This window comes from Lactuca virosa, chromosome 2 (genome assembly GCF_052849685.1).
Source record: "Lactuca virosa cultivar CGN04683 chromosome 2, Lactuca_virosa_CGN04683_v6, whole genome shotgun sequence".
NCBI lineage: Eukaryota > Viridiplantae > Streptophyta > Magnoliopsida > Asterales > Asteraceae > Lactuca > Lactuca virosa.
The window spans coordinates 71,279,090-71,351,178 of NC_136427.1; the positions used below are offsets into that span (position 1 = coordinate 71,279,090).

General features: G+C 37.7%; 1 protein-coding gene, 2 long non-coding RNA genes and 1 pseudogene across 6 annotated transcripts; 2 read left to right on the forward strand and 2 right to left on the reverse strand.

The window, feature by feature from the left end:
• The first annotated feature begins 21,162 nt into the window (after positions 1-21,162).
• On the forward strand, positions 21,163-29,572 carry LOC145156384 (uncharacterized). Of its 2 annotated transcripts, XR_013736659.1 has the most exons (5): positions 21,163-22,128; positions 22,663-22,748; positions 23,178-23,241; positions 27,682-28,393; positions 29,405-29,572. It is a non-coding gene; the product is annotated as an uncharacterized LOC145156384 (long non-coding RNA). The 2 variants fall into 2 exon arrangements; XR_013736660.1 differs by lacking the exon at positions 23,178-23,241.
• LOC145156385 (uncharacterized) lies at positions 26,710-29,045 on the reverse strand. Of its 2 annotated transcripts, XR_013736662.1 has the most exons (4): positions 28,736-28,780; positions 28,563-28,629; positions 28,319-28,409; positions 26,710-27,484 (listed from the first exon to the last, which is right to left on the reverse strand). It is a non-coding gene; the product is annotated as an uncharacterized LOC145156385 (long non-coding RNA). The 2 variants fall into 2 exon arrangements; XR_013736661.1 differs by having other exon boundaries at positions 28,563-29,045.
• An 894-nt stretch (positions 29,573-30,466) lies between the features above and the next one.
• LOC145156386 (uncharacterized) lies at positions 30,467-32,475 on the forward strand. 2 transcript variants are annotated; one of them, XM_079075783.1, is made up of 3 exons: positions 30,467-30,902; positions 30,987-31,111; positions 31,231-32,475. In XM_079075783.1, the coding sequence occupies exons 2-3, from the start codon at positions 31,090-31,092 to the stop codon at positions 32,394-32,396; spliced, it is 1,188 nt and encodes a 395-aa protein (XP_078931909.1). In that variant the 5' UTR covers positions 30,467-30,902; positions 30,987-31,089; the 3' UTR covers positions 32,397-32,475. The 2 variants fall into 2 exon arrangements, with proteins under 2 accessions (XP_078931909.1, XP_078931907.1); XM_079075781.1 differs by having other exon boundaries at positions 30,467-31,111.
• Positions 32,476-69,814: 37,339 nt separating this feature from the next.
• LOC145157502 (uncharacterized) overlaps positions 69,815-72,089 on the reverse strand; it is a 4,710-nt pseudogene continuing 2,435 nt past the window's right edge.

Here is a 72,089-nt window from a genome sequence, read left to right on the forward strand (position 1 = left end):
AATTTCGTTCACCCCTTTAATCCATTAGGTTTCCCAGCCCAAAATTCAACTATCACACATTTGACAGTTTAAGTCTCTTTTATTCAATTAATCTCTTTTAGTCATCAAATTAATTCCTAATTAATTATGACTAATATTAATTAAATAATATGATTTATCTTTTAATATATTATTCTTATAATATTTTAATAAACCATAATATCTTCTCTCTCTCTCTCTCTCTCCATAAATTACCCTGTCAAGTTGTTATGGTGAAGGCAACCCAAAAGGACCATGCATAACCGGGTCAAGTACTTACCAAATATGGTTACGGGCTTAGACACTAATCCAACAGTCTCCCACTTGGATAAGTCTAGTAACCATAAATGCAAGTAGAATTCGATTGGCAATCGTAGCTCTCAAAAAACGTTGTCAAACTCTGATCTTATCAGTAACCTGTCCTTTAGATAAGGGATCGTATAATCCTCTGTTCTTGATATCGTGCGGACAATCACATGGAACATAGTCATACTTATTGTCCAGCAGTTTGTTTCTCGATCTCAGATTCATCTGACATAGAACTTAATCGAACACATCAATTTAGTCCTGACCGGGCCCGACACATAAGTCAAACTAAATCATCGAGGGGCCCTGATATCGCTTTTAGCCTCTTAGGATAAAAGGAATAGATAAACCTCGACTTATATGCATTCACTATTCACTAATCAAATCATACACAACAATGCGTTTTATAACAGCAAATTACTGATGCGTTTACGCATTATCAATGTACAACCAATCAGCCAACAATAAACCATATATCTAGGTTTTAAGACCATATGATATTACCGTCTTGCGATCACTCGTGATTAATTCCATGAAGTGATTCCAGCAAGCGTGGGTCTATTCCAATGCTCAAAACTTGTTCATAAGCACTCATGAACGTTGTAGCAAACTTTTGCTATGTCTAACACACTTTAGACAATCTACACACCAATTCATGACAGTCTTCATTCATACCTACTTCCAACATATGAACGACTGTGGACCGTTCGAATAATCTTATTATTCAGGAAGTCAAAACATGCAAAATGAAACAATTGGTAAATAATTAACACAAGACAGTAACTTTACTTATAAATAATACCATTTATTTAATCATCAACTGTTAATTACATTTATCTATTACACGTTTCTAAACTATCTAATCTAAACTAATATCGTCCCTCAACCCAATGCTCCTAGCGTGCTGCAGGTGCTTAACCCTACTCAGTCCCTTCGTAAGCAGATCTGCTGGGTTATCCTCCGACGATACCCTCTTCACTACGAGGAGTCTTTCTTCTACCCGATGTCGAATAAAGTGATATTTTCTGTCGATATGTCGAGATCTACCATGATCCCTCGGTTCCTTGGTCAAGGCAACCGCTCCTTCTTTATCACAGAAAATTTCCATGGGCTCCTGTATGGCTGGCACAACTCCAAGGTCTCCAATGAAATTCTTCAGCCATATTGCCTCCTTGGATGCTTCGCTCGCTGCAATGTACTCTGACTCGCACGTTGAATCAGCTACGGTCTCTTGCTTGGAACTTTTCCAAGTCACTGCTCCTCCATTAAGGGTAAAGACCCAGCCCGACTGCGAACGGTAGTTATCCCTGTCGGTCTAAAAATGGGCGTCACTGTACCCTCGCACCTTTAAGTCATCACTCCCACCGAGGACTAGAAACCATTCCTTGGTCCTCCGAAGGTCCTTAAGAATATTCTTGATTACGGTCCAATGTGCTCTGCCAGGGTTCCCTTGATATCTGCTGACCATGCTCAAAGCGAAGGCCACATCAGGGCGAGTACAAGTCCTAGCATACATGATTGAGCCAACTGCGCAAGCGTAAGGTACTCGACTCATCTCTGCTATCTCGGCTTCGGTACTCGGACTTTGAGTCTTACTCAATTTGGCATTACTTTGGATTGGTAACTCCCCTTTCTTGGAATTCTCCATACTAAAACGTTTTAGTACCTTGTCCAAGTAAGTATTCTGACTAAGTCCTATTAGTCTTTTACTCATGTTTCTCACTATCCTTATTCCCAAAATATAGGCAGCTTCTCCGAGGTCCTTCATAGCGAAGCACTTCCCAAGCCAGGACTTTACTTCCTGCAGCGTCGGGATGTCGTTTCCTATGAGTAGTATGTCATCGACATACAATACGAGGAAGCTCACTATACTCCCACTGGCTTTGACATATACACATGATTCATCCTCGCTTCGCAGAAAACCAAACTCTTTGACTTTATCGTCGAAACAAAGATTCCATCTGTGAGATGCTTGCTTAAGTCCATAAATGGACTTCTCAAGCTTACACACTCTATTGGGATGCTTCGCATTGACAAAACCCTCTGGCTGAGCCATGTAAACATCCTCAGCCAACTTCCCATTAAGGAAAGCGGTTTTGACATCCATTTGCCATATTTCATAATCATGAAATGCAGCAATGGCTAGCATCACCCTAATAGACTTTATCTTCGCAACTGGTGAGAAGGTATCATCGTAGTCAACTCTGGGAGTTTGAGTAAAGCCCGTCGCAACCAATCGCGCCTTATAAGTGTGCACATTCCCATCCATGTCGGTCTTCTTCTTGAAGATCCATTTGCACCCGACCGTCTTACGACCTGGTACATGATCAACCAAGCTCCAAACTTGGTTATCGTACATGGACTGAATCTCGTTGTCCATCGCCTCTTTCCATTTTGCAGACACCGGGCCTGCCATGGCTTCCTTGTAGCTGTTAGGTTCGTCCAAATTTATTAGTGTACTATCACTAATATACATATCACCCTCGGTAGTTATATGAAAACCATACAACACAGGTGGAACACTAACTCTACTGGAACGTCTAAGAGGCAATGATTCGTCAATCGGTTCAACTGGAGTTTCCTCCTCGGGTTGAACGCCAGTGTTAGAGGTTCCTTCATCACTCGACTCTTGAATCTCTTCAAGATCGATTGGCCTCCCACTATCCCCTTGGCTTATGAGTTCTCTCTCTCGGAAAACCCCTCTCCTCGCAACGAAGACAACATTGTCACTCGGTCTATAGAAGAGATATCCAAAGGACTTCTGCGGGTAGCCTATGAAAATACACCGCTCACTTCGAGGCTCGAGCTTGTCGTGAGTCTCTCGTCTTACGAAAGCCTCGCAACCCCAAACCTTGATATGTGCTAACGAGGGAGCCTTCCCTGTCCACATCTCGTGAGGTGTTTTGGCAACCTTTTTCGTAGGGACTAAGTTAAGGATATGGGCGGCAGTCTCTAAGGCATACCCCTAAATGAGATAGGTAGTTAAGCACGACTCATCATGGAACGAACCATGTCTAGCAAGGTTTGATTACGCCTCTCAGCTACACCATTCAACTGCGGTGTCCTAGGTGGCGTCAATTGCGAAACTATTTCGCATTCCTTGAGGTAGTCATGGAATTCAAGACTTAGGTACTCTCCTCCTCGATCGGATCGAAGCATCTTGATTTTCCTGCCCAATTGATTCTCCACTTCTTGTTTAAACTCTTTGAACTTTTCAAAGGTTTCCGACTTGTGCTTGATTAAGTAAATATACCCATATCTGCTATAATCGTCGGTGAAAGTCACATAGAAGCGGTTCGCATCCCTTGTGGTGGATCTAAAGGGCCCACACACATCGGTGTGTATGAGATCCAATAAACCCTCACCCCTCTCACAAGTGCCAGTGAAGGGTGACTTGGTCATCTTTCCAAGTAAACAAGACTCGCCCACGTCATCGTCCCTAAGGTCGAATGACTCCAACACTCCATCCTTTTGGAGTTGGGCTATGCGTTTCTTGTTGACATGTCCAAGACGACAATGCCACAAACATGCTTTATCCATACTATTGGAAGAATCAACACAGAACACATCATTTCCTAAGTTATCTACAACCATCACAGTCTCATATATTCCATTACAAGGCAATGCTTCAAAATATAAAACATTATTAAGATAAGCATAAATAGAACCCTTTTCATTATTAAATGAATATCTAAAACCCTTTTTATATAAACCGTGAAATGAAATGATGTTTCTTGCCATATCTGGCGAATAGCAACAATTGTTCAAATCTAAACCTAATCCATTACTAAGCATCAAGGAATAAACTTCGATCTTGGTGACAGGGGACGGTCTTCTGTTCCCCATGATTAGATTTATCCTTCCATGCTCCACATCCCTATCTCTTCTTAGTCCCTGCAAATCAGAACATATGTGAAAACCACATCCTGTATCAAGAACCCAAGAAATAGCATGCAATGAATCATTAGATTTAATTGTGTAAATACCTGCGAAAGATGGCTTGATCTTCCCATCCTTGATGGCTTGCAGATATTCTGGGCAGCTTCTCTTCCAATGCCCTATCTTGTGGTAGTGGTGGTACTCTGCCTCCTTAGGGTTAGAGTTGGGTTTAGCAGAACCAACTTTGGTTCCACTAGAAGAGGTACCATCTTGGGACTTTCCCTTGTGGTGACCCTTTGAGGGAGCCTTCCTCTTCTTGCCCTTCCCTTGACCTATTGCCAAGACAGGCGCAACAGTGGGAGTGGGAGTCGGTGCAACAGACTTATCCTTGAGATTGCTCTCAGCAGTCCTCAACAAGCCTTGAAGCTTGCTCAAGGTGACCTCTTCCTTATTCATGTGGTAGGTCATGCAGAACTGGTTGTAGCAGGGAGGCAAGGTGTGAAGGATGATATCGATTGCCAGCTCTTCATCGAAATTAACATTTAACTTCAGCAGGTGATCAACATATCTCTGCATCTTTTGCAGATGGGCGGTAAGGGACTCTCCATTACCCATTTTGCAGTGATCATCGACGTGATGATCTCGTACCTTTCTTGCCTTGCACTCTGATGGTACCGGCCCAGCAAGCCTTGATGCATTTCATACGGGTACATATCCTCATAGGACTTTTGAAGTTCAGCAGTCACAGTCGCCAGCATGATGCAATGGACTTTCGTGGCATCACGCTCGTGGGCCTCAAAGGCGGCGATCTCATCGGGAGAGGCAGTGTTGACGTTGATTTCCTTCAGCTTCTCATCAAGGACATACTCTTTCTCCTCGTAGCGAGTGACCATTCGGATGTTGCAGATCCAATCATTGAAATTGGACCCATCGAATATCACTCTCCCATACAAATTCATGAGTGAGAATGAGCCGAAGGAGTTCGAGCCGGAAGCATTGTTGTTGACGTTCGACATCTGAAAAAGAAAAGGACAAAGTTTGATTAGAAATGAATCCCCAATTAAACACCCAAATGAGAAATTAGGGCTAGGATCCAACAACATTATTTACAAATTAGAAGAGGGATGTCGTAATCTAACATGCAAATAATTTGAAGGTAAGTGAATGACGATTCACTAATTCTCCACCATGAAAAACGAAAAAGAGATTAAGTTTTAAATGTATTTGAAAACTCCTAGATTCCTTTGAGATTCATTGAACTTTTCAATGGCATGTTTAAATCTCGATATGCCCCTTTAGTTTGTGACTGGGATGCCGAGGATCACAAAGCGGGTGTGAATAACCATGCAAATGTACATGGTGCCCTCATTGTTACAGTCACCTATTCGATGTGCCGGTTAACCACACACGCTCCATCGAACTATGACAAACAATGAGTCACCCTTTGCCACCTTTGCTTAGAGCCCAATTAGTGTGCCGGTTAACCACACACGCTCCACTAAAGTCTTAGCAAGGGTACAACGTGTAATTTCATGGATTTGCATCAATTTCACTTTTGCCTAAAGTAACTAAGATTGGGAATTTGAAAAACATGTAGTTACTTTTATAAATTCATTATACTTTTAATGAGGAAGGGTTTGCCCTATCCTACCCGTTCGGCTAACGACCCTCCACAAATCAAGGAAGCGGTGGGTGAGAGTGGACACCCATTAAACGGCCATTTTATAGGCCATAACCTTATACCCCCCCCCCCCCTTATAGATCGGCTTCGTGAATGAGGCCTACTAACGGTAAGACTAGCATTTTAATTTATACATACATATACATACATATATATATATATATATATATATATATTAATCTTGTAATAGTATAATAGTATAGGGTGAACTTTAAACTTGTAAAATTCTAGGGTTTGAAATTTAAATAATTCTAAATAAACTTTTAAGTCAAAATTTTAAATTTCAAAACTTGAGGGCAAGTTTTAAACTTTTCAAAACATAAAGGGTCAAATAGCAAATAATTCAAAATTAAACAATTAATTTAATGATTATCTATATTTGACCTAATCAATTTTATTTGCAAGATAATTCACCAAATAATTTAAATAATCAACTTTTATCATATAAGGAAATTATTATTCAAACAATTTGAAATTATCTTTTGTTTTGGTAAGGATAATCACATAGAAACAATAAAATTCGGATTTTATCATATAAAAACGATTTTAGCAATAATCCTACAGCAAAACATTAATAAATCCCAAAATATCCTCTGCGTGACTCCCGGACGCGCCGAGTCACTACCTGGACTCCCCGAGTCGGGTCGGGCAGAGGCCAAAAACTCGATTTTCAGCAGATAAACAAGCATTGCATCACATACAACAGAAACCAATCAAGGCTCTAATACCACTGATGGGTTTTACACAAAAGAACTTTCCTATGTGCACATGCAAACCCTAATACTTGGATCTAGGTTTATCTATTGTACATGCAATTCACCCAAGATTTATAACCCTAGATCTAGCATACATATTACAAAATTAACATGACTAATGAGATCTAGATGATTACCTCTTCAAGAACTCTTGATCTTTCTTCTTCCTTGAGCTTAGAGTCACAAGTGTAACTCCTCCAATGGCTTACAAACACCAACAAGCAAGAGGGTAGTATTTGAGAGAGGGAGGAGGCACACAAAATCGGCTCTAGGGTTCTTGGAAAACAAGTGGCCGAAAATTGCATGCATAGGGTCCTATTTATACTGTGAGCAGCTAGGGTTTCAGTCAAAACCCTAATGGACAGCTTAAACACTAAGCAACCCATGGAACCTTCTGGAATAAAGGCCATGGACAAAAATATGATGGGCTCCCATCATAATTTCGTTCACCCCTTTGATCCATTAGGTTTCCCAGCCCAAAATTCAATTATCACACATTTGACAGTTTAAGTCCCCTTTATTCAATTAATCTCTTTTAGTCACCAAATTCATTCCTAATTAATTTATGACTAATATTAATTAAATAATATGATTTCTCTTTTAATATATTATTCTTATAATATATTAATAAACCATACTATCTTCTCTCTCTCTCTCTCCATAAATTACCCTGTCAAGTTGCTATGGTGAAGGCAACCCAAAAGGACCATGCATAACCGGGTCAAGTACTTACCAAATATGGTTACGGGCTTAGACACTAATGCAACAGGTGGTGGGGTCCACCCAGTCGTGAACGGTTTACAGCCGTGATCGGTTTCACGGCCGTGAACACCAATCAGACCGGATTCTGCTGATTTTCGAAGAAGAACTCGGGTTTTCGCGTGATTTTGGTTCCGAATCTTATATAAAATTTAATTATATAACTTAAATGATTTTCCAAACCATAAGAATTTGACAGGAACTAAATAAAAATTCAAAATTTATTTAACGGGATCGGGCTAACGTTAACGGAAAAAGGTTCGGGTTGTCACATCATCTCCCAGATAGAGGGAATTTCGTCCCGAAATTCTAACATAAAATACAAATCATGGACTCGGAAAAAGATGAGGGTATTTCTGTTGCATTGAATCTTCTCGCTCCCAAGTGAATTCAGGTCCCCGTTTGGCATTCCAGGGGACCTTCACTATTGGTATGCGACTTTGCTTTGTTCGCTTGACTTCCCGATCCATGATTTCGACTGGTTCTTCCAGAAAATTTAGGTTCTCATTGATCTCGATCTCATCAAGAGGGATCACAAGGGTTTCGTCGGATAGACACTTTTTAAGGTTCGACACATGGAAGACGGGATGAATGTTGCTACGCTCTTGCGGTAAACGAAGTTTGTATGCTATGGGACCGATCCTAGCGAGAATCTCGAATGGCCCAATGTATCTCGGATTCAGCTTTCCACGCTTCCTAAGGCGTATCATGCCCTTCCAGGGTGAGACCTTTGACATAACACGGTCACCAACCTAGAACTCCAAGGGTTTTCGTCTTTTGTCGGCGTAGCTCTTTTGTCTATCCCTGGAGGCTTTCAGTCGTTCTCGGATTTGCATGATCTTTTCGGTGGTTTCTAGAATGATTTTCGGGCCTGTGAGAGTGCTGTCGGGGACTTGACCCTTAGCTAGATGCGTGTCACCCACCTCATCCCAACACAGAGGGGATCTGCACTTACGGTCATAGAGGGCTTCAAACGACGCAGTCTTTATACTGATATAATAGTTGTTGTTGTAGGAGAACTCGACCAAGGGCAAATGGGTGTCCCAGGACTTGCCAAAGTCTATAACACATGCCCTCAACATGTCTTCCAATGTCTGAATGGTCCTCTCACTTTGCCCATCGGTTTGCGGATGATAAGTTGTACTCATATCCAACTTAGTTGCAAGAGCCTTCTACAGTGACTGCCAAAATCTCGAGGTGAATCTGCTATCCCGATCGGAGATAATGGACACAGGCACACCATGCAGTCGGACCATCTCTTGAATGTAGATTCGTGTCAGTCTCTCCATCTTGAAGGTTTCTTTGATTGGCAGGAAGTGGCCGGATTTAGTTAATCTGTCGACAATTACCCAGATGGTATCATACCCACTCGGAGACTTGGGCAATTTAGTGATGAAATCCATCGCAATCCTTTCCCACTTCCACTCAGGTATTTCTGGCTGTTGAAGTAGACCTTAGGGCTTTTGATATTCCACCTTCACCTTGGCGCAAGTCAGGCACTTTCCCACGAAGGTAGCGATATCTGCTTTCATATTTGGCCACCAATAGAGCTTTTTGAGATCCAGATACATCTTATCTGAACCTAGGTGAACGGAGTATCGAGTCCTGTGAACTTCACTCATGACAACCTCTCTGTAACCGCTGAACTTTGGGGTCTAGATCCGGTTCATGAAATAATAGACTCAGTCTCCTTTGATCTCTAAGTTCTTTTCCATTCCCCTTAAAGCTTCATCCAACATGTTCTCTGGTTTCAAGGCTTCCAGCTGAGCCTCTCTGATTTGAGCGGATAGATGGGAACGGATGGTCATGGTCAGTGCCTTCACTCTGCGACCTGAGTACTCCTTCCGGCTGAGGGCGTCTGCTACCACATTGGCTTTGCATGGATGATAGCGAATCTCATACACATAATCCTTGAGTAGGTCCACCCAACGGCGTTGCCTCATTTTCAATTCCTTCTGATCGAAAATGTGTTGTAGGCTCTTATGGTCGGTGAAGACAGTGCACTTGGTTCAGTAGAGATAATGTCTCCATATCTTTAATGCAAAGACCACTGCTCCCAACTCCAGGTCGTGAGTTATATAATTTACTTCATGTGCTTTCAGCTATCTCGAGGCATAAGCAATGACTTTTCCTCGTTGCATGAGCACACAGCCTAGGCCCTGATTGGACGCATCGCAGTAGACAACGAAGTCCTCCGTCCCTTCCAGCAGAGACAGGATAGGTGCGCTGCATAAGGCCCGCTTTAATGTTTGAAACGCAGAGTCTTGCTTTTCTCCCCAACTAAAGGATACACCATTCTGAGTCAGGGTGGTCAAAGGCTTAGCAATCCTGGAGAAATTCTGCATAAATCTGCGATAGTAGCCAGCAAGGCCCAAGAATTGACGGATTTCTGTGGGCGTCTTCGGTGCTGACCAACTCTCAATCGCCTTGATTTTGGAAGGGTCCACGTGTATGCCTTCCTCGCTAACCACGTGACCAAGGAAAGTTACCTTTCTGATCCAAAATTCTCACTTAGAGAATTTTGCATATAGTTTCTCCGCCCTTAAAGTTTCTAGCACTAGCCTCAAGTGCTGTCTATGATCTTCCTCGCTTCGAGAATAGAAAAGTATATCATCAATGAATACTATCACGAACTTGTCTTGGAAGGGGCGGCACACCCGATTCATCAGATCCATGAATACCGCCGGTGCATTGGTCAAACCAAAGGGCATCACTACAAACTGGTAGTGACCATATCGAGTCTGAAATGTTGTCTTACGAATATCACCCTCATAAACTTGTAACTGATGGTACCCTGATCTTAGGTTTATCTTTGAGAAGTAACTGTCTCCTTGCAGTTGATCGAAGAGGTCGTCGATTTGGGGAAGAGGGTAGCGGTTCTTGATGGTGAGCTTATTTAGTTTGCGATAATCTATACACATCCGAAAGGATCCATCCTTATTTTTCACAAACAATACCGGGGCTCCCTAGGGTGAGAAGCTCGGTCTAATGAATCCTTTGCTGAGTAGCTCATTGAGCTGGCTGGATAACTCTTGCATTTCTGTCGGCGCTAGACGGTAAAGGAATTTGGCTATAGGAGTAGCTCTAGGGATTAAGTTGATTCGGAACTCGATTTGGCGTTCGGGAGGGATTCCGGGAAGATCCTCGGGAAAGATATCAGGAAAGTTTCAGACTTCAGGGATGCTCTCGAGATCTTTAACTTCCTGCTTTACGTTAACGACATGGGCTAGGAACGCTTGACACTCTTTTCGCTGATATTTTTGGGCTTTGATGTATGATATGATACGAAGGTCTTTGCTGAGTTTATCACCATAAATGATGAGGGCTTCGCCATTAGGCAGATTGAGGCGAATGACTTTCTCGAAACAGAGAATATTGGCACGGTGAAGACTTAACCGGTCCATGCCGATAATGACATTGAAGCTTTTAATGGAGACCGGCATAAGATCGATGGGAAGGGAATAATCATTTAGGGTAAGGGTACAGCCTATGAATACGTCGTCAGTGCTCTCTTTCTTACCGTTAGCCATCTCGACGGTAAAGGTTTCAGTTAGAGGTTGGGATTTATGCTTGAGTAGATGCTTAAATTCATGACTAACAAAACTTCTGTCCATGCCATAATAAAAAAGAATGCATGCATAAGAGTTTTCGAGGAGGAACGTACCCGAAACTACGGTGGGATCAGCGACAGCCTCCTCTTGGCCCATAGCTAGCACTTTCCCCGTGTTGCCAGCTGTTGTTGCCTTTGGGCAATTCCTCTTGTAATGCCCGATCTCACCACATCCATAACAGGCTTGACTCACTCCAGCTCCAGGAGCCTAATTGGTTGGTTGAACTTGTGTCTTGAAAAAACGAGTTGTATGCCCCTTTTTGCCATAGTTGTTGCATAACATTTCACGGCACTATCTGTGATGGTGGAAGTTACACTTGTCGCACCTTGGGAGGGTTCCAGCATATCTACTTCCAGGTGCTTAAGGTGTAGGGGCAGTGACAGGAGTAGTAGCGGCATGAACTGTCACTATTTGCTACTTCTTGGAGGGCTCCTGCGAAGACTTTCCCTTGCGCTTGCTCCAGAACTTTTTCTTTCCACCGCTCTCCTTAGGTGGTTCGTGGGCGGCTAGCACGGGATCCTGACGATCTCCATGGTCAATCAAAGTCTGCGCCAACCGTTTGGCACTATCAAACGTCATCGGATTTGCAGCCAGGACATTCCCCTGAGTTGGGGGTGTCAATCCTCATATGTATCTTTCTACTTTCTTGCTCTCCGGGGTGACCATTCCCGGGCAGAGAAGAGCAAGATCACTGAATCTCTTAGTGTATGCAGTAATGTCGGAGCCTTTCATTTTCAAGTTCCAGAGCTCCTCCTCTAACTTCTGCATCTCGCCTCGTGGGCAGTACTCAGCGAGCATCAGTTCTTTCAGATCCTCCCAACTCATGGCATTAGCCACCGGAAGAGTTAAGGATTTGACTTGGCCATTCAACCAAGTTAGTGCTCTGTCGGTGAAGGTGCACGCTGCAAACTTCACCTTGCTGGATTCGGGGCAAGCACATATCTCAAAGATCGACTCTGTCTTCTCGAACCATCGAGTAAGGGCAATGACACCTCCAGTGGCATCGAAAGACCGCAACTTAGCATTCGAAAAGTCTTTGTATGTACATTCCCTGGTGTGACCACTGTTGTCACCGAGATTGGACGTTGGGGCACCACTACCCGCCCCACTTGTACCACTGTCGTTGATTTGAGACATTGCAGTAGCCACGACGGCTGTCACAGCTGCTTGGAAGACAGATGGGTCGTACTAAGGAGGTGGCGGCGTCGGATCTGTCGGGGGATTATTGTTCTTTCTGTTGGGTCTCTTCTTCGGATGCATCTTATTCTAAAAGAATCAAGAAGGAGAGGATGGTAAGTCCCCTAGAATTTAGAATCAAGGGATATGGAACAAGACATATCTCAACCGGATAGATAAAGTGTTCTACTAAGCGATATATAAAGAAAAGCTACCAATACAAGTAAACTATCGCTAGAAAAGAAATAAGTAGCAACACTTGGAATGAATTTCTATACTGAGTTTGGCTCTAGATAAAATACTCCTATAGTATTTTAAGTAGTATGTTCTGTTCTATCGATCTTTTGTTGTATATAGATTGGTAAGTTTTAGGCCTGTTGCAACACCACAATCACTCCCAAACACATGTTGGTCGTGTCTCAAATAAATATAGTTGATCAGGCTATATTTATTCCAGACATGATTACATAACTATCCAGGTTTAACTGCAGTGTCCAACATCCAAATACTTTTGTTTTGTTCTACTTGTGATATTGCTTCTGGTACGTATATATACTTGTATACTTCTTATAAAATAGTTATATTTTTAAAAGTATACTTTTAGTTCAGAGCACTTCGGCCCCTTAGCGTTTATAGTTGTATACCTTGTAAGGTTCGGTATACTTAGTTCACTATAAAAAATAGCTCTGATACCAATCTGTCACACCCCTAAACAGAAACGGCAGAAACGTTCGGGGGTGGAGGACGTCATGTACAGTATCACAAAAATTGCATCATAGTAATCAAAGTAAACACAACCAATATATTGAAATATAGATATTTACATATGTTTAATACATAGTTTGTATACATAAAAAGTATAACAAAATATAAAAGACGTGACCCTATACGCTTCATCTTCTCAAAAGCCTGCGGGAGTACCTATCTACTGATTTCCTGAGAATACAAGTGATTTTGAAAGAGTATCAGCATAAAGCTGGTGAGTTCATAAAAATGTTTTTGTAATGAAAACCTGTCATTGAATCTGTAAAAATGTTTGTATGCTTCCCAAGAAAATCCAATATTTTCTAACATATATGTTTTTTACTGTGTTTTGTAGTAGTGTATTAATTCATATGCCTGGTTACCACCAGTTGTATTGTATATCGTTGTTTTGACTGAAAACCCTTTGTATGAAAACCCTGGCTATCATCAGCAATGTATAGAATGTTCAGTTTGAAAACCCTGGTTACCACCAATATGTATAGAATGTACCGTTTGAAAACTCTGGTTACCATCAGTATGTATAGAATATTATGTTTTGAAAACCCTGGTTACCACCAGTATGTATAGTAGTTTCATTGCTTAAAATAAAAACATGTATTGTATCCCCTGGAATCCTCCAGTGTAATGTATAGTAGTTTTATTAATTAAAATAAAACTAATGAAGAATGAAATCCCGTAAACAAAGGTTAGTTTATACAATAATGAGTCGTATAACCATGCTTGATATGACTGATGACCTCTGCGACGTTCTTCAGGCGTCGGACGGTATGATATTTGTCACCCCAGGCATGCCTGCCTAACTGTAGCTAGCAGTTTAGGTGTGGGATTGTCAGTCCCGAATAGATCTATTCACAAATCTCACGCTCTCCCTCCAGGAGACTCTGGTTACACTAAATGATAGGATTTATTCTGTACCCCGGAGGGTACAATTGAAGAGTTGTCTCACAATCCTGTATTAACTAGTTTACGTGTAGTTTTGTATTGTTCTCTTGTATTTGAATCTGTTTGTATGCTTTGTAGAGTAATAATAATTATACTTAAATAATTATTTAGTGTTGTACTCTTGAAATCCGAATATAGTAATGTATAAGCTCTGAATTTGTAAAACTGTGCATTGTAATCCCAAACTATACCTATTATAGTTTGCATGTGTGTTAAGTACTCGGTTCATGTATTGATCTAAAAACTATGCAATTATGGCTGTAAGTTGAAAACGTCCCTTATGCTCAGCATGTTACAAAAGGGATAAAGTGTCTAAATATTTTATAAAATATGGAAATCTTTTGGTTGTATCAATTGCATAGGTTTTAAACATGTTGAAATTCCTTTGTATAAATTCACAAAAGTCATTTGTGTTTGGCTTGTATCCCCCCCCCCCCTGAAAACATTAAAAATAGTAAAAGCATAGGGGTATGAACTCACTGTTGGTTGCGTGAAGGTGTCGGACTGTGAAACTGAAATGAGGACCCTCGAGTTGTTGTACGCAGAATTAACGGAATCCTAATAATAATTAAACACATATATGCATTTTATTAACGAAACCATTAATTATAGTGTTGGAAAACACTTGCTTTTGGTTTAGGAATGTTACCGAGACTGATGAAGTGAATGGAGGGTTTTTGGTTTCCAAAGTGTTCACTGTGGGAAAGTGTTCACAGCCGTACACGGTTCACGGCCGTGAACGGTTCTTGGTTAATGAGATTAAGGTGATTTTTGTGACTTATGTTAATGAGATTAAGGTGATTTTTAAATTGAGAATTTTGCTTGAAAAATTTACGGTGCTACAAAACCTCTTACTGCCCTTACTCAGAAGGGTGTAACTTTTAGCTGGGGAGAGAAACAAGACACTGTGTACCAAACCTTGAAGCAAGCCCTGTGCAGCGCACCTATCTTGTCTCTTCCAGAAAGGACAGAAGACTTCGTAGTATACTGCGATGCATCTAATCAGGGGCTAGGCTGTATGCTTATGCAGCGGGGAAAGGTTATTGCCTATGCCTCGAGACAACTAAAGGCACATGAGGTCAATTACACCACTCATGATCTCGAGTTGGGAGCAGTAGTATCTGTTCTGAAGATTTGGAGACATCACCTTTACGGTACCAAGTGCACCATCTTCACCGACTACAAAAGCCTTCAACACATTTTTGACCAAAAAGAACTTAACATGAGACAACAACGATGGGTAGAGCTACTGAATGATTACGAATGCGAAATTCACTATCATCCCGGTAAAGCCAATGTAGTAGCAGAGGCCCTTAGTCAAAAGGAGTACTCAGGTCATAAGGTAAAGGCACTAACCATGACAATCCATTCCCATCTGTCAACACAAATCAAAGAGGCTCAGCTAGAAGCCTTAAAACCGGAAAATGTGGCGGGTGAAGCCTTAAGAGGAATGGAGAAGAACTTTGAGATCAAGGGAGACAGAGTTCGTTATTTCATGAACCGGATATGGACCCCAAAGTTAGGTGGTTTCAGGGACGTAGTCATGAATGAATGTCACACGCCCAAACTGCAACGGCGGAAACGTTCGAGGGTGGAGGACGTTATGTACAGTATCATAACAATTGCATCATAGTAATCAAAGTAAACACAACCATTACATTGAAATATAGATATTTACATCTGTTTAATACATAGTTTGTATACATCAAAAGTATAACAAAATATAAAAGACGTGACCCTATACGCTTCGTCTTCTCAAAAGCCTGCGGGAGTACCTATCTACTGATTTCCTGAGAATACAAGTGATTTTGAAAGAGTATCAGTATAAAGCTGGTGAGTTCATAAAAATGTTTTTGTAATGAAAACCTGTCATTGAATCTGTAAAATGTTTGTATCCTTCCCAAGAAAATCCAATACTTTCTAACATATATCTTTGTTACAGTGTTTTATAGTAGTGTATAATGTATAAATTCATATGCCCGGTTACCACCAGCTTTATTGTATATCGTTGTTTTAACTGAAAACCCTTTGTATGAAAACCTTGGCTATCACCAGCAATGTATAGAATGTTCTGTTTGAAAACCCTGGTTACCACCAGTATGTATAGAATGTACCGTTTGAAAACTCTGGTTACCACCAGTATGTATAGAATGTAACATTTGAAAACTCTGGTTACCATCAGTGTCTTGTTTCTCTCCCCAGCTAAAAGTTACAGCCTACCATCCACAAATTGACGGGCAGAGTGAGAGAGCCATTCAAACACTAGAAGACATGCTGAGAGCCTGTGTGATCGACTTTGGTAAAGCATGGGATACCCATTTGCAACTTGTCGAATTTTCATATAACAATAGCTACCAATCTAGCATCAAGGCTGCCCCATTTGAAGCCCTATATGTTCGTAAGTGCAGATCCCCTCTATGTTGGGATGAGGTGGGTGACACGCAGCTAGCTAAAGGGCAAGTCCCTCGTAGCACTCTCACTGGCCCTGATATCATTCGAGAAACCACAGAAATGATTGTTCAAATCCGAGAACGATTAAAAGCCTCTAGAGATAGACAAAAGAGCTACGCAGACAAGAGACGAAAACCCTTGGAATTCCAGGTTGTTGACCGTAATCTGTTGAAGGTCTCACCCTGGAAGGGCATGATATGCTTCAGAAAGCGTGAAAAACTAAATCCAAGGTACATTGGGTCATTCGAGATTCTCGCTAGAATCGGCCCAGTAGCTTACAAACTCTGTCTACCACAAGAACTTAACAATGTACACTCCGTCTTCCACGTGTCAAATCTAAAGAAGTGTCTATCCGATGAGACTCTTGTGATTCCACTCGATGAAATCGAGATAAACGAGAGTCTTAACTTAATGGAAGAACCGGTAGAAATCATGGATATGGAGGTCAAATGAACGAAACAAAGTCGCATACCAATAGTGAAGGTTCGCTGGAATGCCAAGCTTGGACCAGAATTCACTTGGGAGCGAGAAAATCAGATGCAACAAAAGTACCCGCATCTTTTCCCTAGTCCATGATGTATTCACTATAGAAAGAATTTCTGGATGAAATTCCCTCTAACGGGGGGATAATGTAACGACCCATTGTTCTCAAGCCAATAAAAGTCAAACCCTTTTAAATAAAATTTCGAGTTTTATTTATTTTATTAAGTTCATAAGGGCTAGGATATTATTTAAATTATATAAATAATGTTTATTTTATTTATATAAGTATTTGGAACAAAATACACTTAAAAATCAACATTTTTCCCTTTTTGAACCGAGAACCTTGCACCGAAAACCCTCCCTACCGAAAACATATCTCGTACCGCAAACAGATTTCGGCCGAGAATCCCCTTCTGGACGAAAACCCAACCGCTATATATATTTTTCCCTGAAAAATAAGTCATTTTCTCACTTTTTCACTTGAAAACACTCCCATTTTACTCTCAAGTATCATCCAAGAACATTCATACCTTCAAGAAAAATACTTCAAATCTTCATAATTTTCACCAAGAACAATCTTCAAATCTTCAAGCTGACCAAAAACTCCCTGGACCGAAAACTCATTCAGGATCGAAAACTCTCTAAAGCTGTGAACTTGGTTCTTGGTTGAGGAGTTTAAGACCAAAATCAAGGATTTCGGCGAAGGCTAGGCTGAAAACCCTCATCAACACTTCATACAATTCTCGGTAATTCTTGTGAGAAATTCCTTACATAAATTAAGTGTTGTCTAACACTTTAATTAATTATCTCGCTAATTTAAATATGATTACGTGTTTAAATAATTCTAGGATACCGTTCTTTCCACATACGCTAGCCCGAGGATCGTCTATACAGTTCCGGTATCCAGACTCTAACACGCACTAGAGGTAAGTTCATACCCCTACATTTTCACTATTTTTCAATTTTTTTAGGGGGGAATACAAGTAAAATACAAGAAATCTTGTGTTAATATCCAAACGATTTCAAACCATTTGCAATTGATTCAAACTGATTTATCGCTACAATTTATAAAAATATATTTACGTATATTTTTAACCTTCTTTGTAACATGTTGAGCAAAAAGGGTACTTTTCACGAATCACGTACTATTACTTCATACACACGGTTAAATTGCAAAGGTTTTCAGTACATTCAAAACAATACATTTAAACTATAATTGGTATAGTTTGTGAACTACTACACTATTTTACTAAGTACAAGAACATACACTTAAACTATAATAGGTATAGTTTGGGAAACACTACACTATTTTACAAATTCAAGAACACTATTCAGAAACAAGTATATAAACTATAGTTGGTATATTTTATGGAACACTACTCTAACACATTGATTCAAGGATACACTACTAAATAATTATTTAAGTATAATTATTTTACATTACAAAGTGCACTACTACGAGGTGATACATACAGTTTCAAGTACAAGAGAACACTACTACACTACACGTAAACTAGTAAATACAGGGTTGTGAGGCACTACTTCAATTGTACCCATCGGGGTACAAGTCTAAGTCCTATAAATTATAGCCAGAGTCTCCTGGAGGGAGAGCGTGACTTTGTGTATAGATCTATACAGGATTGACAACCCCGCACCTAAACTGTTAGCTATAGTTAGGTCGACAGGCCTGGGGTGACAAACGTCAAAACATTCCGACGCCTGAAGAACGTCGTAGAGGCCACTAGCCAGTTTAGCATGGTTATATGAAACTCACAACAATATTAACTAAAACATTTGTTTACGGGATTAACACTACTTCAATGGTTTTATTTTAATTAATAAAACTACAGTACACTATTATACACTATATGTGGTGGTATCCAGGCATTCATCCAAAGGTTTTCATACAGTACATTATTATACACTACAGCTGGTGGTATCCAGGCATTCATACAAAGGTTTTCATACAGTACACTATTATACACTACAGCTGGTGGTATACAGGCATTCATACAAAGGTTTTCATACAGTACGCTATTATACACTACAGCTGGTGGTATCCAGGCATTCATACAAAGGTTTTCATATAGTACACTATTATACACTACAGCTGGTGGTATCCAGGCATTAATACAAAGGGTTTCATACAAAACAGTACACTATTATACACTACAGCTGGTGGTATCCAGAGATTCATACAAAGGTTTTCATACAAATACTACTACAATACACTACTTTTCTAGTATAGAGTACCTTAGTACGACATACATTTTAAGGAAAACATACATGATATGGTTTTATTCATTAATAAGACTACATATACTATTATAGAGTACAGTAACTACATACATTTGGGTCGTAAGGCCTAAGACTACATTACATTTACTAAAGAAAATATTGGATTTTCTGGAAGTACACTATAACATTTTCAAGGAACAAAGTCAAACTTTCCATCTCAAATACATACTCATGAACTCACCAACTTAAATATTGATACACTTTCAAAACCACTTGTATTCTCAGGGAACCAGTAGACATGTACACCCGTAGGTTTTAAGAAGATGGAGTTTTTAGAGTCGCGTCTTTTACACTTTTGTTATACACTTTGATGTCATACAAACTATGTATCGAACAGATGTAAATACTTTACTTTATCAATGTAATGGTTGTGTTTGCTTTGATTACTATTATACAATTATTTTGATACTGTACATGACATCCTCCTCCCCCGAACGTTTCCGTCATTCCGGTTTGGGGGTATGACAGCTTTGTTGGTGTAGGAGCGGTGATGGCGTGGACTGCCACAATTTGTTGCTTCTTTGCGGGCTCTTGTGTCGACTGCCCCTTCCTTTTATTCCAAAACTTCTTTTTTGTTGCCACTTTCTTTGGGTTGTTCATGAATGTCTGTCATGAAGTCCTGACGGACTCCATGATCCACAAGTGTGTGTGCCAGACGCTTGGCCACTGTTTTGATTCTAAGAAGAAACTTGAGGTTTTTCTTTCGGATAAACCTATCAAGAACCGCACATTAAAAAACAATGTGAAAGTCATAAACATTGTTCTAACCAACGAAGTAGATGCCACAAAACAGTAACAAAATTACAAAAACTAAAGGGAACTGGCAATTACATAAATCACTTAAAACATAAATCAAATTTCGTAAGACACTAATGTGAAGTCTAGAATTCATTTATTCATAATTTGTGTGTTAGTGTGTTATGTTCATTAATCAGCAACGACAATCAGAATATATAAAAAGGTCATTTGATTAAGAAATTGTGAATAATGGAATAATTACTTGTATGATTTCAATTGACAATAAAAAATGAGAGCAGGCGTGCAATCAGAAACGAGACGTGGAGTCCAGTGGAATCAGGAAACCAAGAAACAATAAACATTGCTTTAACTTCGTAGTCTCCGTAAATTTGGAATTTTGTAATTGGAACAAAACATAAGCCCTTCTTGTTGCAAATCTACATGAGCTCATTATTAGCCCAAATGCAAAAAAATTTAGCCCAGTTTTTAAAACACTAGTTTTGACAATTTTTAATTGTAGCATGAATTATTGGAATTGGAATACAACATGAGCTTTTTCCTTTTGGATTACCAGATTTCCTATTATTGGACAATGGATTAAATCGTATGTAAAATTGTCCTCTCTCCATGACATGGACCAAGTGCGGTCGCCCGCCTTCAAAGACGCATTGGTTCGAATCGTCAACTATATATCCATATATTGAATAATGTCCTCTTTAAATATGCTAGAATGTGCTTTAAAACTACGAAAAGGCTTTTAGCCCAGTGATGTTTTTTTTTCCCTTAAAATCGAGGGTTCAAGTCATGTGATATATGTGAAATTATGAGTAGCTTAAGAATAAATTATGTTTTTTGTTCTTAAAACTAATGATTTAATAGTTGGGATATAATCGATTAGGTTATTTTTTATTTAAAATTGAAATAATGAATTTAAATCGATGTGCTAAATAATGTTATGCGTGACTTGACGGCGATATCAAGCCTCAAGTTTTTACGAGCCGTGGCGATGCAAGTCGTTTGTAAAACGTGACTTAAGACGGCAATTTTGTATGTAGTTAATAATTTTATATGTATTTTTTATTATTATTAATTTTTATATACATATATGACTTATTTGTTAGAACTTGACGGCAAATATAAGCTTTGGAGTTGTTGAACTTTTTAGAACTTTGATTTAAATAAATAAATAAAGTTTTTGAATAATTATATAATTAACATTCAACTTAAATTAAATGAGTTGAGGACGGCTGGACCCTAACAGAGTGATCCTCAAATTGCTGCCTAATCAGAAAATCAACATAAAAAAGGTTAGGGTTACCGAAGAGACAAACAAGGTCGCTGGTATTCTCCGATCGGTCCAGCGATCGTAAGTACACGTTAGCATTTAGCATAGATCAAATTAAGGTTACTTCTACTAGTTTATGTTTCTACACAATGCTTCTGCCATGTGGCACATTTTTAAACCTCAACTAATGATTTTCCCGCTCATATATTTTTCTCTTTCAATTGGGTATTTCAACTAATCCCAGAAATTAGGAATCCTCAAAACCTTCAACCATATCTTTCTCCAAAATTATTGGTGCCGTGAATCACTCTAAAGAAATATATTCACCCTCTCTGGTTCCACCATCTCTGCCGCTGCTCTTCCTTCACCGTCATTTTGTGCACACACCACACCTATTTTCTCTCCCTAACCCTGTTCCAGAGTTTTACTAACGGAAAGAAAAGAAAATGAAGGAAAATATGGAAACAAAAGAAAAGGAGGGAAGGAAATGACTGATTTTTCCGTGTTCTCGAGTTCGAAGGAAATGAGAAGAAATTTATAAAAAAAATGTGTTCCCCAGCTGCAAGGAAAAAAAAAGAAGAAAGGAAAGACTGGTAAACCGTGTGTTGTTATCTTTATCAAAAATTCTCTTCTCTCCAATTTGGGAGGAAGATTAGAAGGGAAGATTAGGGGGAAGATTATCTGTGATTTCCTTTATTTTCTTCTCAAATCATTCCAAAAAAAAAAAAAAAAAAAAAACTCTCGGGAACACGATGGGTTACTCATTCTTTCCGATTCCCTCGCTTTCTATCTACTTCCCTCCTCACTTTCTCTTTACTTCCCTCCTTAAATGAATGACACTCGGGAACAGGTTTTTTGATCCATTAAACGCGCGTACTAGAAAACCTCACAATCCGACCTTGATTTCCATCTTCAAAGCGAGAAATCAGCGATTGATAACCGAGATTTTGGTGTTGGTTAGGAAGATTCGAAGAAATTAAGGTAATCACTCCCAAATTTTAATCTATGTATAAATACGATTAGAAGTCCACCACATTCCTTTTTACCGATTAAGTATTGAAAGTTTTTGAACCTTGTCCGGAGTTATTTGATCTAGAAGTAGCGAGTTATTTGATTTTTAACCCTAAAGTTGATCAGATTTCATCTTTGGTGTCGCTTTAATTGCATTTTTGTTTCTAGACCAACACCAAGTGTTCGACGAAATTCCTCAATGAGGTATAGAAGCTAGGTATGATTTGTCTGGTTTGGCATTTTTATTCTTTTCTTAAAATGTTTGATCTGGATCTGTAATCCAAGTAATTTTTTAATACAAGAAAGCTCAGGCCAAAGGCCAAATTGTTTGATCATCTTGTAGTAAAGAACATTTGCCTACGGGTCTTAAGCCAAACAATTAGCATCCATTGCCATTAAAAAGACTAATAAGTCATTTATATTTTTATTATTGTACTTATTTGATTAAGTCATTTATATGATTGTATTCGTATCATAATTTATCTTTTGACTTATCTTATTCAGGGGCTGAAATCAGAGCTAGAAAAGGCTTCTTCTTTAAGTAGCAATGTAGTTTACTTGAAGGTTTCAGGCATTAATTGATCACCAAAGTAAGACCTCTATTATTATTTCAAATTTTGGTGAAAATCTAATATGATTAATATTATCAGTTTAGCCATTAGACTATTATTGATTTATCCACTAAACTATTATTTTAATAATAAAAACAATAGTTTTATTTTTAAATCAGTAAAATGGTGAAATTATGTATTGCTTTTTCAAAATTGGCTAACCGGGAAAAATGGTTTTTATAAAAGAAACGAACAAAAAATGTATTGGTTAAAATCATTACAGAAAATAGTTAAGTGGCTAAATCAATTAATGCTAAAAGTAAGTTGTAAATTTTTTTTGTATTTTGACTTTTTTGTTTACATATAAATATGAGTATTATTGTTTCTCGTTGTTCTTTTTTCTTGTATGCAAGTTAAAACTGAAAAAAAAATAATGTTCCTATCTCATACATGTTATTTGGATTTCAGTTTTTAATATTTTAGATGTTAAGAGAGGAAGATGGTAGAAAGGCTGGTTTGAAACTCAAATAAGGCAAGTGTTAATTAACAGAAATATGGGAAAGTCATAAAACATACATCCTTATTTTATATTTATTTTATAAAAATTTTACCTGAATCAGCATTCCAAAAACTTACTTGAAGCATCATATATTTAAAATTTACAAATAAACATATACATCCAATGTTGACATATTTTTATACACTTACAAAGTACAATGCTACTTTATGGTTTTTTACAAAAACGAAAATATAATTGTATTTTGAAAGTACATTGTTATTTTAGGGTAGAAAGGATAAAAAGCCATTAAAAAAATAGTTTATAAACTCCCAAACTAGCAAATTAGAATTAGAATGCAGTTAACATTCCTGTTAATTATAGCAATGTACTTTCATAGTACATTGTTTTTTTGGGGTAGAAAGGATAAAAAGTGACTAAAAGTATATTTTATATACTCGAAACAAACAGATTAGATGTCAGTTAACATTCTTGCCAATTATAGCAACTTTCTTGGAAAGTACATTGCTATTTTATGGTAGAAAGAATAAAAAGGTAACAAAAAATATTTTTTGTAAACCCCTAAAAGAAAATAGGTTTATAATTTATGTTTTTGTAAAATAAAGAAAAACAAGTTGTCAATTCATATTAATAAGTTTTGCATAATTTTTATTTTTAACAAACCATTGACTAGAATCTTTCCTGCAAATTATAGCAATGTACTTTCGAAGTAGGTTGCAATTTTATGCTATTTTACATAAAGAAAAGCATTTAATTAAATATACCCGAGTATGAATGTCTACTAAATCTTTTGCTGATATCCACAAGAGCCCCATAGCTTCCCAGTCAAACATAGTTAAGATTATAGGTGCAGACTCATCTTGTACACGCACTAGAATCATAAATCTAAAAAAACTTGAAAGTTAAAATAAATAAAATGAAAATGAACAGTTAAGCAACATGGAAAAAGGAATGTGTAAGGTAAAATGCAAAAAAAACCTTGGTATAACAAGTTTAGTGAACTTTTTGCATTTAAAATTAGAAAATTAATAAAGTTTTACTTCTTAGGTTGTAGCAGAAGCATCGGTATGATCTTTCGTTACCCATTTTTAGTTAGATTTAGAGTGATAATCCGAACAACTTGAGTATACCAAGTTTGTTTTGGCGTATTCCTATTATAGTGCCGACAATTATGAACCTTTCAACCTGTATAAAAGAAAGTTAAATGTTTAAAAAATGTTTGTTTAAACAAGAAAGGTAAAAGAAAATAGTTAAATTTACCCGATTGATTCCAAACATTTAAAAATTGTTTTAACCACATGATAGTTTAGGAAATCAACATGTACATAAACCGATTTTGAAGGAATTATGATGATAACACTGGATGATTGTGAAGTTGTAGTTTTTAGCCAACCTATTTAATACGTAAATAATAAGATACATACATACATATATATATAGTTAGAAATAAATTAATAATTACAAAAGAAAGTAACAGACTTTTCTATAAACTAATTGATTTCATGAATGTTGTTGATGAACATCTTTGTCACATCAAAGTAGGTTGTAACACAAACAATACCTGTAAATAAAACAGAATTACAATGACACGGGCATCACTTAATGGTTGTCAAAATAATCAGAAAACCGGTAGGCTGAACCACCCTACAAAGTCACCGTAACGTGTACACCCTGCGAAAAGTAATAAACTATAATTAATTAGAAAGAAACATGTATTTAATAATGTTATATTGTAAAAGAAAATTTTCAAACTCAATGTTTTCGAGTTCCATGTGGATCCTATGCTTGTCTTTGTTATTATCGGTAATAATAGCTCCATGTGTGACAACAAAGCCAATAACATCTACAAAAACATGAAATTAACAAATTAATATGAAAGAATAATATAACTATTAGTAGCATAACATAGTTATTATTATATAAATAAAAATGATAAAAGTACCAAGAGATCTTTTTGTTGGGATAAGTTTGGAGTTAATCGTTCGAAAATCCACAAAAGAGAATCTGTAAATATCAACGAGAAAGTTATAACAATTCATAACTTTTGTTTCTCTTATGAAGTTAATCCTATGTTGAAGATCAGAAAGAAAAAACATAGGAACCTAAGTTCCAAAAGCAGACAAAATCGCTATGGAACCGGACCTCCTCGCCGCCGCTTAATTTATTACCTGGAAGAGGGAGATTCGCTTTTTTAGTAAGCCCTATTAGCTAGTAACTTGGGTGTTACACTGCAGTCTTGTAGTCAGTGGACGGGAGGTCTTCCATACCAGAATAGATTGTAATTTCACTCTTTCCCCCACTTCTCATCTCTCTGTGGGACTTGTTCCCTCTTCAACTCAACGTAGATAGGCATTTTTATTGAGAATGTAAAGATCCCACCTTACCTTAAAAAAAGTAGCCGAGCCGAAGGATCGATGATAAGATCGTTTATTTTCAATGGGAAGGTATACAATGTCAACAAATTTCAATGAATACAATAAGATTTATGGCTACACAAACCGTTGAGAACGGTGCTAGATCTAGTCCAAGACGAACTACACTAGGGGATTCATCAAAACCGTTGAATTCGGGAGGTTTTTTTGCAATAGTCGAGGAGTTAGTTTAATAAGAACCTTGATAAAGAAGGTGTTTGAGACTTATAAAGGTATTCTTTTAAAACAACAGCTTAAATGATACTACCCAAAAAAAAAAGAACATTAATATATATTTAAGAAATGTATTTAAAAAAATAAAACTAAGAAAAAAAAAGTCATAGAATATACTTTTTCATCTACGAATATCATTTCGATGGAATACAAATCATAAGAAGAATTTGTCTTCGATTTAAGCATCCACAACTTTAATATTTTAACCTTGATGGTGAAATTAGCAAGAGATGGTCATGTTCTTTTATGAAAGTAATATTCGTAGTGGCCATTTTTCTGCAAAGAGTAGAAAAGTTGTAGTTTAGTATAGCAAAATAATCCAAACAAACATGCTAAGAGACATTTACTAGCTATTTTTTTTGTTTATATGTAGTACATTGCTATTTTATTAAACTTATTTTATCAAATTATAATAACATTTAGAGTCAAACTAAAAGTTAACTTGAAATAGCATTTTAGTAATTATGAAAAAGGTATTATGGTATTTATTCAGAAAATTGTACTTTCGAGGTACATTGCTGTATTATGGTTATATTGCAATATTTAAGGATTAAAAGTCGGTGAACATAGAATATAATTTCAATGACTTTTTATCCTTTCTACTCTAAAATAGCAACGTACTTTCTACACAACACAAAAAAATATATAATTTCTAATTTGTTAGTATAAAATAAAATTAAGTTGCTATTTTATCGTATTTTAAAAAAATACAAGCATTTTATTACATTCATGATGATTAAAGCATTGTACTTTAAAAACACATTTTCTGAATAAATACCATTATACTCTTTTCATAATTAACAATGTTATTTCAGGTTAACTTTTGTTTTGGCTTTAAATTTCATTACAACTTGATACAATAAGTTTAATAAAATAACAATGTACTACAATAAACAAAGAATGACTGGTAAATGCCTCTTAGAATGTTTGTTTTGACTATTTTGCTTTACTAAACTACAACAACTTTTCTACTCCTTACAGAAAAAAGGCTGCTACGAATATTACTTTCATAAAAGAACTTGAACCTCTCATTGTTAATTTCACCATCAATGTTAAAATATTAAAGTTGTGGACGCTTAAATCGAAGACAAACTCAACAAAGGATTAACTTCATAAGGTAAACAAATTTAAAAGAAAACATTTATAAGTTTCATGACCTTTTTCATGAAGGTTCTGCTTTTGAAATTAACTCCTCAACTATTGCAAAACAACCTCCAAGTTTTGCCTTGTCTGATCTTCAACAAGGGATCAACTTCATAAGGTAAACAAAAGTTGCAAATTGTCTTAACTTTCTGGTTGATATTTATAGATTCTCTTTTGTCGATTTTCAATCGATTAACTCCGAACTTATCCCAACGAAAAGACCTTTTGGTATGTTAACAATTATATTATTATTTCATGTTTTTATAGATGTTATTGGCTTTGTTGTCACACTAGTGCTATTATTATTGATAATAACAAAGACAAGCACATTTATTAATTGTTGTCACACTAGTGCTATTATTATTGTCGGTACTATAACAGAATATGCGAAAACAAAATTGGTATTACTCAAGTTGTCCGAATTGTCACTCCAAAGGTAATGAAAGAGCATACAGATGTTTCCACTGCACCTGAAGAAGTAACACATTTATTAATGTTCCAATTTTAAATGCAAGAAACCACTAAATTTGTTGTACCAAGTTTTTTTTTTTTTTTTTTTTTTTTTTTTTTTTTTTTTTTTTTACATTTTACCTTACACATTCCTTTTTCCATGTTACTTAACGTTTATTTATTTTAACTTATTTTTTTTTTCGGATTTATGATTCAGTGTATGTACACGATGAGTCTGAAGCTATTGTCTTAGCTATGTTTGAGAGGGAAGCTATGGGGCTCTTGCAGATATCAGCGAAAAAGTTTGTAGACAAACACACTCAAGTATATTTAGTTAAATGTTTTTTTATGTAAAATAGCATAAAAACACAACCTACTTCGAAAGCACATTGCTATAATCTACAGGAAGGGCAAAACAAAAAGTATACAAAACTTATAAAAATGATTTGACAAATTGCTTTTCTTTTTGAACAAAAATGTAAATTATAAACCTATTTATTTTTGGAGTTTATAAAAAATATTATTAGTTACCTTTTTATTCTTTCTACATTACAATAGCAATGTACTTTCCAAATACATTGCTATAATTTGCAGAAAGGATTACTGACTTATAATCTGTTTGTTTTAAAGAGGTGGCCCTACTCTCTCTCTCTCTCTCTCTCTCTCTCTCTCTCTCTCATGGACACAAATAGTAGAAACACTACAGCAAAATCAACATATTCATCTTTTCCACTCATCCCTCCAAAAACCTTAAAACCCAAAAAGAAATAAGGCATCAGAAGTCTAAAATCAGTTTCCCTTTGATCATGCTCTTCTAATAATCAATAGCAAGTTAAGAGTAGTGGAGTTCATACTTGTATATAAGGCAAATATGTTCACAAACATGATGAAAGGCAGCGGTCAAGGAAGGTTGCCCCTTGTGGTCGAAGGTACACAATTTTGAACCTGAAATATAGTGGAAAACATTAATAATAACACAAGAAAAAGGAAAGATAGGCAGTTTTGGTCAGCGATCATTTAATGTTATTGGAATTAACACAAGTGTCAATGAGGATATAAAATATGATCTAATACAAGTTAGGAGTGTTAATTTCACACCCATATAGAAGGCGAGTATGATTTCGAACACGACAGAATGTAGGGACAAGGGGTAATGCCCGATAACCTGTACAAAAAAGTGGACCAAGAATGTGAATTAGGAAATGATTGGTAGAATTAGAGCACAAACAAAACTACTTCATCCAATGTAAAAAGGAAGCAGAATGTATTACAAGTTTACTCTTTCTTGATGATATAAATGGTTAGTTTTAAAAGAATGTTGTCAATATATTACAAGTTTACTCTTTCTTGATGATATAGATGGTTAGTTTTAAATTTGGGTTAGACATGAAAATTGACTCTCAATTGTAATAGGAACTTTCTAAAACAATTCTAGATAAACTTAATAAAATTGACTCTCAATTGTTTGGTAAGATCAACCGGTTGGCTCATAATATGTTTATGTTACTCAAACTTCTATATAAACTCAAACCAGTCCACTAATGGACTTTGTGTTGCTTTAAACTCAGTTGAAACGTTTGAATAAACTCAAACCTTTATATACCAAGTAATAAAACAAGATTAATATATGCAACTTAAAGTTGGGATTTATTCTTTACTTATTAAAGATGTGGTCCTAAAGATAAAGAATAAGGAAAGATTATGCTTTTGTATGTTTCAAATGTGTTTATTCCTTACGCATTAAACTAAAAAAAAACATACAACCTAATATGGAATAGTGAAGACTTACAGAAAACAATGTGCACATTACAATATCATATTTTCTATTTACCAATGTTTAAAATAGTTAGGTGTGAGACACAATGCATTTATATGTTGCTAATTTGATCAATGTTGGGATAAATTGCTTATGGTTTTGAAGGGAATGTTGTAAATGGCAGGTATACACTCCTTCAATTCTATTTCAAGGCATGGAGTGTCAGTATCATCTCTTGCTATGGGATTTGTTCCTTACTTATTAAAGAGGTTGTATTAATGTAGAAGAAGAAGAAAAGAATCATGCTTTTGTGTGTTTCAATTGTGTTTATTCTTTACGTATTAAACTGAAAAAAGAGGAAAATGTGAAACCGTTTTCAGAATTATGAAGACCTTGTGAAAACAATGTACATGTTTCATATCTTTTATTTAATAATGTTTAAAACATTCATAAAATACATCATAAGGGACAAATATGAAAGCTTGGTAAATTACTGAAAGCAAATTGAATTCCCACAAGGAACCACTTTTAACAAATGCTTCATGCTTGAATTCCTTTCCTCGAGTTAAAGGGGTAGTTATGTGAGATTCTAACTTCTGACTCATCGTCAATTCCATTTCTTAAAGTGCAAGTCCAGTTTTCCTTTTTATGAAAATGAAGGTCCCTTCTTTCAATTCCGAAGATGCTCTCAAATTGTAGTTCATTATTATTTAACCCTATTAGCTAAGGCTTCTCAGTGTAACATGTATTCAGCCATCCGAAATACTTATGGAAGGGCAAGCACTGATTGTGTATGAAACTGAAAAAAAAAGAAAAAAAATGTGAAACTGTTTACAGAATAATCAAGACCTTGAGAAAACGATGTACACGTTACAATATCATTTATTTTCCATTGTTTAAAACATTCATAAAATGCATCATAAGTTATGTAATTTCATGATATAAGTTCATTACTACAAGTTCCACATTATAAGGGACAAATAGGAATGCCAGGTTGGTAAATTACTAAAAGCAATAAATTTCTATGAGGAACCTCTTTTAACAATCTTCACTGATTGCTTCTTATTTGGAAAAAAGGAAAAGAAATAACAAAAAAGCAAAAGACAAACAAGTGTAAATAAGAAGAGAAAAAAAAATAAAAAGAATCCTGCTTGGTTTCGTGAATTTGGAACACATAATATTCTCTTTCTTTGTTATAAATAAGATAGGAGTCTAGAGTCTAACATCTTTATTGGGGAAAAAAAGATATAATTATCATGGAGGTACTTAAAGTATATGAACACGAGCATCCACTAACGCTCGTTAATTTGCAAGTACATTATGAAGAAGAAGTAGAAGAAGAAGAAGAAGATGGTGATGATGATGATGAAGAAGAAGAAAAAGAAGAGGAGGGTGGTGATACGATTATAAAAGATGGGTTTCAAGGTGTCACATGTGGGTGGTGTGGTGAAGAAATCAGCATGTACCACAAGTGCTACTACAAATGTATGGCAGATTCATCGTGTGATTTTACACTTCACAAATTTTGTGCTGAGCTGTCAACAACTTTGGAGAGCACATATCACCCACATCCTCTTAACACAAAGGGATCTTCTTTCTGTGCGCCACTTGTACCAACTTCACCATACACAATGATTGTGCTTTCCTACCAGAAAAATTGTTAATCCAAGAGAAAACAGATGGTACTTTCATCATACTCATCCTCTCACCATTTCATATTCCTTCCCCTTTATAGATCAACGAGCTAAACATTATCCTAGATGCAGAGTATGTGGTGGGTATTTTAGTCAGAATCATTGGATTTACAAATGCGATAAATGTCTCTACTATGCCCATCTGGATTGCGCAACATCAAGAACAGAGCCATTCATGTCCATCTTCTTGTCTCCTGGTAATTAATGAATCCTTTCTTTTCATTATTATTCACTATTAAAAATTTCATGGATGAGTTCATTACGTTTAGCATTCTTTGAGATATACTAACTCTTTTTTCCATTTTAAATTTATCAGGCCTTGGCAGAACCAACAAAAATTATGAAGATGTTGACTATCCTCATCTTCTTCATCTCCCGTTCCCTGATGAAACATACAGCCTACCAAAACACTTGTTCTTCCAACAAAATGATCACAAGGTAAACTTAAAACACACGAGTCATCAACACCCTCTAGTTCTAGTGGATCAGACACTTACAAGCAATGGGCAAACCAACAATTCTTCTCGGTTGTTATTAAAGTGTCATGACCCAATGAAAAAGACCCAACTGCTATGCAATGGATGTCTCAGACCAATCATGTCCTCCATGGCTTTTTACATTTGTGCTAATGCTAATGCTAATGATGATGAGATTCAGATTCAGATTCAGGGGGTTTGCAATAACTTTGCTCTCCATGAGTGGTGCACTCGACACCCCCCAATAATAGAAAGCCACCCGGCCCACCCACAACATACCCTCCATCTCATTTACTCAAACATCCCTGGTTGCTTTTTCGGTGTGTTCCATTGTAAGGTTTGTCATCTACCTTGCAACGGATTTGCTTATTGTTGTGTCGAATGTGAATACTATGTTGATGTTACATGTGGGCTTATACCTAAACAAATCACACATGAAGCTCACCCCAATCACCTTCTTTCACTAGTTCAAGTAAAAGGAAATATGTTTAATTGTCATATCTGTCTCAGATACACTTATAAGCATGAATTTTCATTCCGTTGCGACATGTGCGATATTTATATACATCCCGATTGTGCTTTGTTATTAGCCGAGACAGTCAGGCACAAGTATGACAAGCATCCCATGCAACTAAGTGACCTCCCGATTGAGAACCACAAGAGTGAATACTTTTGTGAAATCTGTGAGCAGGAATTGAATCCTCATGAATCTTTCTATCATTGTAAAGATTGTGTTCAGTCCATACATACCGCTTGTGCTCCGTTAATACTTCAGTGCGAGACACATACCAGTGGATATTATAGGAATAGCATCCATTATTTCATCAAGGTAAAGTTCGGAGGCATTCATAACACTCATGGTCACCCACACCCTCTCTCATTTGCTCAAGGTATTTTGTCGGATGGAACATGCAAAAGGTGTTATTCCACATTGCAGCACAACATGATCTTTAAATGTCTTGAGTGTAAGTTTGCAATTCATTACAAATGTTGTGAGAAATACTAAGTTTAAAGTTTTAGGTTTCCCTTCCACATGTTTGAAACCAAATATGATTTGTAATTGTCATTACTCTTTCTTTCTTGTATTATATCTCTTTAATTTCATGTGTATGATGATACAATTACATAATTGAATTTCAAATGTCCATGCTATCTCTTGCAATACTTTTGTTCATTCTTAGTAATTCAAAGATCTAGTGTCCATTTGGTAGGCGGTAATGAAAGGAGGAATGACATGAGTGATTCCATTCCCATAACTATGAGATCGTTTAAAAAAATGGTTTGTGAATATCAAATGCATTTGAAATATGTACTGTAATTTGTTTATTTACCTTTGAAGGAATTTTGTTTATGATTTGTTGTAAGAAATATAAGTTACAAAGTAGTTTTTTTTCTTTTTAATTTTAATTTTCATCTATTCATAACAAATAACAACAACAAAAGATGATTTATTTTGTCAAACTTTTAAAATAACTAGGTTAAAATCCGTGGAAACCATGGTTAACAAAGAAAAAGATTAGTAATGAAAAATAAAAAATTTATAAAAATTATTAAATTACAAAGATAAAATTTTTGTCTATAAGTTTATAATGATTAGTTAAAATTATTATATACATTTTTCTAAATATTCGATCTATGTTTTGTAACACCGTAATTTTTCAAACAGATTTTTCATTTCAAAATCGCATACTTTTCATAACATATTGTATAGAAATCTCGTTTATTAAAAAAACAAACACAACTCCATTAATAATCCAGGATCCTCAAAATACAACTCTTTCTCTGGTGTGTACAATCAAGCCGGTGCCGTCCCGCGATCCTGGGAAAACCTGAAACACATAACACATAACACTGTAAGCACAAAGCTTAGTGAGTTCCCCAAAATACCACATATAACACATATTAGCCACTCGAGGCTATAACTCTGTGGGCCTACTGGCCCTAACTCTGTGGACCCTCTGGTCCTAACTCTGTGGACCTTCCGGTCCTAACTCTGTAAACTCTGGAATACACACAGCATCAATCACATAGAAATAATGCAGTGCAACACATCACATACATAGCATACAAGATACTCTGTCACATAACTCTAATTACCACTCAAGGTAAAGTATAGTGAGAAGACTCACCTGACCAGCAGCAAGTAAAGACCCCGCTCCCGAATCTCGAACTAGCCTCCACCTAACACAAGGGATGAATATCTCTAAGTGATACTCTAATCACAACTCTAATGACCGAAGGCTATTCTTCCTCTCTTTAACTCTTTGAAGTGGATAAAAGACCATTTTACCCCTCCATGGTCTCTACTACTTATGTTGATCCAAGCCCCAAAGTTAACAGAAGTCAAACTCGAGTCAACAGTCCATGTTTGACCCGACTCGCCGAGTGCACCCTTGCGACTCGTCGAGTCCACTTACTTTCCTCATAAATCTCGTGGCAGTCCAGCTCAGCTCGTCGAGTTGACCCCCAACTCGTCGAGCTATCGCCTGATTCAGTTCCTCGGGACAAACCCTAACAAACTCGTCGAGTCGGCTCATCGACTTGGCGAGTTCATTCAGACCAAATGTTCATTCAGACGATTTAAGGCAGATCCATCACCCCAAACACTAGATCTACCATCCTGAGGGTCGATTGTCACGTAAAGCTGCAAGCTTTATGTTTAAACATGGCATATAAAGCTCATAATGCCAATATAACTCTAACAAGGATGATTAACCACAATAACTCTTCCATGGTTAACTAAAGCTATAATCTTTGGACTCTCTGGACCTCACAAGGTCCAAATCTGAAGTCTAGGCCTCATGAGAGACCTTATGCACACAAGGTCCCAACAATGGTGGAAGAAACCCTAATCTTCCATATCTACAAGATCTAAGCAAAATAACAAGAAAGGTGCAAGCTTTTACCTCTTACTCAAGCCCTTGCACGAAGTTACACCAGATCCACTGATTTTCTAGCTCCCTTGATGGGTGATCTCCTCTTTTCCTCAAAAGATGCACTAGTTTACTCCAAGATAGCTTCTCTCTCACTTTCTAGCTCAAATGACCTTTAGGGTTTGCTTCCAGGGAAAAGGGTGGCCGCAAATGAGGCTATAAGTGCCTTTAAATAGGTCCCAAACCCCGGAAATTAGGGTTTCTCTAATCAGCGCCTACTCGGCGAGTCCCTCTCCTCGGACTCGTCGAGTCCACTCATTAAATCCACGGGAGAAACCTGACTCGACTCGGCGAGTTGGACCCTCAACTCGTCGAGTCTCTCCTTTAATCACAAGATTAACCTACACCATAATACCTCTGAAAATCCGGATGTTACAATTCTCCCCCACTTGAATTAGATTTCGCCCTCGAAATCACTCCTTAACCACTCACATAATGAAATCATCAACCCAAAAGGCACCACCGAAAGGATCTCATACTACCCCGATATCTTTCTCTATGGGCACCTGAAACCACACAAAACTCCCCAGACCAGAACTGAACCAACTCTTCCGTCGCTAATATACTCTTCCCCACTATCCGGAAACTCTTGTGGCCTGACCTGCCGCCAGATCGCCTACTCAAGCGATCACCATGATATTCGCTCCTCGAATATCAAACCCTGATAACTCACTGATCCTCTGATTCTCTAGTGGGAACCGATAAAACAAGTCCATGCCCAAAACTGGCTACCGATCACTCGTCCCAGACATGATAAACAATCCAGATCATATACCAAGGAATGGAAGGATCACATCACACCAGGGACTCATCCACTGTACTGCAATCACAACCCCTCTGAACAACGAACCCTCAACACCCTGTCCTCAGACATGAACAATGACTATGCTTGTTCAGAAGCGTCCTCCGACATCTGACAAGCATAAACCTTAGCTCCTTTCTCAATATCCCCTTCAAGACTGAGCGCCAGGTCATCTCCCGACCCAACAATTGAACCTCCAAAGGTTACCCATTGCATGTACCAACACGCTTCACTGACTTCCTTATCAATGCAACTATCTCGGCTCTGTGTGACACACGAGGCACGAAGTTCGCTTCACCTCAAGCGAGTACGAAATTCGACTCGCTCTCGACCTCTGCCGTCTACTACTCATTAGTTCCATGTGTTTCGCGGTTTTCTCATACCAACGATTTGACCCACTCCGGTTTAAGACACCAGATGGAACAATACCCCTTCCAAATGATGTGCATCTCTGAATCTGGAATTTCATTCCGTCTACTAAATACACCACTAGAATCGAACTTAACTCAAGAGTCTGATCCGACACAGAATTGGAACCACTCGTCCCAACGAACCACTCAACTCATGACTCCTGACCCGCAACTCATGCGTAAACCGCTTCTCCAATTCCCTTGGGTTGCGACAACCACAACTCAATTCAGAGTATAACGTTTCCCGACAAACATAGAGACCTCCGTCTCTTTCCTGATCTGGCCCTCAGGCTCCCGAATACTCAACCCAAATAAGGCTACTCAAGCCTAAGAACTCTCCTGCGTCGTGCTCTGATCAACAAATAACGCGGCTCCCTGCCGCACCGTGACGCCCTCTTACTAACTAGTGGGTACTACGGCTCCCCGCAGTATCACAATGACCTCTTCACTGAATAGTGAGTACTACGGCTCCCCGTAGCATCACCACACCTCTCACTGAATAGTGAGTACTACGGCTCCCCGTAGCATCACCACAACCTCTCGCTGAATAGTGAGTACTACGGCTCCCCGTAGCATCACCACAACCTCTCACTGAATAGTGAGTACTACGGCTCCCCGTAGCATCATCACACCTCTTTGCACTGACTCATTGAAACTGCGATCATTAACTCATGATCTGCGGCCCATCATAGATAGGTACACACACACCTATCCGGGCTAAGCATCACTACTTCGGACGACCACCGTCGTGACAAAACCTCTTTTTCTCGCTGCAATTCATATTCTCAAATAAATCCATTTGATGTCAATTAGCTGAAGGGCCCCCACCGGAACCATAGACACTTGATACACCACTCGACATCTCAAACTCAAACTCAAAACAATTCGAGATTTTAGGACATTAAACTCGGATACTCCGGAATACCATCACAACGCCTCGCAACGTCTTGACTCTACCACTGATCCCATACTCATGGCATCATACTCAAATACCGCATTGCTTCCTTGGAACTTCACAACCGGTCTTTCTCTCGTGCCACTTGTAACCCTGGAATACTCCATCCCCCAATTTAAAACACGGAGAAATTGCCAACGACTCAGAACACGAAGTTGACAATCCGAAACTTCCTTCTCTATTGCTCAGAACCCATGCAAGAATACTCATAACGACCCTGAAGTTGGTTGCCCAATCAACTTCTTCCCTTCCCATACTGCATATAATAGCCCATACTCTGAGCTAGAAATTCTCAACCGCCGAACTAATCTCGCAAGCCAACCACCTCGAATTCCCCATTTTAACCTTGAAGGATTCCTAACCACCACAAGGTCTCCGACCAACGGCCACTTGCCGTAGAGACACTCATCCTTTCTTAAACACGTACCACATGCACTATCTCACTCTGCACCTCTCCTTGACCACCAATAACCCTGGTCTCAGGAATCCGCACCGCGGGCCTCTTTATCCAGTTCTCTAACTGTTCTTAAACAAATCTCTGATCTCCTTAAAAGTACCCGGTCCTCCCCCACTCAGGGTTCGAACCATCACCAATTGGTTCACCAACCATCTAGCCCACAGACTGTTTTTACCAATAACATCGCACCTACTCTTGGAAGGTGATACGCGATGCTCGATAATCCCCCCGATGGAGGTCGAGCAATTCCAAATACCCCGAACCTCCGATGAAATCCTCAGAAACTTCTCATCATGACTTCCTCTAGTCATTCAGAATTTCATACCGTCCCACTACCGGACATCTCAACTGTCCAGTCCCAACCCTGACTCTCAGTCTGAAATAACGAACTAACATTTTCCTCATCCTTGACTCTTCAACCAACGTTCCATCACATGGGTTGTAATAAGAGTGGAGTCCTCATTACCACACTCGATACTCATCATAGATAATAAGAGCCACCGCTCCAATATCCTCTTCTTGATCGTCTGCCGCTGCAGCTAATACATGCCCTACTATGCTCAATTAGGGTGTATCCTTGTCCTTAATCATCTCAGTCCCCGCTGACAACCTGCTCATGCTCTAACATTACCACTCGGCAGACATACTGCCCAAATACTCTGATGAAAGATCGTAACCAAAGCTACCCCACAGGGCTCACCCCCAACCTTGGAAACCGAAAATCTCAATACCCCTCCTGTTTCCCACAGGAACAGAAATAGCACCGCTCAGGTCACAGAAAATGACATCTCCATCATCGGCCGGTCGCTCAGCCCAGACCGTATTCTCCCATAACGCACCATCCCTACTCATCCCTGAGTCTTGCGACTCCAACTGGCATCTCACCAACAATCCCTCGGAGCTAACTCGATTTCCCTTTTAAGGGATGCTCCACTAAAACTCGTTCATCATGGCCCTCTAGCCCCATACTCTTTCACCTCTGATCTCGGTCTAACCAATCACCACGGAATAACTGGTAGAACCAATGACACTAACTGCCACGGGTCATGGTACTCGAACCATGTGGCCACCTATCGATCTGCTATGAATCATGGTACCCGAACCATATTATCTCTTCTCAATCCGCTACGAATCATGGTACCCGAACCATGCTATCTCTCCTCAATCCGCTACGAATCATGGTACACGAACCATGAAATCACCTCTCGATCTGCTGCAAATCATGGTACTCGAACCATGAAATCACCTCTCGATCTGCTACAAATCATGGTACTCGAACCATGAAATCACCTCTCAATCTGCTGCAAATCATGGTACTCGAACCATGAAATCACCTCTCGATCTGCTACAAATCATGGTACTCGAACCATGAAATCACCTCTCGATCTGCTACTTAAAACCTCCGGAATGTTCCCTGTATCGAGTATGGGTCCTCTGCTTTCAGTAGTACGGGCCCATACTACCTGCCACATCTACCCATACTTTCCACACGGACCATCCCCGAGTTCCTAAGTAGCTGCTCAACCTTCTTAATCACCAACCCCGTCATGCGTGTTCGCTCCTCTGCGAAATACTCTACCCTGTCAACGCACTCATCTGACCACGGTCAACCTTTCCTAGGCTCTTCCTAGGTTCTCACACCTTTCCGCCATCAGCTGTTGAAGAACTCCTAATGATGCCAGCCATCTACCTCCTGAATATCGTCATATTCACTTGGTAGTTAACTCCCATCATCGAGAGTTCCACAAAGCACGAAGCAAGCAGCATTCGGGCATCGAATAACCTCATAAAACCTCTCTAGGCTATTATCCTACTTGCCCTCCTCATACTCGTAGGATATCACCGAACTCAAGCAACTTCACCCCACGCGGGCCTATGACTACCCTCTCAGAGGATTCCACGAATGCTCATCCAGGTATCTCTCCTAGATTACTCTTCTACTCAATCCCTCTCTCAAAAGGATTCCCTCCGGATACTCTTACTCAGCACATACTCGAAAGCATATCACAGATAACCGCAACTCCTAGGCTAAGGCATCACAAATCAGGCCACTCTAGTCCTAAAATATGAAATACCTAGCTTATCTCTAGCATGCATAATATCTCATAGAATATCTCACAACATAAAATAAGGGTATTTTGGGAAATCACCGTCGGGCTCTGGCTGATTGTACACACTGCTCCTTCTCGTTTTCTCTTAGAAACTCTTATTTGCTTTAGCAAAATCATTTCTTTGAAAATTCTTCTCAAATCCTCAGTTTGAGTCCAGATTTACCCGAAGGCGCATCCGAATCCCTCAAACCAAGGCTCTGATACCAACTTGTAACACCGTAATTTTTCAAACAGATTTTTCATTTCAAAATCGCATACTTTTCATAACATATTGTATAGAAATCTCGTTTATTAAAAAAACAAACACAACTCCATTAATAATCCAGGATCCTCAAAATACAACTCTTTCTCTGGTGTGTACAATCAAGCCGGTGCCGTCCCGCGATCCTGAGAAAACCTGAAACACATAACACATAACACTTTGAAGTGGATAAAAGACCATTTTACCCCTCCATGGTCTCTACTACTTATGTTGATCCAAGCCCCAAAGTCAACATAAGTCAAACTCGAGTCAACAGTCCATGTTTGACCCGACTCGCTGAGTGCACCCTTGCGACTCGTCGAGTCCACTCATTAAATCCACGAGAGACACCCGACTCGCCTCGGCGAGTTGGACCCTCAACTCGTTGAGTCTCTCCTTTAATCACAAGATTAACCTACACCATAATACCTCTGAAAATCCGGATGTTACATGTTTTGTATATATACACATTTAATAAAATTATGATTTTTTATAATACAATATAAAGTTGAATAGAGTGAAAAAAAACAATAAATTATGAAAATCACATCGTTATAAAATAAGTTAAAAATAACGGTAATATAAGAAACATACATAAACACAACATAATAAATTACAAATAAAATGATGAATTGACTGTGAGGGACTATGGAAAAAGGTGAAAGGTTGTAATTTTTGTATGGGTTGACGATATTATTTATAAGTAATAAAAGGATATTATTTATAAGTAATAAAAGGATGTTACTAAGGAATAAAATAGATGAAGATATTTTGTATCAATTTAAATGGTAATTTGAAATTCCAAATTTTGATGTCAATGTAATGTCTACAAATTAGTATTTGATTGGTATGGATATATTGTGTAATTGAAATTTGAAATCAAATCATGCATTATTTAATGGATTCGAATTAAATTTGTGTTGCAGTTACTATACATTGACTGAATATGTGGTAATCCTCTCTAATAAATGAAAGTTTATTTTTTTGCCATTTGTCACACTCTCATTCAAATTGACAAATGTCATTTTATGGTTATTTTGAATTAATTTTTTTTCCACATGTTATTTTATGAGTTTTTCTATTTTATTAAATTTCACATAATATTTTAATGTAATAATTGCAATAAATGTAGTAATAAATTGATATCAATTTCATTAATAAACTTACCTTTTAATCTCAAAATTTCCAAAATTAAAACTCATCAGTTTCTTTTATTTATTTAAATTATTTGTTTAAATTTAAAAGATACAAAATATTTCCATTATAATAATTCATTATTTTTCTTATCTACCTTTCTAATAAAAGAGTCCATTTATGCCATTTGGCATCTCCTCAATCTATAAATTTTTAAAGTGAATTACCAGAAATGCCCTTCATATTTTTCCACATAATTTTACCTCATAATTTTTAATTTTTAAAAAGTAATTATGTTGATTTATGTTGATTATGAGACGTTTAATTAGGAATATATATCGAAAGTAACTACGTGATCCCTAATTTATTGGAAATTATAATTTAAATTATACCTTTTAATTTGAATGCCCTGCAATTGTATTTGATTGATAATAATGACAAATTTACGAGCAACAAAAACTTTGGTCAACTTTGTTTGATGTTTAGGATTCAAATCGCCTGTGTTGCATTTTCTTTTTTAACCTCTCCATCCTCCATTTGAACCCCTCTTTCATTTATCGTTCTTTCTACTGTAACTTAGCTATTGGATTTGATTTAGAAATCGCACGAGGTAATTTCTAAATCCTTTCACTACTTTTGTTTTCATACTTTCTCTACTCTCCCATCTCACTCTCGAATACTTTTCATGGTAATTCCTTCTTCATCTTTTATCTTCTATTTTTCGTTTATATGTTTTTAATCGATTTTGATTTAGGGCTTGGTGCATTTCTTGTGGTCCTTTAATGTTGGTCTGATAATGCAAGCTACAATTGGTCTCATGCAAAAAAAATGTTACAAAGTTGCATGAAATTAGGATGTTAATCATCAGTTGATACCGGGATCTTTTTTTCATTGTTTGTCATTTTCTAGTTTTAATTTTGGCTTGCTGATATATATTTCTTTTTCATCTATGAAGGTACCTGTTGCGGATGTATCAGACGGGATCAGAAGATGATCATCTGATTTGAAAACCCTAGACAGGAAGTCGTCGAACTCCTCCGTGAAGACCTAATCACCATAAATGAAGCTCGCCTTGCTCTATTGACCAGGTTTGATATTTGATTTTTATTCAATTTCTTCTTCTGAAAACCGCGCCCACGTAATTTTGAAGGTAAATATTTGGATTTATAGATCAATAGCTCCAATTGTTTCACTACTTTCTAAAAATCTTCTTTTAATGATTCGGTGAGATATTGTGATCGCATTAAACAAATGGTTATTAGGAATTTACTAACTTTGTATAGTTTTTGCTTCAATAGGTTCAACAGTTATCAAACCAGTCAATTAATTAATGTTATTAATATGGTAGACCCTGTTTAGCTTGCTTAATACTTTGATTGTTATTATAATGTTTTCTTTCTTATCAATTGCAGTGATAACCTTGATGGTAGCATGCTACAACCTTCAAAGTACTCACAATGATTGTTAATGTATGTGGTTGGATGCGTAGAGGTGCTTTGTTTTGTACTATTTAAGGAAAGTTTAATGCCTATAATGTGTGTTGAAGTGTCTACACGAAGACGATGGTGATTGGGGCCTAGCCTTAGCTAGGTTCTTTCCCTTTCCCTCTCTCCTAAACTTCATTTCTTTAATTTGTAAAGTAAATTCATCTGATGGTTTCATATGATTATTTTAATGTTTTCAAGCTATCTTTTAAATTGCAATACAATAATGGGTTTATGTTTTAGTCACTGAGTTTACGCTTATTTTAATTTTTGGAATATTTTTTGTACGGTGTGCAGAAATGGATTTTTTTAGAACCATGTTTGTGATGATTGTCATTACATTTCATCCAACTAAACAATGTTAGTGTATATTTTTGTTTATGTTTCTTGGAATGAACTTTTAATAATTCCTCAAAAAAAAAAAATTGCAGCAATGGAAGTACATTGTTTTTTTGTATGTAAGAAACATTTTCAAATTTTAAATAATAAAATGGTATTACCATATATGAATGTGTTCATTTTTTTAGTCTACTAAATTTTATATATCATTGTATAAGATGATGACTTTATATTGCATTGTAAAAATCATGATAACAATGTATATATTAATTTTAACTAATCATTATAAACGAACAGACAAAACTTTTATCTTCCATATGTTTAAATTAATAATATAAATATTTTACCTGTGGATCCTATGGATTGTAACCTAGTTTTCTTATAAATTCAAAGTTTTTAAATATTTTGACATTTATATTTAACTTTTTTTTTAAATTAACACACGTAATACGTGAGTCTCACAACTAGTTCTAAAGAAATATAAAGATATTATTTACGGCAATTTTGAAAAAATATAAAGGCAAAATAGGAATTCGCCATCTTATACTATACCTTATTTAACGTAATTGATATGTTTATTATGGATAGATATCTTTGTTATGGATAAGTATGGTTTGCTAGAATTATGTGATAAAGACTGATCTATAATTCATTTAATCGGTTTCCAAAACTAACATGCCAAGAATTAGGTGAACGTATTTATAGGATTTAAATTAATAAGGATGAAGGATAAAATAGTAATTTAACTCTGGTAGAAAAATAGATGTAGGAGATGTCATATGACAAAAATGATTCATTTAGTAAAATAAAGAGACTTATAACATCCAACTTTCAAAGTAATATATTGTAATAGGAAGAAATAAAATGAATATACAAAGCAAGTGTTGTGTATATTTTTTTTTTCAAAGTATAATGCATCAATCCCTTTTTTTTCCCTACAATCATTCCATCGTATTTTTCGACAGACAAAAAACATAGTCAATTAACCTATAATTAAATTTTAAAAAATGCTTCAATATACCTAAGCTATATCATAAACAATTTAAAAATGATCTGAATAAATAAGAAACAAATTTGGAGTATACAAAAAGTAAGGACATAATTCCAAAAGTATTTACCATCCAGGTGCATTCAAATGTGTATAAATATATCCCACTTCCATTTATTTGTAAGAAATTAAAGAAAGGGCCTACATCGAGAAATAATAATGTATCTCTATTAATTTGTGTATTACTAACATATTAGTTCTATTAATTTCTATTATGTATTATAGTATGATATATCAAGTAAATACACGAGCACCTAAATATGTATGTTTAGTAGTCACATCCAAATTCAAGTATAGCGTAGGTTAGAAAGTTGTATATACATTAGCGGCATATGTCAATAGTGTATCCTGATAATACATTAAAAAACAACAGATAAATGTTTGTTTATTAAATATCATCTAAAAATTGATTCCTTTTGTGGTTATCCCATTACCAGTAAAATTCAATTCTTTAGCAACCTAGAAAAAAAAAAGCAAGGGTGAAATCAATGTATAAGAAGCAATGAGATGAAAAATATAGAGTAAAATAAGATTATTGGAAGAATCTAGCCTTTGTGACCAGATCTGTTCTAACCTTCATCTTGATGTTCACATACATTGGGAATTTGGATCAAAGGAGTATTATTCCTTAATTTTTAATCATTACAATTATCATCATAAGGACTCCATTTGAAGTAGTGAACTTGAAGATTACGTGCTTTTCCAACCTATTTAGAGAAATCAAAGACAAATTTAACTCATATATGATTAAGAGGCTATAGATTATCAACTTACATATTTAGAATGAATCACACCTTCATGATGAGTCTGTTCCAACGCTTGGGTCCCACAATCTTAAAAAAGATTCATCTTTGATGCTACTACATCAGCTTAGAGAACATAGAGTATCATCTCAGATCGTTGGATAAATTTTAGAACATGGATAATGATGATCATCATTTATAGACAAAAGGCTTGTACTTTACCATTACAGTTACAATCTAGCAAAATGCTAATAATTAAGGATCTATATGAATCACTTAGAGATCTATATGAATCACTCGGGGTTGCATCGCTCATGAATATACTCTAATCCTCTCTATTTTATAAATACTTAAAATGTCACACCCCCGGACCAGGACGGCGGAAACGTCCGGAGGCGGGTGACTTCATTGCACAGTATCATAACAGTTGCATATAAATGAAACATAGCAAATCCAAACATCATACATCAATATAACAAGCTTACATTGTTTTACATCATGTCATGTTCTCAAATTTTACACAAAAGAGACATCAGTAAGTAATTCCAAAATATAGCAAAATAATCTTGAGTCCGCGATCCACAACCTGCTTATTGGTTTCCTGAGAATACAAGTCGTTTGAAAAGCGTCAACATAAAATATGTTGGTGAGTTCATAAGCATTTTTATATAAAACTTTGATGATAGTTTAGAAATCCAGAAAATCCAGTATTTTCTTATCAAATAGTTGTATGTCTTGTTTCAACTCGAGTATAGTTGCATGTGTCTCTTAGTTAGTCGTTTTCGAAAATCGTATATAATTGTTTCCTTCAGAAAATCCTATATTTTCTGATGTATAAAATAGTAGCTTTGAAAACCATAACACTTGTATAGAACAGTTTCATTTGAACAAACCAAAGCATAGTTGTTTGTAAACCAAAAATGAAATCTATATAATTACATTTCTGATATATTCTAGTGAGTCGTTATAACCATACTAATACGACGGAGTGCCCGTTATGACGTTCTTCAAACGTCGGTTTCGTTTAAGACATTTGTCACCCTAGACTGGCCGGTCTAGCTGTAGCGAACAACGAAGGTGCGGGGTGTCAACCCCGTATAGATCTATACACAAATTCCCGCTCCCCCTCCAGGAGACTCTGGTTATAACTCTTACAGGACTTTAGGCGTACACTATTATATAAATAAATGTTACTGAGAAGATTTGTCTGACTAGAATACTAACCGACTTTTGAGCAAATCGTGAAAACCATTATTTACTAAATAGATAATAATAGCCGTACTCGTTGACTAGATATTTCGTTTCGCTACGTGTCATTTATTGAAAATAATCCGCTTTAAATATTTATCAAATCGAACCAATATTAGCGAAATCGACAAAATGGCTTTTTTCTTTATAAATTAATAAGTGAGACCCCATTTGTCGGAAAATGTCAAGTTATGGTTTGTGTAAAACTATGACTTCTGTGAAGTTATGACATGCAAAATTTTCTGTCATAAAGGCTTTATATGTATATTTCCTTAGTGAAATTGTTCATCTCAAATATTTGTAAATAATTACTAATAGTTTGCAAAAAGTCATTAATATGACCCTAAGTTCCGAATTTCGAAAGTTTCTAGACACAGTGTCATCATATCAAGATATATTTCAACAACTTTTCATTCTAGACAAAGAGCCATGGATCAAGTGAGTATGCTGGACATACTCAAAAACTTGGGAGGCTCCTTTTATAAATAGTATTCTTCATATGGTGATTAAAATATTATTTATCTTCATGTGTTTTGTGAATCCTCACGTTCACAGAGAGTTAAAATAATATAATAATATTCAACACAAACATACCAAACATACATATACATGCAATCATTCAAGAATTTAGAACAAGAGATGACTTGTACTCTCCCCAAAAAACAATAGAAACTTAGAAAAAGTGGGGTATGAAGCTCACCTTGGTTTAGTTTGCTGGAGATTTGAAGAGGTGTAAGGAGCTTCCAAGTTCCAACACTTGAAAGGTTCTTTGAACTTTAGGAAATCCTATGAATAATTTTATATGTAAATATAGTGAAATCTTAGGAATGATGTGGAAAAATCACTATTCAAAGAAGATGAACACTTACCAAAGAATTTTGGAAATTTTCCTTGAAGGAATGAACTTGGAGCTTGAAGGAGTTGAGAGCACTTCTTAGGAGCTTGCTGGAGGTGAAAGTGGGAAGTGGAATAAGGGGGAAGAAAGAGTTCACGTATTCTAGATGGAGGGATAAGGAGTGACTTGACATTTGCTTAGAGGGCTGGTGGGTAAAGCTTATTTTCTAAGGATAATGTGTGTTTAACTGAGATTTGCATGGGAAAATGGAGGATTTGCATCACATCACAAAGTCAAACTCCTTATCTTCTTAGAAACCCTTTAAAAATCTTGGATATTATTTTATATAAATATGTTTAAAATAATTAATTTTGGCATAAAATAGGGGTTTAAGGGGTTTAGGGCATGAAAAATACGAGTTTGGTGTGATTTCCGGCGTCAAAATGCCTTAAAATGATAAAAAGGTCCGGAAATGACAAAAATCTGGAGTGTATCCTTGCTCCTGCGAGGGGCCGAGGTGCATAAGAAGGTTTCCGAAGTCATGATCTAATTTCTGGAGCAAAGGAGTGAATTTACGAGGCCAACAGTGAACTTCCGGAGTCATTCCCTCGGTTCCGGAGTGGCTTCTCGGATTCCGAAGTCGCAGGCGAAGTCCGGAGGTCCGGACCGGAGGCACGAAGCCGGCTGGAAAATCCGAATCAGACTAGTCTTCCGGTGCGAGGTTCCGAGGCAATTCCTGAAGACTCCGAAATAGCATGGTTCGGATGAGAGGCTTCTCCCTAGTCCATCAGAGGGTCCGAAGTAGAGAGGGTTCCGGACCAAGAGGGTTCCAGACCAAGAGGTTTAGGACCAAGAGGGTTCCGGACCAAGAGGCCCGTTTTGGGTTTTCTCCTCCGGTTTTGGGCTGTTTTCGACTGAGGAAGGTACATAGAGAGATTTGGGAGAGATTTCACATACTTGGAGAGATTTGGGAGAGATTTCATATTCTTCGAGAGATTTGGGAGAGATTTCACATACTTGGAGAGATTTGGGAGAGATTTGATATTCTTGGAGAGATTTAGGAGATACTTCATATTCTTGGAGAGATTTGGGAGAGATTTGATATTCTTGGAGAGATTTGGGGAGATTTGATATTCTTGGAGAGATTTGGGAGAGACTTCATATTCTTGGAGAGATTTAGGGAGAGACTTCATATTCTTGGAGAGATTTTGGAGAGAGAGAGAGATACAGTGGGATAGATTGAGAGAGACTTTGTCGGGGGCCTTTATTAATGTTTTTCTTCGTAGTTTAAAGGTCGTAGACTTAGTTACATCTGATTTCGAGTGTTATATACCCCCGAAGGGCACTTACTAATGTTTTATAGAGGTATTACTTCCCTCAATCAGATTAGGGTTTTAAATTCTGAACATTTGAAACCTTCAAGTGTTACTTTGCATTAAGATTTATAGTCATACATTATAAAACATAAAGTAATTCCTAACATATAAGCACTAGATGAGTTGACCAGTTACCCCGTTGACCTTGACTTGACTTTGACTTGACCAAAAACTTGCCGGTTATCACATAAAATCATTAATTTAAAGAGAAAATGGCATAATCCTCACTTATTTTTAAGAACTTTGAACAGGTCCTTCATGTCAAGAAAATCATCAGAAAAAGTAATAACAAAAGAGTGGCTATTAGTTGGTAGAAAACTAAACAAATCAACATTCTTATTTCTTACTTATAAATATTTAAAATAACTACTCAAAAACTTACAGAGGGCTTGGGAAAAATTACTTAGTGCGTCTCCTCCCTTGCTATAGCCATAGAAACCGTAAGCCAATTAGACTTAATCAAGCATAAGAAAAAAAAAACAGAATAATAATTTACATGAAGTAATCAACGTGATATAAATCCAATACCTGAAACTTGAATCAATACCTTCGAGCCCGCATACATCTCCATATCTTTAAATGTCAAATCGAACCTTTCTCTTGGATCCTTGAGTGGTTTCCAGCAAAGAAAATATGTAAACATCTTCAATGGTAAAAGGTGAAGAAATTTTTCACAGTATTTATAAAGAATTCTATCAGTAATGATGCCATAAATTAGACAAAATAAAAATAAAAATTAGGCGAGAGAGAGAGGATGGTGATGACTGAAGAAGACAAAAAGTCTAAATTAAGAAAAAAATAGTGTTGGAAGCAGGGTTTAGATCAAGGAGAGAACTATCTTTCATGACAGATTAACTTGTGCATTGATCAAATCAAAACATGTAGATCAACAAAGAAATTAAACCTATAAACGGTGGCAGGGTTGTAAGCAACATCGGTACAATGGTGGTGATTGAATTAATTAAAAAAAAAGTATCAGTAATAAAAAGAATCACAACATAGGGTTTTAGAGAAAACATCACCGACAGCTGATTAGGCGGCTGCTTTTTCGAATTCAAATCCACGGATAATTACTTTGTTGATTTATTGGTATAACATCATCGTTTTGAAATTTGGATTCCTGATTTTGAGGGACGTCATGTGTCTATGAACGAAGAAGAATTGAGCGGGAAAACAAAGATTTGCGGTGAAGGAAAAGAAGGCAAGATGGCTTTAGAGTTTTAATTGTGAGTGGGATAATAAACGGTGAAAAATCAGGGGAGGAATTCAAATTTAAAAAATTCAATCGAAATTAAAAAATGGAATCAAGTTTTCTAATTTGAAAGTAGCGAGATTGAAGGGAAATTTTTCTAAAATATTGAGAAATTTTTTTTGAAGGAAATCTCGAGAAAAGTCTTAATATTTTGGAAATTTTTTTAATAAAGTCCTAAATTATATTTTTTGAATAGAAAAGCCCAATAAACCAGCTAATTTATTCACTTTAGTCCTTTTTCACATGTTCAGCAGGTCATGAGACCAAATTCTTAATTTTTCCAAAATAATAGACTTTTTTGTAGATTTCATCAAAATTTGTATATAATGTATAAACGTATTTATGTATTTTTTAAGTTTTTATATGTATATGTTTACGTATTTTTATGTATTTTAAATATATAAACATATTTTTTTACGTATTTATATGTATTTTTAAACATTTTACATATTCTTTATGTATTTTATGTGTTATTTTTTATGTATTACGTATTTATATATATTTTCATGTAGCAAGCTATGACCCTTCTCTATGCCCTAAACCTCATCTTAGACTTGGTTTTGGTGTTTTAAGCTTTTTAATACCTTGCATGCACGTAAAGTTAGCAACTTTACGTGGTAACTTCACCTTAGGAAGCTATATTTGGAGTTTGGAGCTTTGGACTTGACTGGAATGAACTCAATGCGAAATGGCTGAAGAAACTCGACGAGTTAGATAGCCAACTCGATGAATTGATTCAGGTTTTCCCGCTTTCTGGATTATGAGTGAACTCGTTGAGTTGGTGAGATAACTCGACGAGTTGGTTAGGGTTTTCCTGATCTTTTGGACATTACATGGACTCGACGAGTTGTTTGGCAACTCGACGAGTTGACTCAGGTTTCACGGTTTCTGAGTTCTGAAGGAACTCGACGAGTCAGTAGCTATACTCGACGAGTTGGGTCAACATGGACTGTTGACCTTGACCGCTGACTTTGACTTTGACCAAGGGTTGACCAAGTTTGACTTTTGAGGGTATTCTGGTAATTTAGATTTTGATAGAAATGGTCTTATGGTGGTTGTCGGTGTTTGAGTTTGGAGCCGTGTTTCGGGAGATTGATATTACCATCCAGAGCTACTTGTGAGGTGAGTTCTCCTCACTATACTGACAGGGTCTACGGCACCAAGGCCGACCCTTTGGATTGTTATCCTGGCTATAGTATGCTTGTATGCGGTTATGATCTGTTAGGTCGGTATTCTGGTAGATAGGATGTTGTTATGCTATTATGATATGTTAGATCGGTATCCTGGTAGATAGGATGATGTTATGCTTAGTAATTTGTATGATCTGTGCTTGTTTGTTAATTGATTATGTGTTATGAGTATGTCGGCATATGTGTGTGTGGTTGGGTTGAGGCGATCCTGCTTTGTGCTGAAGGGCAACATACTGTTGGGTTTAAGTGTTGCGTCTTTGGGCTCGTTTAATAGTCCATTTTGTTTACCCAGTTTGGGCCTGTCCAACCGTGGATTTTCATTAGGGTTAGATTATATATTATGCATGCATGTATAGCTTTAAGGTTATCGTTCTCATTAATAGCTTTGGCATTGTAACCCTAACACACCTCTACAGTCGAAGTTCTTCATCGAGCTCTTCTGAGGTGTGAGATATTAATCATTCGACACCATTTGATCCATTCTTGTGTTCTTTACTCGATTAATATTGTTTTTCTGTTTAGAATCTATCGATCAATAGCGCTTTATTCTCATCAATTGGTATCAGAGCAGGAGACTGTGTAATACATACGCATCTCTTCTGTTTGAAGAATCCTTTAGGGTTTCCGCTTTTATCAGTATATAGAAGTTGTCTTCTTCTTGTCGACGATATCTCTTGTGTTTGATAAAACCCTAAGTTCAACTTTACAAGTCTGATTCTAGCAGTTTAAAAGAAAAAGTTCATCATGTCTCACGATGACTCTCAATTCAATCCGATCAACATCTCCAACAGTATAGGATCCACTACAAGGGTTCCTATTCTTTCTACTCAAGATTATGAAGTATGGGCGCATCACTTCGAAGACTATGTCGTTGGATCTGAAGACAAAGGCTATCTTATCTGGGAGGCAATAACATTGGGTCCGTTTGTTCACTCTGGAACAAATAGAACGATCAAGACTCAAAGAGAGTATAATCAACTCTTGGCGGACGTAGAGAAGATTCCTCAAGACGAAAAAGACAAGGTGTTATGCAACGTTAAAGCCATGAGGATGATCAGATTCGCTTTGCAATCCGACACTTTTGGTCTGGTAAGTTCATGCACAATAGCTAAAGAAATATGGGATAGGTTGAAAGAATTATATTCAACTGATGAGGATCTAGAGCACTCGATCCAAACCCTATTGCTCACTGAATTCGGTGCTTTCAAACAAAAACCTGAAGAGAAACTCATTCAGACATTCGATCGTTTCAACCATCTGCTTAGCAAGATGATGAAGCACGGTATTGAAAGGAAGGTGATCGAACAAAAGGTTACATTCATGAATGGCTTAAGGCCCAAATGGATGGCAGTCGTCTCGACCGTGAAGGCTCATGAGCAATTTAAATCATATTCGCTGGCGAAACTGATGGGTATACTCAAATCTCATGAAAGTGTGGTGACAAAGGAATCAAACATAGTTTCGGGTGTGGGTTCACTGGCCCTTGTTTCTAAGAGCAAGAATGTAGCAGACGAAGAGGAGGAATCTGATATGTCAGAGTGTGGTCTGTCCAGTGAAGAATATGCAATGATGGTTACAAACCCAAAGAAGTTTGCTCGCAAAAAGTTCCCGGTCAACAAGAACCGAAACTGGCAGGGAAGCTACAACTCAGAAAAGGTGAAAGAAGAAACCAAGAACACCTCTCAAAAGGACGACGAAAAGAAGGAGAGTAAGATTGTGGGAGACTTTGGGTACGATTGCAACTACTATCATGGCAAGAATCACTTTGCCAAGGATTGCATGTTAAGGAAGATGGCTGAGAAGAAAGATGGTGAAGATGACGAAGCTTACTACATGAGAAATCTGGAGGAGATAAAGAAGAAGAAAGAAACTAATGTTTCAATAAATGCTTTGATTGTGCATGAAAATGTTATTGATGATGAGTTTGGAGGAGTATAAGTCTGGTCTACAGACTCTGAAGATGAAGAGGTACGCAAACCCTCGCATGGAAGAGCTTATGTGGGAAAAGAAGGTGTTACTGATTCAGCAGGGAGGTGCTTAATGGTGTCAGCTGGGGTATCGCTGATTAGGGGATATACAACCGAAGGTGAGCATGAGGAAGCGAAACTAAAGGATGACAATTGTATCGTTGCTAAGCCTGTGAGTGAAAGGATCAACGATTGCAATCAGTTGATCAAGAAGGTACAATCCATACTTGAATCTCTTAAAATACCAGTAACAAACTACGAAAAAGAATTAAATGAATTAAAATTCAAGTTTTCTAACTTAAGTGGAAGTCTTATGCAAACTCGCTTAGCGAATTCTAACCTAACTGACCAACTCAGCAGGGAATCTTTCAAGAGTGAGGAGAGAAGGATGTGGATTCAGCTGAAGGAGTCAGAGTTAGTTAGGTCTAGGGATGAACTTATTTATTTGCAACGTGACAATTTAAAGTTTTTAAAACAAAGAAATGTTTTCTGTTTGATTGCTAAACGCTTATATACAAATATCACCCAGTTGCATCTAGATTGTGAGATAGGTAAAAAGATTCATAAAATGATTTTGCCCTTCCTTGAATTTAAGGAAGACGAAGTCATTGCTGAATGTGAATCTATATTGTCTTCAAATGAGATTTCAGTAACCTACAAATATAGACTGGACAAAATTGAATCTTTCATTGAGTCCAAAGAACATAAATGCATGCTTAAGAATTTACTCGACGACAACGATAAATTAAAAATCAAGACCGAGACTATACAGAAGTTTGACTCATCCAACGCCAAATTAAGTTCAGAAAATAAAATAAATTTACAAACCACTTCTGAATTTGATGAGGATAGTGAGATGAGAGAAATATTCGTAGAAGACGAGGTCGATTGTTCAGAATTTCTTAAGAGCGAACCCGATGCAGCAAAACCACTCATATCTGAAAATTCGGTTGAGTACGCTCGGGTGTCAAAGGACAAAACCAAGAAAATCAAAGAAAAGACCGTTGTTTATCAGAAGGTGCAAACTACACCAAACCAAGTGTATGCAGTCATTAGAGTAACTAAGAAACAAACGGCAGAGTTAACGTCCATGGTTGACAAAGATAATGTTGAAGGTTGCGATAACCACTTCTGGTCCGCTCCTATCGACAATGCAGACGAAATAGTTGGTCTGTCAGAGCAAACCTCATGGAGAGTTAAGGGACGATACATTCCCGAACCCCTCAACAAGCCCTCAAGCTTTGATAAACCCAGTTCAAGTGGTACAAAAGAAATACCAAACGAACCACTGAAAGCTTCCAGCGTATCATCAATAACAACCAAAGCTCATGAGAAGAAAACGAAACCTAAGGCCAACATTCACTTGACTCAAGAGAAACTTGCTGAACAGAAACGCCAGAGGAACAAAAGATACATGAAGAACCTCAATGAGAGAAAACAGTTTTGGCAATCCCAAAACCCCACTTATGTTCGCTCTGAAAAAGCTTCTAATATCAAGATGAAAAAGGAAGCACAGGTCAATCACTGCCAGTCATGCAGTCAGGTGAACCGAAAGACCTGTCTCGGTCCTAATACTAGTGGTTACAAGAACCAAAAGTCAAGTTTCGGTCCCAACTCTTACTACGCCAAGAACCGAAAGTCCAGTTTCGGTCCCAATACAAGTGCTCAGAACCGAAAGTCAAGTTTAGGTCCTAAAACCCATCATCCTAACTCCCAACCAAAACCTAACTATGTAAAGGATATCAAAGGAAAGGGAAAGCTCGTCTCAGATTCTGAAGTCCAAAATACCAAAAAGTCAGCTAACCCTAGGACTCCAAAGAAAACCTCAACTGTGAAACCAACTAACAATAACACACACCAGTTAAAACAAGATGAAAATAAAATCAAAGTTTACACCATCAAACGAAAAGATGAAACCACTTTAATAAAAAGAACATATATGGTTGATCTTTCAGTTGCAATTCCCTATTCTGTAAAAGACTCACCAGGGCCCAAGAGACTTTGGGTTCCTAAATCTGCTTAATTTTGTAGGTTATCCGTGACGAGCAGTTTGACGACGAATGATATATTGACAGTGGCTGCTCTCGTCACATGACAGGAAGGAGGGAAGAACTTAGGGAGTTTCGGTCCCTTAAGGATGATGGATGTGTTAAATATGGAAACAACTCATACATCACGATCAAAGGGTATGGGATGATCACCAACGGAGAATTCTCAATACGAAAAGTAGCCTACGTGGAAGGATTGCAGCACAACCTCATCAGTGTTTATCAACTAGTCATGGGAACCGGTTTGAAAGTCTCGTTCGATGATGAGGGATCAGAAATAATTGAAAAGCACACAAAGAAAGTTCTGTTGAAATTTGAGCGCAAAGGGGAGATGTATCCTCTAAATCTCAACCCGATAAAAGGAAAGCCAGCAATATGTTTGTTGTCGAAGGCGAACTCAGATGAAAGTTGGTTGTGGCACCGAAGACTATCGCATCTGAACTTCAAAGATATTAATAAACTGGTGCTTGGTGATCACGTGCGTGGACTTCCTGTTCTCAAATTTGACAAAGAACGTATGTGCACAGCATGTGAGATGGGCAAGCAAAGCCGAAAGAGCCACCCTTCTCATATCAATACAAAGATCATCGAACCTCTTGAACTACTGCACATCGACCTATGTGGCCCTTCGGCTATCGAAAGCATCGGTGGTAGTAAGTTTATACTTGTAATTGTAGATGATTTTTCACGCTTCACCTAGGTTTTCTTTCTTAAACAGAAATCAGAGGCGACTCCCAAGCTGAAGGTTTTTATCAAGCAAGTGGAATTGCAGCTACGAAAGGTGGTAAGAAACATAAGAAGTGATAATGGTCTAGAGTTCAAAAATAAAGACTTTGAAGAGTTTCTGGCTGAAAAGGGAGTAACTCACAACTTCTCTGCTCCCTATACTCCACAACAGAACGAGATCGTTGAAAGGCGAAACCGTTCATTGTGTGAAGCCGCCCGAACCATGCTAAGTTTCGCTTCTTTTCCATTATACTTCTGGGTAGATGCTATAGCTGCTGCTTGTTACACACAGAATCGGTCCTTCCTCAACAAGCGATTTTCCATCACTCCATATGAGATTTTGAATAATCGCAAGCCCAATGTAAAGTTTTTCCATGTGTTCGGTTCAAGATGCTTTATTTTCAACTCCAAAGAAAACCAAAACAAGTTTGATGTAAAGGCAGATGAAGGGATCTTTCTTGGCTATTCGCTTACTTCAAAAGCATATAGGGTTCTAAATAAACGCTCAAGGAAAATTGAAGGAACCTACTATGTAACTTTTGATGATAATTACATGAAGAAGATTCAAGAAAGCGAAGGTTCAACGGAAGAAATCTTTCCGGAAACAGGTCAAGTCTCAATTCCCATTTCCAATCTGTTTGAAGAGTATATGCTGCTCTTTGATGAACCAGAGAAGGCGATCCACTCAGAAGCGAAAGCAGCAGATAACAAAATCGATACCTTGAAGAAAATCATCGATGAAGCTACTAAAGACATGGAAAGCGAACCTCAACAACCAACCGAGAAGCAGATTCAAAGCGAACCTACTGCAACAGGTGATCATCCAGCTACTAATGACCCTCCAAGGGAAAGCTCTATACTCCAGGGGGAGGGTTCGTCTACACCAAAAACAACCGACATGCCTTTCCAGAGGGAGAATCCATCCAAAACCCCAACCCATGAAGCTCCATTTGAGGGTGAGAGTACTGAACCTAACATGGGATTCGGTTCGCCATTTGAGGGGGAGAATGAAAATGCAAATGACGAAGGCGATCTGTCAGAACTGGAAGAACAAGTCAATGCTGAACTGGATCCTGCCTATGATCCAAATTACCCTCCTCTCATAAAATGGACAAAGGATCATCCTAAAACTCAAATCATTGGTGAATCATCTGAGGGTGTTCTCACACGCTCTCAAATGAAGGCGAAGCAAACTGCTTTATTCTCTCAAGTAGAATTTTGCATGTTTAATTTGTTTGTCTCTAAAGTTGAACCGAAGATGGTAAATGCTTCTCTTGATCACTCTGATTGGGTGCAAGCTATGTAAGACGAACTCCATGAGTTTGAACGAAATTGTGTTTGGAGGCTGATTCCCACACCAAAGGATGCATCTATAGTCGGTTTAAAATGGTTTTTTAGAAATAAGTTAGATAAAGAGGGTAACGTCATTCGCAACAAAGCGAGGCTGGTGGTGAAAGGATATTACCAGGAAGAAGGAATAGACTATGAAGAGACCTTCGCTCCAGTACCAAGGTTGGAATCAGTGAGAATCTTTTTGGCATATGCTGCACATAAAAACTTCGAAGTTTTCCAAATGGATGTAAAATGTACTTTCTTGAATGGAGAACTAGAAGAAACGGTATACGTTGAGCAACCACCCGGATTTGTGAACGAGAAGTATCCTGATCACTGCTACATACTGGATAAAGCAGTATATGGATTGAAGCAAGCCCCGAGAGCTTGATATGAAACTCTAACACGCTTTCTCAAAATGTCAAAATTCAAACAAGGTTTGGTCGACCCAACCTTCTTTCGCAAGAAAGAAGGCGAACACTTAATGATAGTTCAAATTTACGTCGATGACATCATCTTCGGCTCCACGAATCCGAGCTTAACAGCTGAATTCAGGAAGTTGATGGAGACTAAGTTTGAAATGAGCGCAATGGGTCCGATTAACTTTTTCCTTGGACTGAATATAAGACAGGGACCAAAAGGCATCTTCATTAATCAGGAAGCATACACGAAGACTCTGTTGGCAAAGTTCGGCATGACGGGAGATTCCAAAGTAAAGGTTCCAATGACATTTGGCACGAAGTTGACTCCATCTCTTGAGAAACCGGCCGTTGATGTGACTCTCTATCGTCAGATGATAGGATCTCTAATGTATCTAACAGCTAGTAGACCGGACATAATGTTTTATGTCTGCTATTGTGCCAGGTTTCAAGCAAATCCAAGAGAACCTCATATTTGAAGCGAACCTCATCTCTCGGTCTTTGGTATCCTGCAAACTCCGACTTCTTTGTTCAAGCTTTCTCTGATGCTAATCTTGGTGGATGCGGATTGGACCGAAAGAGCACAACCAGCGGATGCCAGTTCCTTGATGGCAAACTTGTCAGCTGGCAGTCAAAGAAACAAACTTGCATGTCTCTTTCCACAAATGAAGCTGAGTACATCGCTGCAGCATCCTGTACATCACAGGTCATATGGATACACAGCCAACTTAGAGATTATGGCTTAAGCATGAAGAAGATCCCTCTCTACTGTAACTCTGAAAGTGCGATTCGAATATGTCACAATCCAGTGCAACATTCCAAGACTAAGCATATTGCACTGAGATACCACTTCATCAAGGACCACGTTGAAGATGGTAATGTTGAAGTTCACTTCGTTCGGTCCTCAGATCAACTGGCTGACATCTTCACTAAGGCCTTACCAGAAGCAAGCTTTAATGAGATACTCCAAGGCTTGGGAATGATGGAAGTTGAGTCAGTACCGAAACCCCTTTCTTCTCACTAAAATTGAACAAGCGAAATAGAGCGAACGCTTGGTCTATTTCGGTTCTAGAATTTTCGGGAACCGAAATGAACCGAACGCTCGATCTATTTCGGCTCTAGAATTTTTCGGGAACCGAAATGAACCGAACGCTCGGTCTATTTCGGCTCTAGAATTTTTCTGGAACCAAAATGAACCGAACGTTCGGTCTATTTCGGCTCTAGAATTTTCAGGAACCGAAATGAACCGAATGTTCGGCCCATTTCGCTTCATCTTTTCTAAGGTATGGTTTCGGTTGTATAGTTTTGAAAAGCTCTCTTATTCTTTCGCGTGTTTATATTTAGTATTTATTTTCTTTTCTGTTTTTATTATTTTTCAGAAATTACAAAAATCCAAAAATATTTTCTTTTCTGTTTTTATTATTTTTCAGAAATTACAAAAATCCAAAAATATTTTCTTTTCTGTTTTTATTATTTTTCAGAAAAATCTAAAAACTACAAAAAAATGTTTCTATTTGTTTTTACGTTTTATCTCACAGTTCTCAAAATCTATTCAAGTTCACAGATGCGAAACATAATGACATTGGGGCAGGTATAACATTCTTATCTATGTACTAGTTAAGTGTCCCTAGAAGCATGCTGCTGCATGTAGACCGAAGCCTCCATGACTCTGAGTGAAGCCTTAATGATTCGATAAACACCAATCGTTTCTTCCCAATCAGGCTGCTAAAATCACTCAAGTCACGAGCTACCTTACTCTTCTCATAGTGAGTTAAGAGTTTTCTGCTTTTTCATTCTTATGTAGCAGAGGTACTTTCGGTTCCTTTACCATCTCCTCACATTTCTCCATTAAGTTTCGCTTCATAAAAGTAACCCTTGAGACTCTCAGCAATTACCACTGAGGTTTATGGTTACACAATCTCTGTGTTGATGATCTTAGTTTCGTTTACCACGTGCTAAGTGAGACCCAAAATCCAACACCTTGAATGAATTGACGGTGAACGCTAAAATGTTCAAGTTGTTACTTGTTACCTCACGAAATCTCCTTTTATTTTTGCGTGATCTTTATGAAACTGTCTAACACCAAGACGTTTCTTCCCATAAGATCCAGTTTCTTTTTTGTTTTTGAGATTTCTTATTATTATCCAGTCACTGTATATATTCTCCAACCTACTTGTTCAACAAACCACATCGGTCTCACAAGTACTTCATCCAACTTTCGGTCTTATTTTAAGTATCGATGTTCGGTTGAAGATAAACTACCCACTAAAGCCTATAATTGAAAAGATGCCTTTCAATGTTTCTTTACAAACATTTGATCGTATTTCACGGGAAACCACACAGACACTTTTCAGTCTCTCTTGACTTTGAAGGAAGAGATTCGTGCCCGGGATCCACAGTTTCATGTCTAAATAGACATCACTTAAATCCCACAAATATTTTGCTTTATTTCTTTTTCATTGGCACACTCTAGCACGAAGATCTTTATGATTTTCCAAATTCTTGTTTGTGGTACTCATGGCACTTTTCCAGATTTGTGCTTTCGGATCTAACAGAAATGGTTGTTCACTTTAATATGGAGCTAAGGTTCATTAGTATGAAGAGAAAGGATGAGTCTCGTTTATGGTGGTGTTGATTTATTTTAATAATAAAAATAAAATAAGGGTGAATCAGCATGAATTTGAAACAGTACAAAATTTGAATAGGAGATAAGGATCGAAAGGCGCGTGAATTTGAAACGGCACCTAATATCACGCCTGATGACGACTTCTTCGGAAAACCCAGCTGTCCAATCACGCTTTTTCAGGCGTCGATTCAGAAGATAGTCAAATCATTACTGTGGATTTTTCTCTCTCCTAGCGACGGTATAAAAGGTTTTCTCACACCTCTTGGGTTACTTTACCAAATCTCAACTCTCTCAAGAATAAATCGGCGATTTTCTACTGTTCATCTTCTTCTTCCCACCTGCAACAATGGCTGAATCTTCATCGGTTTACGAACAATCCGCTCAGTCCTCTCTTCTGACCATCAAACCCAATCAGAATCTGATCATTGAACTGAACCCCTTTGTCTATGATTCGTACATGCTACATGTGGTTGAATGTCTCAAGTATTCACCACTGGTGATTGCTCTCACACATGTAGAATGCGTTCCAATACCGTTGCTCTCTCACGTCTACTCCACTGTTGTTTACGATAAAGCTAAGGAGCGTATCTTCTTCGAGATCGTCAATCAAAAGACGTCGATTTCAAAAGCTAGGTTTTGTTTGCTGCTACACCTTGTTGTCGCCGATTCCATGATTAACCCAGATTCCATTACAACAACTCAGCTGTTCACAATGTTCTATGATATGGGGGTACACAGAGCTTCTCACCACTGTCACCAAGTTCAAGAAATATTGTCTTCCTCCTCAGTGGAACGGACTCTTTACTCTCCTCTCCAAGGGCTTATCGGAGAGGGTTGCAGGTTCAGATGGAACGAGCAGGGCATTCATGATCCTTTTATATGGTCTGTATCATGGGGTTAATATGGATTATGGGTCCATCATATGGTCTCAACTAGTTCAGAGTATAAGCTCTTCTTCAAGGTACTCTAAAATTTCATGTGCTCGATTTTGGACTATTGTCACTCATTGGGCAATGGAAAAGTTTAATGTTCCAACAATGGCAGATTCACTCATGTCATCGATTGCTACCTTCCACACGACGAAGATCCTTGTCTCAGATCCCTCCAAGTTTCTCTTCATTGGTTCAATTCCAGATTCAATGTACAGATGTGTTTCCCTTGAAAGCAACGTTATCAATGAGTACAAGAAGCTAACCCCTTCAGGGCCACGACAACTTACTCCAGAGATGCAAAGCTCGCTAGACGCTACAGACAAACCAGTAAAACGAGGGAAGAAGCCTGATAAAAAAGGGGAAAAGGACGGTTAATCCTCCAAAGTTTCTACTCCCAAGAAACGCAAGTCTGAGCAAGCAGCGCCTACTGCTCCAAAGAAACGAAAGATCAAGATGAAATCTCAGAGATCGAAGTCTCCTTCCCCATCTTCCAGTGACCCTGAGTATGTTCCTTATGACCCACAGCCTGAACCCAAGTCAACTGACGACGAAGCTACTCAAACCGAAAGTCCACCTAGAGGTAATTCGCCTCCACCCTCACCAACTAATGATAGTAACCGAAACTCACTTCCTCGTTCTCCTTCACATTCGGTTCCTATTACTATCGCTCCCTTTCCTCCACCTATCTCATCTACCACTACTACCTCAATCCCAATTCCAACCCCACTGTTCACTATAGTTACTACCACTACTACTCAGCCAACCGAACCTACTGTTCGGGTCAACGTATCTGATACGGGGGCATCTACTTTCGGTTCTGATCCTCCTATTACCTCAACACCTTTATCCCCACCTCCATCACATGAATCTGAAACTCTTCTTCGCGGGGAAGACATGGAATTCGACTCTGTTTACTTCAGTCCTTATCGAGTACAGAGTGATGACGATGATGACGCTCCTGTGACCAAAAAGCATCTCAAGGCCATGAATGACAAACTTGACCAACTGCTCTCTTCCTCTTCTGCCAGTGCATATTCGGAAGCAGCACTCAAGGCTCTGTTCGCAACCGTTGTCAAAGAGCATGACACTCCATCTCCAGTGCTGTTAAAGCCATTGAAGCCTCAACCTCCACCTGTCAGAAAGCTTCACTTGCAGTTGAAGCCTCCACCAAGGATTGCAAGCAGACGACCGCAAATATCGAAAAACTAGTTTCAGATGCACAGCTATTTATTGTTTCTCTTCAAGCTGCCGCCCAGAAGAATGCTCACACAGTGAAAGCTTCGGTTGATAATCTTAAGCGTTCACTGGAGGCCGAAAAGAAACATTTAGAGGAAGCTCGACAAGCAATTCAGGCTGCTAACACTGAGCTTCACACTTCAGTTGATGCTCGTCTCACTCAACTTGAAGCTGAGCTTGCTGTGGAAAACAAGATTATGGATGAGCTGGATAAGCGCACTTCTTAGCTTAAAATTCATAATCTCAAGCTCAAGACTGCCAACAAGGAGATTGAAGACTTAAAAATAAGCGTGAAATAATTAAAAGTTTGGTTGGTGATGTACACTCCATTCTCCTACACCTCCTGGAAGCCCATGACTCCATTCTTACCATCTCAATTCGACGCCACTTGGCTGAGAAGTTGAGACCTACTCTGTATGTTTTGAGCATAATTGAGGGTGTTCCGGAGTCTGTTGTCCCTCCGAAACAAGGGGGAGATAATGTTACTCAGGGCAAGGGCCAACCTCATCCACCTCCAAAACCGAAAGTCACTACTGAGCCGAAGGGTAATGAAGCTTCGGGCAGTATGAAGGACAAGCGAAAGAAGAAAACTGGTGATGATGATGTGGATGAAAACGAAGATGACGCTGATATAGAAGGAAACGCTTCTAAAACTGAAAGTCTGAAAGTCAAGCCTAGTGATCAAGAGATTCAGGCGAAGAGTCAAAAAGAGAAGGAACTTCTTGATAAGGAAAGGAAAGCGAACGAAATGCTAGAACAAAAAAAGTCTGTGTTTCATGAATGGTCTATGGAATTCTTCAGAGAGAGGTAATCGATGCACCGAGCACTCATTGGCTCGAACCGATTCTTTCTTTCGGGCTCGAGAACTCCAAGGACTCATAGTTTGACATGCCAATCACTCGAAAGGCATTCATTTTTCACTATTTTGAGTCAACGGTTGGCATTCCTTCCCCAGACCCGAAGGTTGATCGGGATCTACTTAAGTTTGCTCAGCCGCAATACCTGACCTGGAGTAATCAGAAAATCACAACGGTCAAAGTGTTGAAACCCACTTCAGCAGGGAAATTTATCAACATCAAATTCAAAGTGACCCGAGGCTCTGATAGCTCGGTTCATATGTTTTCCCTGGCTGATCTGCCGAACCTGAATCCTCATGATTGGATACTCATGAACAACATTTTGCTGACCAATCAAAAGGAGTATCAGCCTATTATCGATCACATCAAGCGAATGCTCGTGTGCTATATTCATGAAGTCGCAAAGATGGATCAGGAAATCGCTTCTGCCATACATAAGAAGACCACTATGAAGCCGATAGGGAGGGAAAGCGATGTCAACGTGATGATTAAGGGAAAAATTGACCCCAAGTTTCATACTGTTATGTTCATTAGGGGCGAAGGTGAAAAATGTATGTTTGCTCTTATTGACAAACACCTGTTCTCTATCGCCTGCTTGGAGCATATTTTGGATATTATACATGGGTGTAATCAGAACAGCGAAGCCGATAAAAAGATGTTTACTGATATGCTTCGGTGGTATATTTTGTTTCGTCAAACTCTTCTTGCCATCATCCCCAGGCTGTTCAAGATTGTGAGGAAGACTAAAGTTACTCAACCGAAGTAGTCTCTCGCCTCTATTGACGCAAAAGGGGGAGATTGTTGGGTTTAAGTGTTACGTCTTTGGGCTCGTTTACTAGTCCATTTTGTTTACCCGGTTTGGGCCTATCCAACCGTGGATTTTCATTAGGGTTAGATTATATATTATGCATGCATGTATAGATTTAAGGTTATCGTTCTCATTAATAGCTTTGGCATTGTAACCCTAGCACACCTCTACAGTCGAAGTTCTTCATCGAGCTCTTTTGAGGTGTGAGATATTAATCATTCGACACCATTTGATCCATTCTTGTGTTCTTTACTCGATTAATATTGTTTTTCTGTTTAGAATCTATCGATCTATAGTGCTTTATTCTCATCACATACCCAGGGCGGTTCGAATAGACTGAAGGCCCTGCGAGGCGGTCCAGTCAGGCCGAAGGCCCGACGAGCTGTCCGGATAGGCTGTAGGCCCTTCGAGGTGGTCCAGACATGTTGAAGGCTCGGGAGCGGTCCAGATAGGCTGTAGGCCCTGCGAGGCGGTCCAGTCAGGCTGAAGGCTCAGTATGCATACTGTTTGTATTGGTATTGTTCTGGTTGTATGGTGTTGGTATTTTGGGGGTAACTCACTAAGCCTTCGAGCTTACATTTATCGATTATTGTTTCAGGTACTTCAGATGACCGCGGGAAGGTGAAGACGTGACCGTACACTTCCTCACGTGTCATGACTTTGATTTCTGGGATACTCTGATATGGAACTATTTTGAAAACACTTTGTCATAATTAATGGTTTTTGGATGTTGAAAAGTTTTAAATTTTTGTGAATTTTTATGGATGTTACAAAGATGGACACAAAAAGAAGAAGTTGAGTTAGCAAAGGCATGGGTCGACATATCCGAAGATGGTGGCAAGGGAAAGGGTCAAAATCGTGATCACTTTTGGTTACGTGTCACAGAGCGGTTTTGTAAGGGAATGGGTCGAGATCCAGATTATCGGACCTCCAACCAATGTAACTCGAAATGGAATCTTATGAACAAACTCATGACACATTTGAATGAAATTTACACAAAATTTGAAAAGAAATGGGCTAGCTGAGAAAGTGAAGCAAGTTTGTTGAAAAAAACGCACATTACATTCCAAGATAATATGCTAAAGCCTTTTAAGTTTATTCATGTGTGAGAAGTTGTCAAAAGAAGCATTAGGTGGAGGTAGCTTGCAACACATGAAGAAATTGCTAATCCGCCAAAAAGAAACCAAACATCTTCATATTCGAGCTCACAACCAGTGTCATCGGATGGTCACGTAGGCGTTAATCTTAATGATGATAACGACGACATCAAAGAAATACGCCCACCTCCTCCACCAATAGGAAGGGAGAAAACAAAAGCTCGCAAGAGGAAAAGGGAAATCGACATCTTCAATTTCATCGGTCGGAACCGAGCGGTCAGCTGGATCGAAGGAAATTATGGTACAAATGGCACAATTGAATTCAACTTTGGAGAGACATATGACTAAAACCATCTGACTCACAAAATATCCGTTGTTAATGTAAGATGTGAGGCATCTCGACCTCGAAGATCAAGAGACGGCTAAAGCGGTGAAGAAGTTATTTCACGAAAAATATAAGGTAAACCGCAAATGAAATTTCGATGTTATGCGTTTTTTTTTTTTTTTTTTTTTTTTTTTTTTTTTTTTATAATTTTCACTTCATGTTTTTTTAGGGTTTTAATGTAATTTTAATTTCGTGTTATTTTTTTATTTTTAAGAAATCTAAAATGTAATTTTTAATTTTAGTATGGTTTTTAAAAAAGTTTTTATTTTTTTATGAATTTTTTTTTTAAATTCATAGGTAAACCATTTATCACATCCTAGTAAGGATGTAGGTAAAATTTATAAAAGTTGATGTGGTGCCTACATGTCATCTTTTTTCCATTGGTAAAAGTTATACCACATCCTTTAGCTTTAGTATGTATATTAAAATTAACCGATTACGTTTTTCTTTATTTAAATTGAAATAATTAAATTAAAAAAAAAACTTTTCCAAAACACCCGGATCCTGGATAGGGGTGAACAAAAACCGCACGACAATTAAAATTAACCGCAACCGCAATAAAAACTGATGGTGAGGCTTTTTGTTTTTCAAAAACCGCAAATTTGCGGTGCAGTGCTGTAACATCCGGATCCCCAGGTACATCATTTTGATTATTTATTTTTGAAGTTTATAGAGTGACTCGACGAGTTGGTGCTACAACTCGCCGAGTAGTGTCGCGAATGGCCACATGGTTTTAATGATCTACTCGATGAGTCCGAGAGGCGACTCGCAGAGTAGGTGCTGGAATGAGAAACCCTAAATCCACGGGTTTGGGACCTATTGAAAAGCACTTATAGCCTCCTTTTGCGTCCATACTTCCCAGAGAGTAACCCTAAGCGATCTTTGAGCTTATAGGGAGAGAGAGAGAGAGAGAGAGAGAGCTAACTTGAGCAATTTGGTGTGTCTTTGCAAGGAAGGAGAAGGTTTTCAAGCAATGAGCAGAAGGAGGTTGATAGATCTGTTGATATTCGTCCAAGAGCTTCTGTTAGAGGTATCAATTTTGAACTTTTCTCTTTTGGTTTGAGTAGATCTCTCATCTTGAAGATTAGGGCTCTTTTTCTATGTATTTTAGGACTTTGAGAATTTGGGGTTCATGAGGAGGCTTGAACTCCAGATCTGGACCCTAGGAGATCTCTAGCATCTAAAGGTTCCTGCTTTATTCAGCCTTGGTGAAGTTCGTGAGAGAAAAACCTTATTTAGGGCATGTTCTTGGCATTTCTTGCCCAAAGTGCCATGCATGGACGTAAAGTCTGTGACTTTACGTGGTAAATGAGCCCTGAGAATATAGATCTGGAGTTTGGGAAAGTATCCTGCCTTGAAATCGTCTGAATGCAAGTTGAGTCTGAATGGACTCGTCGAGTTGATGAGCCGACTCGGCGAGTAGATTAGGGTTTGTCCCGATGGACTGGATCATGCGAGATGGACCTTCCTAAGGTTACTGAGAAACGATGGGACTCGACAAGTCGCACGAGTGCACTCGGCGAGTCTGGCCAATTTGGACTGTTGACTAGAGATTGGCATCTGTTGACTTTTAGGTCTGGTCAAAATGAGTAATTGAGGTCAGGGAGGGGTAAAATGGTCTTTTACCCATTTCTAGGGCTAAGAGTGTAAGAGAGATCAATGAATGGTTTATTTGAGTGTGAGGAGAGTATTAATTAGAGATATTATCCTTGTAATAGGCGGAGGCTAGATTGAGGATTCCGAGCACGAGATTTTACTAGCTAGCCTACGAGGTGAGTCTTCTCACTATACTTTACCTAGAGTGGTAGTTATGTGTGACCAGAGGGTCGTATGTGCTTATTTGAGTTGTGCATTGTTTGTGTGATATATATTTATGCTATATTATGTGATGCTGAGACCGGACTAGAGGGTCCAACGAGCTATGGGACTGGAGGGTCCCAACCAGACCGGACCGTAGGGTTCAACTAGCCATGGGACTGGAGGGTCCCACTGAGACACATAGACCGGAGGGTCTTACAATGTTATAGCCTCGAGTGGTTAATGTGATGTATGTGGTATTTTGGGGAACTCACTAAGCATTCGTGCTTATTGTGTTATGTGTTATATGTTTCAGGTACTTCCGAGGATCGCGGAAAGGCACCGACTTGATTGTACACACACACCTGAGCCGGAGTATATTTTTATGGATCCTGGATTGTGATAAATACTTTTTGAAAACTATGTGGATGATTGATATTTGGAGTTTTTGAGAAATGTGACATGTGTTTTATTGTAATTAAAAATGAAAAATTTGGTTTGAAAATTTATGTCATTACAAGTTGGTATCAGAGCATTGGTTTGAGGGATTCGGATGTACCTTCGGGTATGTCTGGACTCAAACTGAGGATTTGAGAAAAAATTTCAAGAGAAACGATTTTTCTAAAAACGAGTAAGAGTTTCTAAGAGAAAAGCGGAAAAGAGCAGTGTGTACAATCAGCCAGCGCCCGAACGGTGATTTCCCAAAATACCCTTACTTTATGTGTTATGAGATATTATGAGATATATTATGCATGCTAGAGAGTAGGCTAGGTATTTCATATGTTAGGACAAGAGTGGCCTGATTTGTGATGCCTTAGCCTAGGAGTTACTGCTACTGAGAATTGCTTGGAGTGTGAGTAGGTAGCAGAGAGGAGCTTATGAGAGGTCTGCTAGAGAGTAGCATGTTTTCGGAGAGGCATAGAGTACTTGCGATCTGGGGTCCTAGGAGGAGGACTTGGCATGAATACGGATGCGGTGTGGAAGGTAGTATTGGGCCCGTACTACTGGAAGCACCGGATCGGTGAGCGGTCCAAGTAAGAATCCTTAGGGTGCTAAGGAACAAGTAGGGGTGAGTGATCGAGTGTGAGTATACTCAAGCGAGTCTCTGATTATTTTGTGTTGTGTTTCAGAGACATCATGGTGGGTACGCGCCACAACCCAGAGAGCAGCGGTGTTAGCGATGACGAGATTCGCAGGATGATTCAGGATGAGGTGGCCGCAGCTATCCGAGAGGCCATCCTGGAGATGTTTGGGTCTATTAAGACCACCTTGATTGAGACATTTGATGAGCGGTATGCTGCTGTTACCGAGACGGCTGCTGCAGTAGCCACCGCAGCTGTCGCTGCTGCCAGGCCATAGGGGGTGACTCGTTGCTGTACCGGGAGTTCAGCAACCAGAGTTTGATGGGACTCAGGATCTGATTGCCGCGATGAGATAGATTTCCGATATCGAGGGGTGTTTCTACACTTGTTCCTATCCGGAACATTTGAGCGTACGGTTCGCGCTGAACCAGCTTCGCTTGGGGGCGAAGGACTGCTGGAAGTTTGTGACAGCCAGTTTCACTCCTGCAGAGCACACTGCAGTATCATGGGAGGGAACGGTTGGCCCAGGAGTTTCTGTCCCTCAAGTGTCCCTCAAGCATAGGACAGAGTCAGTGACAGTGATTCCGAGGATGTTCCATGACAGTGATTACGAGGATGTTCCATTTATGGGAGAAAAAATGGAGATGGGTTGGAGATGGTCTTAGTAACAGTTTTGAAGAAGATTTCAGTACCAAACCTAATCGATTGACGATGCCTTTAGAGAGAGACGGTGTGTTTTTGGAGCCGATGGAAGTTTCTTGACGTGTAGAAAGATGGAGTGGTGATCATGTGAGTAATGAGATTCCATGAAGGATGGAATAAAAGAAATATGATGGATCGGTTATGTCCAAATCCAAAGATTTGAAGCGATGAAAGGTAATTGGATGTGGGAGGCAGTGAGAAGATGAGGAAGATAGATGGAACACGCATTAAAACGGTGTACAGAGAAAACACCACGTAACACACATGTGTTTAAACAATAATCCAGAGATCACCATTAAAAAACAATAATCCAGACAGGAGAAAAAAAAGGAAAACAAAAAAGAAAAACCCACCAATAGGATGCAAGAATTGTTCACCAAGGAGTTTAGAATTAGTATGTATATATAATTACTAATTGGTTATTTAATGTAAAATAATATAAAAAACATCAAACATAACAAGACCATATATAATTACTATGAATAATAGGAAATGAATAATAGAAACATCTTTGTCATATTTTACAACAGTTAAGGACCACTAAACGAGGAAAAGTGACTTTTATGTGGGTATTATTTTTCATATAAATTTCAAGATTTTTTTTTTGTTTTTACAAATTAGTCAATATGTGGTTCTTTCGGGTATCTCACATCTTATATTTGGGGTAGACACGTTTGCACATATTGATACACAAACAAATCTTGTTGACCGGTTTAAATTCTTTGAGTAGACTTGGTTTTCATCATCCTTCCTTGAACAACGGAAATTATCTCCACATTTTTGGCACTTCTATATGTATTCATGCGTGTAATTTTTTTAAGAGTTTTTGTAAAAATCATTTTAATATTTATGAATATTAAAATAGGTGGAAAACAACAAAATACTCATCGTTGGACCGCAAGATAGTTTTATTGAAGCCGGGAAGGTATTGGAAAATTTGAAGCTATATTAGCAAATATATTGCTACATATAAATTATATGTAAATTGTTTCACATGTTAATTGGTCTTAATTTTCATTAAAGTCATGGTTTCCTCTTTTATGATATAAAATATCACATGTGAACTAAAGATAGGTCATGCATATTTTAACGTTGTACCAAACATTTTTTTTATGATAGGAGTGTGTTAGTATTAGTCTCTAATAAAAATTCGATATTAGTATCCAAAACATGCCTATGTTGTTTAGTTTACTGATGCTGGAATAATGGAATAATACGATGCATAGATATGCATTTAAAAAATAATAAGTGAATCTTAATCGATATTATAGACTACAAAATGAATATAAATGTCACTTTGTGCATTTTCCAGTGGACTGAAACAGCGTAGTAGAGATGTATGTACCAGTATGGTGATAAACGGACATAGGCTATGTAGTATTTGTTGGATGTTTCCGTTTTAGTAGAGAAAATAACTCATCAAAGGCATAAAACTACATTACTATATTTCTAAAAATGAAAATGTTTGTATTTTGAATAACATGGAATGTTAAGGTAAAATATGAAAGGTGTTATTATGCAAAATATCGGTAACATATATTAATTTTAATATTTATTTGTCAAAATTTTAAATATGTAATTTTACATTGCCCAAGCCCAAACACAGCTATTCGCCTAATTTCGAATTAATATGCGCCACATTGATCTTTCATAAGCGAAACATTGGTTGATGAAAAAAAGTTTGTATTTTCCTTTGTGTTGAAAAAAGGTTTGTATTTTCCTTTGTATTTGATTTTTGGGATTTTATATAAACGATGAAAGAACATACATTCACTTCCAAAGACAATCAAAAGAGGTGTGGGGATCTACATGCATGACACATGTCAAAAGAGACGGATAAATTCTAAGATAATCAATTAGTAGTGTTGGCTTCTACAATTCCCCAACATGTATCAACCATAACTTCATCAACATTAATTGACTTTAGTGTTCTTATCTGATTTGATAGATTATCAGGATCAATCAGCTCAAACTCCATATCAATGATCCCCAACTGAAATTCATACATAAAAATAGCTTCAAGACTTTAGGGAGTCATCCCATTAGCAATCCTATAACATAAACATTGTAAACAATCAACCGAGTAACTCTTTTACGTTTTTTTATATAAATAAAATAAGAGTAATATTTGTGTATACTTTGTGAGCATTGGCTTAATGGGTATGCTTGGAACCATTGATAATGTTGATATGAAAAAACCGAACCCTTGAAGAGATGAGCAATTCCTGAAGAGTAAAGATTATAAACAAAACAATAATAATCAACTAAAAGTTTGCTCCTTTTTATTAAAAATAGAATAATTACCAAATTTAGGAGCATGTTATATGCTTCAACAACCGCTGCACTATTGAGTCCGTGAAAGAAAAGGGTATATCAGTAAAAAACCACAACGGTAGAAAATCAATCTTGGAATCATCAACGAAGGAAAAAAAATGAAGGAAGAACGGTTCTCATCATGGCACCAATTATTAAATTCTTGACCTACAAAAGGAATTTAAAGATAGAAATCAAAAAGTTTTTTTAAAAAATGTTAATAATTGAAATGTAAAAAAGTTACCGGTGACTATACACTTGATGTCCATCTCTACAAGATCTCATTAGATTAATAATGAGGTTTCTCTAACGTATGGTACTTTCATTACCTGTTTATAATATAAACCGACAAGTTCTATATTTTATATAAATAAAAGAATAAATTACAGGGGGCAAAATCGTAAATAAATTTCATACCATATTTTTCGAAACATTGAAGAGGATCGGGAAGTGACGGTATACAGAGAAGTGAATCACACCCAAAACAAACCAAAATAAATTGGCTTTTATATCTTAAATAAATAACAAAACTTGCTACACAAAACAAAAATAAACACCGAAAAGCTCATCAAGCCAATTTAAATCATCAAAAAACCATCAAAACCCACATAAGATTCTCCAAAAGCATAAAAATTGAAAGTAAAAATTAACCACCCACTAAGAGAAGATTGGTTTTATCACTGATTAGCCGATATCTTGACCAATAATAAAAGAGAGACAGATATAGAGAAAAAGAGGGGCGAGCGGATGAGGCGCAGGCAGGGCTGGTTCTGAGGATTCAAATGCCCAGCACGAGATGGATAAAAAAGGCCCTTAGGCCTTAACGTGTAACAAATTAACTTACATAAACTAATATTTTTATTAAAATGACGATAAACTTTATAGCAATAAACAAAGCAAAATCACAGTATTTTGATGAGTAATTACATATCCTAACAGCTAACCGACGATCCTTGAAGCTCTCCTAGCATTCTTGATTGCAAATTGGTTGATCAACTCTTCATAGTCTATACTCTCTAAGATTTCGTTTTCGATAGATATCATTGCCAAACCGCTAAGTCTTTCTTGTGTCATTGTGGAGCGTAAGTAAGATTTCACAAACTTCAATTTTGAAAAACTCCTTTCTGCAGATGCAACCGTTACTGGAATAGTTACCAATATTCTATATGCAATGCTTGCATTTGGGAAATAATCAAGTTCTTTCAAAAACTTCAAAACATCTATAGGGTTGCTAAACTCATTGGTTTCCAATGTCTCAAATAATTTCAACTCCATATAAAGTTCATCGGCATCAATATCCGATCTTTCTTCAAACTTGAGTGCTTTTTCAAGACGATGACAATACGACTTAAGATCTTTATCTTCAATTCCCCTCAAATTATGTGGAAATAAAAAACCAAATACTCTGTCATACTCTTTGAATTGTTCAAATCTTGTCTCAAGAGAAGAAATAGCTTGATCAACAATGAATAAGAAATAATTGACTCTAAAGTTCTCTTCAGGTGTAAATGAAACTTCTTCGCTAGTTGAACTCTCATCAAACCTTCTTTTCCTTTCAATCAAACGCTTTTGTGGAAATATTGGATCAATACCCATTTCAATAGCAATCTCCTTAGCTTCAACAATCGCTTTTGAAAAACCAGTTTCTCTATAATTCTTGAAGTACCCAATCAATTTGTTTATTTCTGTAATAACATTATCAAGATGCATATCCTTTGATTGTAACTTCTTACTCACAATATTCACATGGTTTAGTACTTCATACCAAATAACAGTTGATACCAAAAATTCAAAGTCACCAAGCTCTTTTTCTG

Excerpts from the sequence above, each read along its gene's own strand:
- LOC145156386 (XM_079075781.1), top strand. The coding sequence starts at position 31,090 with ATGTCCATCTTCTTGTCTCCTG. Across the intron at positions 31,112-31,230 it reads GTCCATCTTCTTGTCTCCTG|GCCTTGGCAGAACCAACAAA; the intron begins GTAATTAATGAA and ends TAAATTTATCAG.